This window comes from Lactuca serriola, chromosome 3 (genome assembly GCF_051521515.1).
Source record: "Lactuca serriola cultivar US96UC23 chromosome 3, Lser_US96UC23_V15, whole genome shotgun sequence".
Lineage (NCBI taxonomy): Eukaryota > Viridiplantae > Streptophyta > Magnoliopsida > Asterales > Asteraceae > Lactuca > Lactuca serriola.
Window position 1 is genome coordinate 70,055,268 of NC_136410.1, and position 72,089 is coordinate 70,127,356.

The following is a 72,089-nucleotide window of genomic DNA, read 5'->3' on the forward strand; positions in this document are numbered from 1 at the left end:
CTCATGTTTAGGTTCAGATGATCCATTAAATACCTCATACTCTTGTTGTCCATGTAAATAGTACAACGAACGCCATAGAGGTGATGCCGCCAATCTTGAGGGAGAAAACCGCAGCCCCCAGCTCTAAATCATGTGTCGGATAATTTGCCTTGTGAGGCTTCAGCTTCCGCGAAGCGTAAGTGTTCACGTGACCCCGTTGCATCAACAGTGCACCCAAACTCGTGATCGAAGCATCACAATAGACCACAAAATCATCGACACCCTTCGGAAAGGTCAGAATTGGCGCCTCGCACAGCTGCTGTCTAAGAGTCTCTAAGGTTTCTTGCTTAGGCCCCCAGCGAAATGACACCGAATTCTTGGTCAGTCGGGTCAATGAAACAACAATCTTGGAGAAATCATGGATGAATCTACGATAATAACCCACCAAACCAAGAAAACTCCAAATCTTAGATGGAGACCTCGGAACCTCCCACTACATCACGGTCTTGACCTTGGCCAGATCGACCAGAATACCCTTCTGATTGACAAGCTGCCCCAACAACTGCACCTCACGGTTCATGAGATCCATGAACGCGGAAGGAGCATTGGTGAGCTCAAATGGCCATAGTGAGTCAGAAAGCTGTCTTCTGCACATCCTCATTCTTGACTCACATCTGATGATAACCCGATCGCAAATCAATCTTAGAGAACCAAGATGCACCCTGAAACTGGTTGAAAAGATCATCAATCCTCGAGAAGGGATAACGGTTCTTCATCGTTACCTTATTCAACTCTCGGTAGTCGATACACATCCAATGGGATCCGCCCTTCTTCTTCAAGAACAGAATCGGGGGCTCCCCAAGGACAACGGCTCGAACTGATAAATCCTTGTCTAATAGCTCCTACATCTCGGGAGGATCCAATCGATATAGTGCTTTGGATATCAGAGCCACACCCAGAATCAAATCAATCCTAAACTCCACCTGCCGCTTTTGAGGTGCCCTAGGCAGATCCTCCAGAAACATGTACGGATACTCCTACACAATCGGCACATCGCCCACGGTCGCCTTACCCAAAACCCGGGTATCCATGAGATAAGCGACAAAACCCAAAAAACCCTGATGAAGATAGCGTCTGGCTCTCGCTGCTGAACACATAATCGGCCCATATTGCGGTCTCTCACCCTGAATCACCAACTCTCCCCAACTTGGGGTCCGAACCCGCACTAATTGTTGCTCACAGTCGATCACCTCCCCATTCAGGATCAACCAATCCATGCCTACGATGACCTTGTTCTCACGTAGAGGAATGGGAACCAGATCAACCGGATACCCCTGACTGAACAACTAAAGGGTACAATCCTAATGAATCCTCACGACCCTGACTATCCTATCATCAGCAATCTCCACATCAAGAGGGTGATCCAGGTCCCTTGGAGCTCCAGAAATTCTCTTGCTAAGCGCAAGTGATAAAAAAGATCGGGTAGCCCTCGAATCAAATAATACCAAAGCAGAGATATCGTTCGCGAGCAACGATCCTAATAAAACACATAAACATAAGCAACAATTTAATATAGATAAAGAGATAAGGAGAAGATAGATACCCGTCACAACATCAGGAGCTGCACGCGCCTCCTCCGCCGTCAGCTGGTAAACCCTGCTCTTCATCTTTGGCGCATTTGTCGGGCCCTGAAGGCCATCAATAATCCTCAATGTTGCAGGAGCGGGTGCTGACACCGGTCCTCCCACAACCAAACTTGGAAAATGGGCCTTCTTGTGGTCCCTATGAATGCACTGAAAGCAAATCAGGTCAGATATCATTGTGATGGAGGTGGTAGTAGTACAATCTCTACTGATATGACCAGTCTGGCCATACTTGAAGCAACCAAACCCCACCCCTCTGCATGTCTCCTCGTGCATCTTACCATACTTGCCACAGCGGCTACGACCATGCTGGCCTCTCGGTCTAGAATCAGATACCTTGGGGCGCTTGCCCGAACCCTCAAAACTTGTAGCATAATTTGGCTTCCTCTTCCTCTCCATCTCTAAGTCAATCTCCCTCTCCCTATCCCTCGATGTCATGTCTTCCAGCGTCTTGCAACTAGATCGGCTAACAAACTGCCGGATATCACTCCTCAAAATCTCATGGTACTAGGCCTTATTCATCTCCTCGTCTGCCACACACAGCGGAACTAGATGTGCACTCTCCCTGAACATAGTGGTGATCTCAGTCACCGTCTCTGTAGTCTGACAGAGATCCTGGTACTCTCGCGCCAATTGTTGCACCTCAGTCACTAGTGCATACTCGGCTCGGAACATGGTCAAAAATCAATCCAAGTCATCGGATCAATAGCATCATCTCCTATAGGATGCCCTACCTCCTCCCACCAATCATGTGCACTGTCCTTCAGGAGGCAGGAAGCTAGTCTGACCTTGTCCCCCTCGAGACAATGGATAGTGCGGAAAGCGTTTGCAACATCAGCTAACCACCTGCTGCTCGTAATAGGGTCCCTAGCCCCATGATAGTTTGGTGCTCCACATGCCCGAAACTCCCTGAAGGTCAGAGAGTGCGTCCCGATCACCATAATCTCAGTGCGAAAGGCGCTCAATCTCTCATCAAGAATCTCTAGAATACCCTCCTTGACCGTGCTAAAGATTACGGGAGTCTGATCAAGGATACTACACGAAATCTCAAACGAGATGAACCCCCTCGTCTAATCATCAAGCTGTCCAACTCCAGAACCAGAACCTGAGCCTAAACCCTCCCAAACACCGGAACTGACCACTGGCCTGCCTCGTAATACCACCATACTGAAAATAGACCATAGAACTATCAGAATAAGCAATAATGCGCATATCGGGGAAATCATAGATACACAAGCTCCCTGGCTTCATTGCAGTCTTCCTTGAATCGAGTACGGATTTACAAGCCCATACTACCTTCCACATCTATCCGTACTTTCCTCAAGAAGTGCCTTAACTCAACCAAAGTGATCTATAACCAACAGATCCCTCACGGCTAAGGCTCCCAACACTAAATCTCATCCTAGGTTTTCCCTAGGCAAACTCCACACCACTATCTGCCATCAGTTGCAGAAGGAACTCCCGCTAACCTCCTCTAACTAGCTCACGAATACAATTACATATTACAAAAATTAGATAATTCTTTGAATGAGAGGTCTCTCACTACAACAGTTGGAATCAAACAAGAGTTGTGCAATAGAGTTAAGCCTAACCTTTTGAAATTATTTAGTTTCCATAATATGTAACTTTCACATATTCGCTCACTAACTAGCTAAAATTAGCAAGAACTTCTAAAAGCACAAAGCAAGCAACATACGAGCATCAAGTAATCGGAACGGAGCATAACCTAATCAGGTCATCCTATTACTGAATGATCAGCACTAGCATACAAATCTATAAGATCAACAAGCAGGCATAAAAAGTCAACTCCCTAGATTCTTAGCCCTAATCTAGCATGTGATTCACAAATTCACAATTCAAAACAAAACATAACAAGTATGGGTATTTTGGGATAACTTACTTAAGCTCGGCTGATTACATGCACCACACCCTTTTCTCTTTTAGTAATCGTTACAATATTATTGGTATAAATATCTATAAAGATAGATCAACGCGACTTTTAGGTTTATGTCAAAGTGCATACACTGACAAAATCTTGAAAAAAATCAAGATAGACAATTCTAAGAGAGGATTCTTTCCCATGCCACATGGAATTTATCGGCTAATTCACAATGTATTTTCATTTTACAGTCTATAAAGGTTACACTGTAAAAGACTTTTCGAAAGTCATATCTTCTTCATACGAGCTCCATTCTCAACGTTCTTTATATCGACAGATTCGTATTTACGAGGACATCAACTCTTCTTTACATTACTTTGGTTAAAAAGTAATCTATCATTGTTTCATATTTTATGACACACATGGATGTAATGAGTCGAACACGGAACTTCAAAAAATCATAACACCTACAAAATTTTATTATGCTAGTGTTCCATAAGACAGTTTTGGCAGTGGTCGTTATCTTACTCCAACAGATGACTAGACATACCTACCGGTTGTTTGATACATACATACCATTTTTGGCTATCTAGAAATAGGAAAAATACTAGCACAGTACTCTGGTACATAACATGTACCATCGATACGTAATAGTTTCATAGAACAGAGCTCTATTCTCTGTTACAATCTCACATACACCTGATTATAAAAACTACCTACTTATTCCACTTACTTTGAACTAAGTATCCTTGACAAGCCTTAGTTTATAACTAGACCAGATTACAATATATGTAATTCACATTCAATACACTCTTCATGTTCATGAATTACTAACACAATACAGGTTATAACTACTTACTTATTCAAAACTTACTTGGAACTAAACATCCTTTATATGTCTTAGTTTATAACTCAACAAGACTACAATCCCTCAAATCAACTTCCATTAAAATTTCCTTCTTATGGAATACTATCATAGATAATGATATTTGGCTCGCATATTATATGTTAAGTAATATTACCAAATATACATTTAACACATATTCTAGATAATAAGTATTTAATTCATATATAAACTTTCAATATATATTCAATCTTTTAAGTAATAGATACTTATATTAAAATCAAGTTCAATAAAGTGGCCATGCACTCACCTGATTGAGGTGGAAGATTTGTGGTTAGGTTAGCTCCTTGCGTAACACTTTTGCTTTTCCCTTTTGAACGAACTAAATATGAATATTACACAGTCATAGTATTCATTTACATTTAGGGTTTTAACATTTTGGAAACAAAGATTTGTAATCTAAATGATCTTTTGTATTGGGATTTTTTCACAAATATCAATAAATTAATTTTAAAGCATAAAGAAAATTTTTAATTAGTTCTAAAAATTTATAGGATGTCATATTGACATCCATGGTATTTTAATATAATGAAATAACTTATTTTATCTCAAATTATTTGAATTAATTGGGATTTTCCACAACAACAATAACTTAAAGTGTAAAGAAAAAGTTTTAATCGGTTTTGAATACATGGGGATGTCAGGCCCCAAGTATATTATACCTTTCAGAGTGGTCGTATGGGTGGACAAGGTTTCCTACTAATGGGATCTGCCTGAGGAGTTCAGTCAGATCCACAACAATTTTCATGTTTCTCAATTGAGGAAGTGCTTCTCCGATGAGTCTATAGTGGTTCCGTTGGATGACATTTAGGTGGATGAGCATCTGAGTTATGTTGAAAGGCCAGCCGTGATCTAGTATAGGAATATGAATGCCTTGCACAAAAAGGTGATTGGGTTAATGAAGGTGCAGTGGCAACACCAAAAGGATTATAAGTGGACTTGGGCACCTGATGAGGAGATATGTGAGCATTACCCAAGGTTATTTACAATAGCGGATTTCAAGGACAAAATATAATTCAAGTTGGGGAGAGTTATAGCACCTGATTTCCTGTATGTATTTATTTACTTAAGAGTTTAGCTTAATGAGAAGTTAAGATTTGGTGCTAGGGTGTGGCAAGTGCGACACGATCTTTAAAAATGCACAATACGCTCTCACTGATATGTCAAGCCCTACATTTTGGGATTTAGGCCCTATTTAAGGGAACTAATCCCTAGGATTTCACCATCCCAACTCTAGTGAACTTTCCTTGCAAACCCTAATCTCCCTATATGTCTCTCTCTCTTGTGTTTGTAAGCCTTTTGTGCACATTTGATGAAGCTTGAAGATGAACAAAGTCCTTAAGGTGCAAGAGAACTTGATTCCAAATTAAATCCAGTATTTCCATCTACACCTAAAGCCTTGGAAGGTATAAAGTTTTCAACTTTGTGGATTTAGTTCCTTAATCTTGATGTTATTTCCATTTTGGTTCCTTTGGATGGATGTTCTTGGAATTTGAGCAACTCTAGAACCTTAGAATGATATTTTGATGTTTCTCTAGACTATAGGTTATATACATGTGTTCTTGTATGTATCTTTTGTTGGGTCATATTTTTGTGGTTTATGTTGGGCTCATAATGTTTATTGTTCTTGGGCTTAGAATAGTATTATGTTAATGGGCTTTATATGTTTTTGGTTGTAAGGACCGAAATCACTTTGGTGATTTTGGTCATAATGGGTTTGGTATTTTGTGGTGTTGTACATGGTGTGTATATATATATATATATATATATATGTATATATATGTATGTATGTATTCAGTTGTATAGGAGTTAGTAGTTTTTCATTAGTTTTCACAGCTGATTTGAGTTTTGATGTACCTGGTGGTTTATTGATAATAGAAGTGTGAGCATTTGAAGCTATTTTGTGTTCTTGAATCAATGCTTATTTAACATTCCGCATTCTTTAAGCAATTAGGATTGATATTGCATAAGATTCACTGGTTTGGGACTTACAATTGTTAACAGATCAAGGAGGGTATCAATCGATTCAAGGACTTTGGGTTTAAAATCTTCTTGTTTTTGAAGTATTGATTTAACCGGAACCTTTGGTTAAATTGATAAATTTTTCTGTTCTTCATGAAACTACTCTTGGTGTTCTTCGTGTTCATCAGGAACTCTGGATATTTTCTTCTGATTTTTCAGGATTAGATTTGGACTATCATCATTTAAATCACGAGATTTACGGGATATCGATATATTCTTAAAATAACTAATCAAGGTGTTCGGTGGTTATCTGATCAAGTTTTGGAGTTTACGGTCGAAAAATTCTTGGAGTTTTCGGTCAACTCACCTGTTGACTTTCCTAGTTTACGGTCGACAAATTCTTGGAGTTTTCGGTCAACTCATCTGTTTACTTTCTTAGTTTACGGTCAACGAAATCTACTGTTTTTGGTCAACCTCATCTGTTGACTTTCTGAGTTTTCGTTGTGATATTCCTTGACGTTTTGGGCGCATTTAATTTTAATCAATTAAAATGGAACCTTAACACAATGCCTTACATCAAGAACCTGATTCAATTATGGGAACCACTACAAGAATTCCACGTCTATTATCAGCTGATGGGTTTCTAGAATGGAAGTACGGGATTGAAAAGTACATTAAGATGAAAGATTTTAAGATGTGGAGGAGTATTCTTAAAGGTCCGGTTAGAATTACCACAACACTGGAAAATGGCAACATAATTAATAAACGTGTGGAGAATTACACTAATGTGGACTTTGAGAAGGTTGAGGAACAAGAAAGGCGCTTGCAACTTTAACCATGGCATTGTCCCCTAACATCGCTTAAGGATTCAGGGAATATGATTCTACAAAAGCTCTTTAGGAAGCCTTGATAGAAGTTTATGAGGGAAACGATGATATGAAACAGAGCAGGCAAGATTTGTTCTGTCAAAGGTTCAATATGTTCAACCACGTCCTTGGGGAGACTCTTGAAGCCCAAATACAACGATTCATCACTCTCACTACTGAAATGAGTACTGTAGGAATCTCAGTATCCCGCTCTGAGATAAACAAGAAGCTGTTAAACTCTCTTCCCAAATCGTGGGACATGAATGTTTTTGTAATTAAGAAGACCAAGGATCTTCACAGTCTTTCTCTTGCTGAGACTATGGCTATCATCAAGGCCTGTGATTTGGATGATAAGCAACGTGAGATAAATCACGTGAATTGTTACTCCACAACAAACCTGGGAATCTCGTCAAACAATGCTTTTTCATCATTATCTATTCCACAAACTCATGCTATTCCTCGTCCTCCTTCTATGTGTTATCAACATCCAGCTTCCTCAAGCTCTTCAGGGTCAAACTCAAAAGCTCCTGCCACAATTTCAACTCCCAAGGAAGCTAAAGAAAACATTGTTGGATAAGGTGTCTAAGTCTGTAACTATAATTGGTATAACTTGACCCGACCCGGCATGGTCCATTTGGGTTACACTTCACCTAACAATTTGTATGGATATACTTTTGAGAATAAGATGTTTATGATCTATTAATATATTATAAGTTATAATATATTAATTATATTATTTTATTATTGTTGATCAAGAATTAATTTTGGATTTAATCTAATGATCAAAAGAGGCTAATTAAATATGGACTCTTACATATATATATATATATATATATATATATATATATATATATATATATATATATGGATTGGGCTAAGATTTATTTAGGATGGGCTAAGAGTATATGGGAGTCCATGGATAGTCCATGGAGCTTTTAACCCATGGATCCTAGGTAAATAAAGAGTCATGGGTATTAGGGTTTAACCCTAATCCTCCATAGTATATAAAGAGGTCCTTGGTTCTATAATTGGCACTAGTGTGTGTGAGAAACAAGGGTGGGCCGATTCTAGCAAGCATCATATTCTCTCAAGTATTTCCAAGTTGTTTTGGGTGATCTGTGACACCACTTGAGGCATCCACACTATTGGTGCTAGGCTCTAAAACTCCTACAATCAACCACAAAAGAAAGGTATGTTATTCTACTTAATGTTTTATACTACAAGTACCCCATAACATGCTAGTTAGGTTGTAAACCTTTGAAATCAAATTTGGATGTATTTTAGAGAAAACATAGATCCAAGGTTTCTAGGGTTGCATGTACACCTTGTCATTTATAATCTGCCCAACTTGTCAATATCCTTTATGTTTAAGTGGACCACAATATTGGTGATTGACTAGAGCTAAACAAGAAAGTGTGTGTTGATAAACGATATTGAATTGCTTGACAACTTTGATCCCAAAAGTTTCTGTTTTGTACATTTTGTATCTTATTTTTGTTTTTGTTAAATTTGTTCATATTTTTCCTTTATGCACAAATTTGGAGGGAGAACTAAAAAAATCATAAAATTTAAAAATCCAAAATATTTTATTATTGAGTGCATTTTTGTTTATTTAAGTCTATTTATTTTAATTTATTTTAATTCAAATTTTATTTTATTGTTTTGTCTATCTATGAAACGAATTATTTTTTAAAGAAGCCCATTGATTCTGGTGGCCCAAAAGGCCGAGAACCCAATCTCTTTGAATATAAAAGCTATTTTTTTCTTTTCCGCCTCATTTTTCATCTCACAGAAATCAGTTACACTCTCTCAAAACCCTATGGGTTTTTCTTACTGTTCATCGAGAACGATTTCTTTCATCTTCTATTCAAAAAGTCATCAAATCTCACTTGTTTTTTGAAATCTTCTCAAGGTATACATAGTACAAACATCGTGTTTCAATTTTATTGTGTTTTTAAAGTGATTGCAGGTGGGTAATGGCGTTTTTCCGGCGTATTAACGGTGGTTTCCAGTGTATTTGTCAAAGATGAATCATCAAATCTTTTCCAGGTTTTCGATTTGATTCAAATCCGATAGAAAACCATTTTGATTTGGCCGAAATCATTCCATCTGACCTAAAACAATATGCTTGACCGCAAACGTTTGGTCAAAAGTAATTTGACTGAAAACGATCTTGACCGAAAACACATAAACCTTGACTTTGATCGAAAACATAAATTTTGGACCGAAATCAATATTTTTGGACAAAATTTTTTATGAGAAAATAATTTTTAAACTTAACCTTTTATTATTCTCATTTGACTCGTTTGGTGCAGATAAATGGAAAATCAGTTAAAGTTCATTGACAATCACAATGTTGTTGGATATCTTATGGACCCTCCTGCTGCTCATCGAGAACTCAAATCCATGATTGTGGGCTTGAATAATTGCAGAATTTCTCACGCTTTGCGTTCTAATCCAGTCGTCTTCAAGTGCCTGATTGCTGATTTCTGGAAAAATGCCTCTATCAGTAACCACGGAGCAGATGGAGTTGGTGCTATTGAATCAGTGTTGAAGGGAACTAAAGTAGTTGTCTCTGAGTAAGTTATTCGAGAAACGCTTGAATTTGGTGATGCCCCTACATTTCCAATTGTGTACCCTGCTAGTCAAGTGAAGGATGTGCTTGAGAAAATGTGTTATAAAGGAACCTATCCTCCTACTGTTAAGAAGCAGTTGTCACCTTATTGGAGGTTCCTAGCGCATTACTTTGTGAGTTGCATTTCTGGAAGGAAGGGAGGATTTGATGAGATTACTCACAATGCGACCTCAGCCATTGTGGCTCTAACAGTGAACTGGGATTATAACTTTTCAAATTTTGTCTTTGAAGAAATGAAAAGAAACCTCCAAGGGAGGAAGAAAGATCAGTTCTTAATGTAACCCAGGTTCCTTCAAATGATCTTCAATGAAAAATATCCCCAAATTGAGAGGTCATCTGACACCTTGGATATGAAAGCCTTGGGTCCTAGCACCTTTGGGCTCATAAAGCATTTAAGAAAATCTGCAAAAGTTGTCTATCAAGGATTAAAGGAGCTGGTAAAATTTGGAAAATTTGCAGATACAGAAGGTGTTCAAACTTCAACTACTCAAACTGTTGTGGTGGCCGAAGAACACGCGGTGTCATCAAGACCAAATCTCAGTTCTTCATTTGAAGTTTCTGATGATGATGATGATGATGATGATGATGAAAGTGATAGTGATAACGATGGTATGGATTTTCGTATGTTTGTACCGACAAAGGAGCTAATCAATGAGGTTGTGATTTCTCCAGTTGAGACAGAAAAGGAAATCAACATTTTTAAGCAACAAAACAATCCTGTGCCCGAACAGATGGAAGCACTTGTTGAAAAATTACAGTCAACTGCAAGGAAGAGTCCCCAAGCAGTTTCTGTTACTTTTGAGTCTCCATCTGGGAGTGATAAAGACAATTCAAAAGGCTCATTGCTGCCACGAAAGCGAAAACGTAGAGATCTAAGGCCGGGAGTGCTTTCTACTGAACCAGTACAACAGTCTTCTCATATTGTTGAGCCCGCTTAAGTTACTCATGATGTTCAAAGTCCGTTTATTGAGCAGGCTCAAGTTATTCAAGTTGTTCAAAGCCTAATCATTAAACCAACCCCGGTCCAAGAAGATGTTCAAAGTCAAATGGCTAATGAGGAAACATTTGCTTCGGGAAGCTCTTCTGCCCCACCACCTCCAGAGTACGATGTTGCATCTGTCAAACTAGCCAAGTTACTTGCTTTTCAATATTCCTTTTCTCAATCCAAAGTAAAAGGAATATCTATTGGCTCCAGGCAAGGAGGTGATGAAGACTCCCATCAAACCATTTCTGAGCTCAAACAAGAGATTATGTTTTTGAAGCAGGAGTCCATTGAGAAGGGTTTACTAATTGGTAGTCTGGTTGTGAGAGTTTCTAACCTTGAACAGGAGAACTCTGTTAAAGATGCGAAGATTTCCGAACTTCAAGCAAATCTTGGTGGGATAACTGCTTTATTCTTTGACCTAAAACAACGCTTGCATCATAAGTTTGGTGATGATTTTCAACCTTTAAGCGCTAAAGGCAAAAAGATTTCTGCTTCTAGTTCTGATCCAGTCAATCCACCTTCTCAACATGCAAGTGAAAGAGTTGTAATACCTGCTCCGAATGCAAATCTTGACACATTTTTATCTTCTGGTCCTTCTTCTGCTCAAGAAAGAGGAGCGAAGCAAGCTCGAATTGAGAAGCTGAAAGGGAAGAGTTACTGATGAAGCATTCGAATCAGAATGTTCCAGGTGATCACCCTGAAATGCTTCTAAGGGAAACTGGGAGGAAATTTACTGACAAGTATGGTGATCACTCTGGCATTTTAATGTGGGGATATGATGCTGACAAGAAAATCTAGGTCGTGAAGCGAAAGAGCAGTCGAATTGAGTATTATGAGAAGCCAACTGACTTTATGTCCTGGACAAAAGTTGATCTTGATGAACTTATTCACGCTCCTTTCAACAATCCAACCAATGACTCAGTGGCCTGGGATTTTAAGAGGTTTCTTGAGGATCAAGCTAAAAATAATATTTAAAGGCATGAAGATTGCTTCATCATTCACGAAAAAGGCTAAGGATGTCATTGATCCTCACACTAATAAAACCATGGTGAATGTTATGTGGCCGCCCACAAAGCAAGCTAAAAGGATTCCGCTTCCCAGAAGTTTACCAGAAGGTACTTTGGACTCAATGCAATTATGGGTTTATGATAAGGTTACCGCGTCGGCGGTGATCAAGCAGAAAAAAGGCCAGTATCGCATTGTCGTTCCCAAAGATTTGTTGATGTTTGGAGAATGTGATATTCATACTTTGTCACATTTTCAACTTATTGTAGAAAATGAATTATTCGAAGTTGCTGGCAAAGCTTTCACTGGAATGGTTGCTACTATAATTGACAAGAAGTTGTGGGTTGGGGCATTCGATCAATTTGATGTTCATCTTGTAGACAAGTTGTAAAAGCAGCCAACAATAAACTAAGGGGGTGATTTTTGGGTCATATTTTTGTAGTTTATGTTGGGCTCATAATGTTTATTGTTCATGGGCTTAGCATAGTATTATGTTAATGGGCTTTATATGTTTTCGTTTGTAAGGAACGAAATCACTTTGGTGATTTCGGTCATGATGGATTTGGGCTTTTGTGGTGTTGTACATGGTGTGTGTGTGTGTGTGTGTGTGTATATATATATATATATATATATATATTCATCCGTATAGGAGTTAGTAGTTTTTCATTAGTTTTTACGGCTGCTTTGAGTTCTTATGTACTTGTTGGTTTATTGATAATAGAAGTGTGTGCATTTGAAACTATTTTGTGTTCTTGAATCATTGCTTATTTAACATTTCATATTCTTTAAGCAATTAGGATTGATATTGCATGAGATCCACTGATTTGGGACTTACACCTTTGTGATCCATGCACTAGTTTGGTCATTTTTGGAACTCTTTAGAAGTTAGGGTTAAAGATCTTACATGATAGACACATTAAAATTAATAAAGTTGGAAACTTTATTCATTTGGACACTAAGGAGGTTCAGATGTGAGAATTAGAGCTTCTAACTTTAAGGATTAAGTGCTTAATAGTAGGAGGTTGTTAAGCCATAGGAATGACATGCCTATTAAGTGTCGTGAAGCACTTATGACTATTTCATTACTATTTTTCTATGTAGTAAGATGCGGAGCGCCTAGTCTTAGTCATGTCGTACCTAGCATTGACTTTGAACAATTTGACTTTTGGTCAAACTTAAAATATTATCTAGTTGGTACGTGAAACCATTTCTTACGAGTGTGTACATGTAGCTAAGATTTCTTCAACTTTTGATTCAAGTGAGTTATCTCAATAAACTATGTGTTACAATATATGTCATTTATATGAAATGATGTAGTGATATTGTGGTATGTTGATTGTACGAGTAGGCTAACAGAGTCTATTGTATGTTGATTGTTTGATTATGTGATATGTTGATATGTATGTTTGAGGAGTTGACGATGGATAGACACTAGAGCCGAGATCCTAGAATACTCGTGTCAATGACTGGATATATACTATAGTCGTTAGTCATTGTTGATGACTAGACATGCATTAGAGATGTTAGTCTCCATTTGATTTGGTGGATCGACACTAGCGTCAAGAGTCTTTGTTTGTAAGTATTACATGTGTATTGCAGTATGTGGTATTTTGGGGAACTCTCTAAGCTTTGTACTTATAATTGTAGATTAAATATTTTTCAGGTAGTTCTTCTAATCGTGGAAAGGCTCCAACTTGACTCTATTATACGTGTGTCGTAGATTATTATGTTTTTTAAACTTCCGTTGATTATGTTGATTTTGATACACTATTTTCCATGACTTGGTTTTGATACATTTTGACACTATGGTTTGATGTTTGATCTTTTACGAAAATATTTTTGATGGTTTACTGTATTTTCAAAAGAAAATTTTTGGTTGAAATTTATGACGTTACAATTATCATGAAGTGGGAATTAGTGACGACTACAAAAGAAAAAGGCATTGAAGCAACATAAAAGGCAGGCATCCTAAAATGGCCGATGAACATAATCATACACATGGTTTTGATGATTTGATCGTACCAAATTCTTTATGCAACTCATTGTTTTTTGTGCATGAATCTAGTACCACGGTAAGGAATTATTGTTTGAACTTTTACCCATTTTTATACGGGTATTATAGTTATCTTTTGATATAAAAATAAACTAAATTCCCCATCGAAATCAAATCCATCTCTTTATTTGCACTTCATCAAATGACCAGAAACACATGATATAAATAGAACACTTGTAGCTTTAAGGTCAAGTGTGGTGAAAACATGATTGATTTTGTGAAAAGACTCGTATACATGTAAAGTCAAATCCTCTATCATATCTATGTAAAATATAAATATAACACTTGCAAAAAAATCAAATCACCCACCGCTCCGAACATTTACTTAATCAAGTCCCACTTTTTATCTGTATAAAATCAAAACCACCATCGAAATCAATTTTGTGAACAGAGATGGGTGTTCTTGATCGAAGAAGAAAATAATGGCTAAGAGGCGGTCTAATAGTTCGGGCATCACCTTAACTTTTACATAGATGTCAACGTTGTCTGGACAAAATGATGTTCATATTCAAATTTTTATCGGATGTGAAAGACAAATCTCATTTTTCGTTTGATGAAGGATAACATCGATGGTGCACAAAGGTAATTATGACGGTTCGGAGAGAAAATAACGAAAGGAATCTCGATACATACACGGGGGTGGTGATAACGTCCTTTACATTGACCATGAAAAGGATTGAGGTAATGTTAACACATGTGATTTCTTGGAGAAGAAGGTGTGGAGTGGGCCCATTCAAATAAGTACTATTAAAAAATTGAAATCGATAATAAAAATAACTAAAAAATAATAAAAAAGGGCATAAAAAAATTAAACTAAACCATATGGATGGTTAGAGTTAAAAAAGAATTTAAGGATAAAATGTGCAAGCTATCCCAAATTAAAAGGGCCATTCATGTAATTTACTGATTTTATGATTTATTCTAAAAAGGTATTTTTTTAAGCCTTTAAAAAAGTCTAAGAACTTTTTATGATAAACCTATAATTCTCGGTTTATCAAAATAAAGTTATTTTATATATATATATATATATATATATATAGAGAGAGAGAGAGAGAGAGAGAGAGTCAATATCAAATAAGAAGGAAATTTTTGGTAGGAAGGTAAGAAGTTTTTTTTCTACATATTTTTTTCGCGAACAAACAAAATGATTCATTAGATGATTCATTTGTAAGATGATTCACAAGAAAAAATTCTAAAAAAAAAACATCTCGATGATTCATTTATACAATGATTTTGTTGTTATTCACTAAAATTGTCACAAAAGTGAATTTTTTCTAAATTTATTTAAAAATGAATCATAAAGATGTTTTTTTGGGAATTTTTTCTTGTGAATCATCTTACAAATGAATCATCTAGTGATTCATTTCTTTTGTTCGTCAAAAAAATATGTAGAAAAAAAACTTCTTATCTTCCTACCAAAAAAATTTCTTACCGGATATATATATATATATATATATATATATATATATATATATATATATATATATAAAAGATTAGGTGAGAACTCATTTTAAAGTGAGGACTCGTAAGTGCTCTTTAAAAAATTGAAAAAAAAATACAAATCATAAAATCGCGCATAGATTGTCCGGGAGAAAAAAAAAATTGAATCATTAAAACTGAATCATGGATCATAATGATGCAAAATAAAAAATGAAAACTGAATCATTAATCAGTTTTAATGATGTAAAAAAAAATTCCAATTTTTTTTCCGAGACATAGATCTATGCTTAATTTTATGATTTGTATTTTTTTTAGATTTTTTCAATTTATTTAAAAAGTCTTCACGAGTTCTCACTTTATATATATATATATATATATATATATATATATATATATATATATATATATATATATATATATGATTTACTATTATATTTAAGTTGTATCAATATAAACCATCAAAGTGTGACAACTTTTTTATATCAACAAATTTGAGTTCTTATAACATGTTAAAAGTGTTAAGAGTAGAATACTTTGTCAATATTTTAGTGACTTTAGTGGGATGTTTAGTATCTAAAATTATCATTAAAACCATTAAATTTTTCCAAAATTTCATATTATGATAAGTTTCTTATAATAACACGTCAAAAAATAGTTGATATAATCTCTTTTCAAACTTGAATTGTTTTTATTGTTGAATCTAAAATACAATGGACCCTTATGCCAAGACATCGCTTATAAATTGTACAATTTTGAAGTCTTACAAAAAAATATCTTATGATTAGTACGTAAAAGAAAATAAAAATAAAAAAGATGATGGATATATTTGAAATGATTGATTAAATAAATAAAAAAACTGATTCCCATGTGGGTATCGTTGGTTAACGTCAGTGTTTTCTTGTAATCAGGATTGTGACTTGTGAACCACTTGATGTCTGCAACGTGTAATTTTAAATTAATTTTAATTTTGTTTTCCATTTAAGGGTAGGCCCATCACTAACTCTGTCCATTTTGGAAGCTTTCTGCTACTTGCCTTCTCCTCTCTCCATCACTTCTTTGATGCTTTTCAGATTTTGGTTCATTGTATTCATTTCTCTATCATATCTATCTTTTTCATCATTTTCATAAATCCCTTTTTTACTCAACAATAATAATAATAACATAACAACATCGTTAAATACCATGAAGATGATGTCAAACTCCTACTGCAAATCCAAATCATTACAACATTATTTATTGGTCCAGACTTGTCAATTACTGCTTCAAAAGAGGAGACTCCCTTACAACAATATATTTCAGTTCCTATTAAATATATTCTTTTCATCTTCACCTTTTGAAATTTTTTTTTTAAAAAAGTTGTTTACTACTTTAACAACCGATTAATACAAGAAAATCACTTGTTTAAATTTTGTATTCCTTCATTAGATCGATTATTCTATATGTTATAGTGTGTGTGTGTGTGTGTGTTTAAGGTACAAATTGAGTGAAACTGAACATGAAATGTGGAGCTAATTAACTATATATGTTATAGATTTGTATTTCTTTGTGGTGAGGTGGAATTTTGTACAAAATGTTATTGTTAAAATGTTAATGTTGTCATCCAAAATGGAAGCCTCCTATTGGTTTATAGGAATTGTTTGGAGATGGAAGCTTTAAAGTTGCTATAATCCCAGCAGCAAGAGCGCTTACAGAAGCAAGAACAAACGCCGGGACATTCCCTCCACCAAATAACGCGTCCCATGGGCCCGCACCAAGTGACACAATCATCTAAACATTATTATAAATACAAAATATATTTATTTATTATTATTATTTTTTGTTAAAATGTTTTCACATAAGTAATCCAAAATACCTGTGGTATTACAATTGCAAGATTCAAAACCCCAATCGCCAATCCTACAAACAAAACGAAACAAAAAAATTGAGTAATTAAAAATTTAAAATTTAAAATTAAAAATTAAAAATTAAAATTAAAAATTAAAAATTAAAATTAATTACCTTGGCCACCACCTGTATCAGCGGTTAGATCTGCGGTCATAGAGAAGGGAACACTGTAAGTTATCTGCAACAAACAGATACGGCGGTTAATTAGATCTGGTGATTCCATTCCTTTGTTGTGATTCCATTCCGATTACTTACAGCAAGAGGAAGGCCAAGAATGGCAAACACAACCAAAGAAGCATTTTTTATTGCTTCATTTCCTCCGATCCCTTGTGATTCCCCTAAAGAAATTAAAGTAATAATTGCAGTTCCCGCCATGCAAGCAAACACAGTAAAATTGCTTACTGCCCATAAATATTTCGAACCGATCCACAGACACATCGGCTCGATTAGAAACGAACTTATACCAAGAACCACCTGTCACAATATATTCCAGTATTTAAAAAAAAAAAAAAAAAAAAAAAAAAGTAATATTACTACATTATTATTGGTGTTTGATTTTGATTTTTGAGGTCTTACTGAGTTCAATAGCAAACCAAATGCACCTTCTCTTACACCTTCATCATAAGCTTTGATTTCAATAGCACTCCCCTTTGGGTCACCATGATACACCTCTCTACCCATCCAATCTGTATCAAAAAGAAAAAAAGGAAACCACGACAACTGCAAACATACACATAATCACATTAATAAATAAATATATAAATAAGTCTATTTTGTAATGATATAAGTATTTTTTTTTTTTTGTTTTTGAATTGAAAATTTAAACTTACCCAAGTAAGGGCCATTACGAGAAGGACAGAGTGCATTCCTAATGGTAAATGGCGTAAGCTGGTCAAAAGGTTGACCAGGACAGCTCCTGGACTGTCGCTAAAAGTCTCGACTTGATCTTTAGCTGCTGAGTCAGCGTTTCTGTCATTGGTGTCTAATTCGAAAACACTTTCGGGCATGTTTCCGACTTTGTGGTGGACTGCGTTTTTCCGGGGTTTTGATTCGGTGTGGTCAGGACTATGGTCGTGATGCGGTGGATCCTCGACAAGAGGGACAGCGTCTGATAATCTGAGATGCTGTTTTGGTGCTAATGGAACCTCTTTTGCAAAGTAGAGTGTCACCATTGTGCAAAACGTAAGAAAAATCTGTGTAAAAAAAAATCCATCAAAAAAAAGGTCTCATATAAAAAACATGTGTGGTGTTATTAAAACTCACTACTGCAACTAAAAAGGCTGCTTTTAGATTTCCACAAGCCTCACAACAAGCTCTGTTTGTCAAGAAAGGGAACCATCTGAAAATGGGAATTGTGTTATAAATCTTATAGTATTTAAAAATAAATGTTTAGTTTTATTGATTGAGGTTGATTGTAATTAAAATGTTTCATGGTTTTACCTATGCCAATTTCCACTAGCACCAGATGAAAACCCTAAAATGTTTCCAATTGCCATCCATGAGCAAAAAATAGCATTTGCTGAGTTTCTTTGATCAGGGCCTATTGGAAGGATTTTAAATATTAATATTTTTTTTATATTTTAAAAATCATGTTTTCTTAGTGTTTAACAGAGGGTATAGTAGTAAATACAACCTGCTAAATCAGCGAGAAGAGCTCGGGCAGGGCCCTAGAATTAGTAAGATAATTATTTGGATGTAAAATGTGATAGTTAAAAATGTGTTGATACACAAAAATAAATGAAAAAAAAAAAGAAAAAGAAAAACTTGCCTGAACTGTGTTGTTGGCAAGGTCCAACATCCAAAATCCTAAGATGAACACGAAAGCTGCTCTTGTACGAGTACCTTTGAATGTGCTGCAATATATAATATATATATATATATATATATATATATATATATATATATATATTAACTAGTTTATAAAATTATATTAATTTTATTTATTGTAACTATATTAAGGAGGATATAAAGAGGGGACCTGCAATGTTCTTTTGTATCTCCGAGGAAGTACCCGATGTCTGCAGAAAACCCGATAATTATGACCTAAAGTGCAAAGTCTAGTTTAGTGGAGATAAAAATATGGTTAATTAAGAAAGGTGGATATATAGATGGATGTTGTAATGTAATGCTCACAGCAAGTGATATCATGAGGGATCCGATTAAAATAAATGGTCGTCTTCTTCCATATTTTGAAGAGCATTTGTCACTCCAAATGCCAACACAAGGTTGAACCTGAAAGACAAATTATTTCAGGTTGGTTAATCACAAAATTAATATGACAACCAACCAGGATTTAATATGGGAGATTCCTTTTGGACCCTATTTATAGCTCAGGGTTATTGACAAGTTTATGAAAGAAACACACATTTGCATAAAATAAAGAGGCAACAACGGGCATTAAATATTTTGTAGAAGACCTTGACTTCAACCCGTGTGCTAGACTGCTAGGATTGTCTATTTTCACAAAGCCAATCTTGGAATGTCATTCGTACTTGTTGGGGAGAAATTCATCGCAAGAATGTAGCAACAAAGCATGAAGTTTTTGTTTTACTCTTATATTTCACTAGTTTTTATTTACAACATATAAATATTAAAACAGAGTAACCATAGTCTAATATTTGTTTTGTATTTTAATTATTAGTACAACAAAACTAGTGTATTCAAGCCTTCCTCCTTTGAGTGTTAAGATGCCACCAAATGTCTCGCATCGCCTACTGCATTGGTTCCAAAATCTCAGTCCTAACAAACCACTTAAAAGATCCTTGAATCTGAGACAATGTGGGAAACCACCCTTGATTTTATCAAACGTCTTCCCAGCTTTGACCTTGAGGACAAGGTCAATTTTGAAGAGGACCACAAGATTATGAGATCACATGAAGTTGTTATTGACATTCCTTTCAATTTAATTTCTTTTTATTTCATCCTACAACTTTAAATAATGTAAGAAGAAATCATGTTGGGATATGAAAAGTATTGCTTTGTTTTCTACACTCTCATCATCTTCTTCCTCCTCCTCAGGAGCTCAGCCTTGCTCAAAAGAGGCCTACCCCCTATAAGTCTTCCTGTCATGTCAATACCTCTCCAACTACTTTTGACAAGAATTGCCAACAACTATAGACTAGTAGTTGAAGGTACTAAATTTCCATTGATGTGAAATGTACAAAAAATTTATGATTAAGCAAGTAAAGTGGTGATTTCCTAAGGCAAAAAGTAGTGATACTAAAGCGAGTAAAGGAACCTTCTCAGAGCTCTATCCAAGGTTGTGTTATGATGTCGCAAGTATAGTGTAACTGAAATTTCATAAATAATGCATATTTCCTCATTTAGCCAAAAATCAATTTTAACTGTAAATTGTTCCAAAAGGTTCTCAAATAATTCACAGTGGACAGATTCCATTACCTCACTCCCTCTTTTCCTACTTTTTCCAGCACTTCTCACACGGGCACTCCATCTTATCTTTTGCAACTTCTTCTTGTAGGTTTATGTCCTTAAAAGAACTCAGATATAAGTTAATGTTACTATCTGTGAAAGAGCTATACCTAAGTTAAGTAATAGTTCATAGCCATGACGTGGAGAAAATGTAATAAGACAAAAAGAGTTGTGAACTAGCTAAATATACAGTATAACCAGCATAAACAAGAGTTGTCATTTGCATACCAACCATGTTAACAAAACAATCTTCATGTGTTATAAAGCAGTGGCATACTTCTGAAGTTAAAATGAAATTTAGATAAGTGAAAAGATGTTATTGTAACTTACCACAAGACCTGTAATAGGACCACAAAGCCAGATAAAGGAAGAGAATGCATGCCCTATTCCAAGTGTCTGTAACGAAAATAAAAGGAGGGGAATCAATAAGAAAGTAACAACAATAGAACAAGACATGCTAACATGAACATTGACAATTGACTATCTACATTTACATATTAGGCCTGGTCTTTTTAGCTTCAAACTGTAGGACTATTCCTATTAGAGTTATATCTAGTGATCAATTCCAGGCACAAAATATGATCAAGTATGAAGGCTTCCAACTACTCAAAGACTAAAGCACAAATCCATGAAGCAATTGTATCCAAAAGAAGTCAGAGTCATGATGGGTAGACAAGGAATAGGATTTACTGAATTCTAACATTCTCACCTGAAAACCAGGTACTTAAGTTCCTTCTGGCATCTACTTGCAACCATTTTTATCTTTATAAGTTAACATTGAATTCTAATATTTAAGTAAATACCAACATAACTCCCCAGAATGTATAATGAAGAGAAAAAAGGACTCAGCATTGTTGGTTTAAAGGGCTCCAAATCACCAAAACTACATTCACTCAAGCTACACTTGCTCAACGACATGACTACTTTGAGAAGACAGATAAATGCATCGACATACAACATACCAACACTCCCTGCGAGAAATATTCGAATTGCAAAAGTAAAAAAAGAAAAAACCTGAATGTAAGGCGTTAGAAGCGAGAGTTGCAGGGCCCATCCAAATTGAACACCGGCGGCAACAGTACAACTCAAAATCAACGTAATCAAGCTACAATTGTTGGTCGGTTGTCCTTGCGACGGAGAAGAAGAATTTGAGGCAATTCCATGGGGAAATACATTAGAAGTATCGGATTCCATGCGTCGATTAGCTTCCTCTTCGAATTTCATTATTTCAACCTCCGCGTCTGCATCATTCCTGAGGTTTTTGTAGGGCACACGGATCGACATTGAATCCATATTTTATTCAAATTCACATACATACATAACACATTGCGATGGATAATTGGATATAGACCTAATTCAATACGATTCCGTCGAGATGAACGAATTTCAGATCTGCGATTGTTGTAGAATTGCAACGGTCAGTAAGTCACGAACAATTGACGCAGCGTCAAAGTTGGCCGGGGGAAGGGGAGCTGATATTGTTATGGAACGGAGGAACATGAGACAGAGACGTGATGTTGGTAACACCGTTAATTTGTCTTCGTCAATAGGACTCGCGTTGACTTCCATTCCCCTACCCTTTAATATTCAATTTTTAAGTATTTTAATTTAAGATCTTATATTCAATTAAATTTATATATTATTATTTTTTGAAATAATAGTGAAATTATTAAATTGTGGACAATTTGAAGGTTAGGCTGTATTCCATTTGGTTAACAATATATGCGGGCGTTGTGTGTAGAAACGTAATCGAATATGAGGTCAAAATGTAAGGAGTTAATTGAATATGATATCAAAATATAAGAACTTTCTAAGAGATTTCTAAACGTGAAACCAGTTAATCTGAAAAATTGTCCATAACTGAATAATTTAACCGGTATTCCCGACTTAATAGAAAAAAGATAGGAGATTTCCCTTTAATTGAAAGACAAAATTTCATGATTGGTATGGAGGATTTTAAAATTTGGCATGTTAAGGATAATAATAATATTGAGAAGTGTTACAATGATAGTCTTTATGGTTTAGAAACCTCAAACGTTATAACTTTTAATTAGTTAATTTTTTTTTTAAATGACTAGTTTGTTCTTGGACCATATCTGAAATATACACAATACTACAAGGATCGTTGCAGAATCTTGTCTTATTTTAATTTTGTATTTTTTCAACTAATTTACATAAATATTGTTACCATATAAAAATTTAATATTATTTGATTTGGGTTTCATGAACCTAAATCAGATACGTCATCCGCACTTTGTTTAAACAGTATAAGATTAAATCGAAAAACAAACACCCAAAAGTATCTTCATTATTGAACACCATTGCTAGAGTCTAATTAAACATGAGTTAAGAAAACAATTTTAACTTTCAAAAGTTCAATCAAAAGTGATTGCCAAAATTACGGTTCCAAGCATCTTAAAATAATTATAAAAAAAAATGTATTAAAAATAAGTGTGATGGACAACATCTGCATCAAGACAATGTTTTAAGTGCCTTACATCACATGGCATTCTAAATGTCTTTTCTTAGTCTTCAACTCTACCTTTTAATCTGAGTACACATCAAAATAAGGTTAGACATGGAATTACTTAGTGAGTACATCGAAAGTTGACTTTTAGTTAGTGAGAAGGTGGCAACCTTTTAGTTGCTACTTGTGCGGTTTAAGAAAAAATTTGGACATCCAACAATGGTATTGTTTTATGTTAAGTGAGTTTATATTAGGTTTTTAGATATCAAAATCCACTATCCGAGCTTTAGGATATTTGGTTTTGAACACCCCTACTAATGAATACCGTAAAGATGGTCCCTAAAAATCAATTTTCATCATTTATAACTTTTCTCTTCTTATTGTTTGGGACGAGCAATGTTTAAAGTTTAAGGATGTATTTAGTGCTCGCTTTTTGATTACTAAATCATTTAAAACATCATTTTTAACCCCGAATTTTAGTTTTGAATGCTTTTAAGCATAAAATGGATCAGGTGAGTTGAATTGCATGCAAAAAATGGAGTATTTGAGGTATATCCGAATAATTGATTAGCAAGTTGTGGAAGGGCAAAGAGTTAGATGTTGAAGATACCGAGTCGAGGCAAACTACGATTAGCTAAAAAGACAGCCACTATCGAGTTTTTTGAGTAAGAGTTGCATGATCAGTGTTTTTACTTGAGCAAATCAAACATCTTATTGGGCACATTAGAAGAATCTCCTAATCTAATAAAACAGTACTAACTAGCCACGTGGCAGTGTCTCAGCTTCCCCCCCCCCCCCCCCCATCGAATTTTCCCGCTCATAACGTTAAGTTAATTTCCACATTTGCCCTTGAACGAAATTATTTGCTGTCCCTATTATTCTGCTCTTCCTCAGTCCTTAATTTCAGGATTTCGAATTTCAAATCTTCATATTATAATAAACCTGCATTAAAAATCACATAAAATCAGGAAGAAATTTTCAACTATATTTGGTATCTATATAATTCTATACAAACTTAGCCCTTAAAACATTAAAGACAATGTAACATCTTACCTTATATTTTGTAAACAACATAATCCTTTCAGTTTTTGAATTATATATTCACCGATTGTATCTCAGAATTTCTGCTTCGTAAAGAACATCTCACTTCTGCTTCGTATTCTTTCTGTTTCGATTGTATCTCAGAATTTCTGCTTCATGAAAGTTCAACCCATAAGGTTAGTCTTTACTCTTTATTCTATCGTTCATATTTCTACATTTATTTGCTTCTCCTTCATGTCTTCATGGTTTGTGTTTATATCGAACCTTCATTCTTATAAAATCTAATAGTTTATAACAATTCTCACAGTTATCAAACTGAATGTTGTTTCTACTACAAATGATTAATGCAAAAGTATTTTATTATTTCTTCCATTTAAGTCCCAAATGTAATTAATCGAAAAGCTCATTGTTTATGAGAAATATTACCTCATTCATTCCACCAGATTCTGTCCCAATGTGTCTTTCACACTCACAAGTAAGTTGAGCAACTTCCTTCTGTTGAAAAACTGTTTAACACTGTTTTTTCAGAGTTTTTTTACTATTACTTTCAGAATTATGCTTTATAAATCCCTTTAATAGTTGTTATGTTAATGATATGTTTGCAGGAGATGTCTCTAGGTAAGAAATTGTACCTAAAGAACATTGAGCAACTTGAAGACGATACCCATATCAAAGTCCGAATACTAAAAATATGGAACTTCATAAGAAATAATGTTGTTCTTTCAATGGAGATGATTGTCATTGATGAAGAGGTTCTTTGCCTAATTTTTTAAAAATATATTATTCAACTAATAGAATCTTTTTAATGCCTAAACTAATCACCTTTTTTTTAAAGGGTACCAAATACCAATCCCATGTATTTATTAAAATTTATAAATTTTAAATACAATGACAATGTTAATAAAATAAATATACTATTATTATATCTTTATCTTTCTTTCATAATAACTATAGTATCTTATTTTATTATGTAATTAAAATTATAACTCTATTTAAATTAATCAACTGTGGGTCTTAAACCTAGTAGGTTTAACTAAAAACGAGAACTCGTATTGTAGTGACTATCAAAAGCAGATTATGAGGTTTAACTAAAAACGAGATTGCAGCTAAACAAAGATGTGGGCTTGGGCTTGAGAGTCTAGATAGATCAAATGGGCAAAGCCCAATATCCTTACAAAGCTATACTCAATATCCAGAAGAGTGATGTTGAATTCTGATTATTTTCAAAATCCATAATTCATCATCTCTTGGCTCTTGTCATCAACACAGCCCTACATCACGCATCATCATCTGCTCCATGACAATTGCCAGCGCCATTATGCCATCATCTTCTCCACGCCACCATTGGCCAACACCCGCCATCATCTTCATCTCCACCGCCTAACCACCACCTGCGATAACATCCACCACCACAGCCGAACACAGGCGCCACCATCATCTTCACAGAAGCAGCAAAAGAGTTAGAGTGGGTGCTGAGTACGTTTCCTGGATTACATGCAAACAAAAGGTATATCAGGGGAGGGACGATTAGTGATCTGACTTCTTTTGTGGGCAGCTTGCACCATCCAAAGAGACAGGAGAGTTTTCTTTTCCAACTTCGATTTTTTTTTAATGCTTTTCAATTTGACAATTTGTGATGCTATTTGATTTTATTCTAGCTTTATTGAGTAACTATATGAATTTCACGTGCAATTGAAATTATGGTTTAAAATATTGACAACTTATAATATAAAAACGAATTTCACCTGTTGTGCAATTAAAATTATGCGTAAAAATAGTGACAACCATAATATAAAAGATAACTAAATTATTGTAATAAACTATAAAATAACATATAGCTTTTATAATAATATAAGATTTTGATATAAAACATTATCGTTAAATCATACTATAAAAAGACGTTTATTAGAATGTTGTAGGTTAAACAATAATATTAAATTAATAAAATGTGAATTCTTTCTATGAAGAAAAATATGTTTCTTTTGAAATTGAACTCAGATTTTTAAATACATCAATTTATCATACCCCATGATTATTATAATCTCAAATAAAACATGTAATTAATTAGAGGTGTCCATAAGTTGCTAATGAAATTTAAACACTATTTTTATATTAACTTTCATTATTTGACGTGTGTAGAAGCCTTTATATGCTTTTTACAAGGGAACTGATTTTTCAACTGAAGCTTTTTATTAATCCACTGATAAATTAATTTATGGACAATTATACCCTTAGACCTATTTTAGTTTTAGTTTACTGAGGAGAGAAAAATTCAACTGTTTAATGCTACGTGACTCGTCGATTACATCAATTTGTATTCTAAATCTCACGAAAAAATTAGCCCCTTCTCCTTATTCTTCCTAATCATTCAGAACTACTCCATAAAATCACTAAAATATCCATTAATCACTAGGATCTCAGACTGCTTTTAACTTTGTCTCTTCGACTGCTTTTAACTTTGTCCATCATTATAAATCTTTGAAGTCCTTCAACAACGATTATTCACTTCAAAACCATGCTCAGATGCTCAAGTTCATACCGCTATTTCTTTTTATTTTGGAATTACAAACACTATTCTGCATACCCAACGCCATTGAATTTCTCAAAGACATCTCGCTTGTGAACTTCCATCTTATCTGGTGCGTCCCCAAATCAAACCCTAGACATGATTACGAGCATCTTTCACGTCTTCTCACGAGATTATAGTTGAAGGCAACAGTCATAACCATGTTTTTGTTTGAAAGAAGTGTTCATGTGCTAATTCGCCGATTCATAACGACTTGACGAATACTTTGAGAGAAAGTGAGAGAAACTTGCAGATCTGTTTCTCTTATGGAAGTTTGGCCTATCAGACGAATTTCTCTTAGCCGATGTGTGTGGTTTCGTTGCAGTTGTTTTGTGGATGTTCCAATGAACTATGGAATTACATGATGAGTTATGTGATGAAGGAAGGAGATAACATCGAATTGTTAGTTAGCAGGGTTGGTGTTATATGGATAGCATCGAGATCATTAATGTGATTGATAATCCCGATAAAATCACCATTGCCTTTATGGTTCTCAACCCTAAAAGAAAGCAAGAAAACGCAAGTCACGCAATGGCTGAAGAATAGGATGGTATGCGCTTTTTTTTGGGATAAAAAGAGAGAACGTATGGTTTGGATGTTTCTCTCTTCAATATCGTAAACCAAAAATAAAATGAGTTCAAGGGTATAATTGTCCATGAATTATACTCTCAGTGGATGGATAGAAATATGTCGTGGAAAAATCAGCTCCCTTTTTACAAATAACAAATCGATCAAAATTTTGTCTATTTATTTATTTTACTAATAAAAATCCAAGTCTTAGTGCTAATATTGTTGGATTAGGTGTCTAAGCCCATAATTATTTTGATATGTACTTGACCCGATTGTAAGCATGGTCCTTTTGGGTTGCCTTCACTATAGCAACTGATAGGATGGACTAAGGAGAAAGAGGATTAATTATAATTTATTAATATATTATATGATTAATATATTAAAAGAGAAATCATATTATTTAATTAATAATTAGTCAAGAATTAATAAGAATTAATTTTGTAGCTAAAAGAGATTAATTAAATAAAGGGGACTGATATTGTAATTATAAGATAGTTGCATAAATGGGCTAATGGACTCCATAGAAGTTGGAGTGGACGAAATCTATGGGGAAACCCATTAGAATTCGTCCAAGGCTTCTTCAGAGGGAGTCCATGGGCTGCTTAAGGCCTATGCAGTCAGATTAGGGTTTCCTGGTTGAAAACCCTAATAGCCTACCTATATAAGGAACCCATAAGGCCCCAAAAACGTGGTGAAGTAATCCCTAAGGGTTCTAGGATGTTTTTCGTACCTCCTCCCTCTCTCTCCTTGCTCATCTTGTTGCTCATGGTGTTTGTGAATCCATTAGAGGTGCAACATTTGAGGCACTAAGCTTTCAAATGTCAAGATCAAGAGGAATTGAGATTGTTATTGCTACATAACAATCAAGGTAAGATCTAAACCCTAATTCATATGTTAATTCGTTTATTGTATGCTAGATCTAGGGTTTATGAGCTTTGGATGATTATTGCATGTTCATTAGACAAACTAGATCCAAAGCTTTAGGGTTTGCATGTACACTATATGATTGATGTAGTATTCAAAACCCATAAGTGGTATCAGAGCCTAGGTTGTTTGTATAATTTATTTTATGCTAATCTGAATTGTTCAAAGTTGAAAATTTTTCGTTTTTGCTTTCTGCCTGTTCACCACGAGGTGGTGTCGGGTCAGATGGCAGATTTTTCGGATTTTTGGCCTTAATTAGGTTAGGATAATTACCATAAGTTGTTTTAATTGATTAAATCGTTTTTTAATATGGTAATGAATATCCTCATCTAATTGAAGGATAATTGTCAAATTTTAAGATAATTACAAGATTATATGATATATTAGTTATTTGTAAAATTTGATTTGTTTTATCTTGCCAAATTAAATTGAATTGTGTCAAATTTAGATAATCACTAATTATTTGATTAATTGAATTATTTGTAATTTGATCTAGGAAGTTTTGAAAAGATTCAAAACTTGCTCTCAAGTTCTGGAATTTAAAATTTTTATTAAAAGTTTAATTTTGAAATATTTAAATTCTAATCCCTAAAGTTTAGAAAAAGTTTCAAAATTTGTCCTCAAGTTTTGGAATTTAACATTTAATTAAAAGGTATTAATTTTGAAAATAATAAATTCTAAACCCTAGTATTTTGAAAAAGTTCAAATTACACCCTTATGGTTTTATTAAATTAATTAAATGTATAATTAAAAGAGAGTTAATAAATCCATAATGATATGGTTTGTATTTAATTAAATTAAAAGTATAATTTTCTTAAATTAGACCACATAATATTTTAAAAGTGTAAAATACACCCTTATACTATATAAAATTAAAACTCTAATATATTATATATGTATAAGTAAAGAGTCAGTCTTACCGTTAGTAGGCCACATTCACGAAGCTGGTCTCTAAGGGGTGTTTAAGGAAATTGTATATAAAATGGCGATTGAATGGGTATCCATTCTTACCCACCGCACTCTTGACTAGTGGAGCGTCGTTAGCCGAACGGGTAGGATAGGACACAACCTTCCATTATAAGTATAATGAAGTACGAAGTAACTAAACACTTTTATAAATTCCCAAATCTTAGTTAGTTTAGGAAAAATGTGGAGTTGGTGCTATTCCATGAAATTACACTTTCTACCCTTGCTAAGACGTTAGTGGAGCATGTGTGGTTAGCCGGCACACTAAATGGGCTCTAAGCAAAAGTGGCAAAGGGTGATTCGATGTTTATCATAGATCGATGGAGCGTGTGTGGTTAACCAGCACGTCGATTAGGTGACTATAACATTAGGGGCACCATGTATATTTGCATGGTTATCCACAACTTGTTTGTGATCCTCGGCATCCCAGTCACAAACGAAAGGCACACTCGAGATTTAAACATGCTATTGAAAAGTTCAATGAACCTCAAAAGATCTAGGAGTTTCAATTCATTTAAAACTTAATTTTCAATTTTCGTTTTTCATGGTGGTAATTGGTAAATCGTCATTTACCTACCTTCAAATGTTCTGCAATTTGGATTACGACATTCCTCTTCTATATTGTAGGATATTGTGTTGGATCCTAGCCTTGATATTTCATTTAGGTGTTATATCAAGGATTCCAATCAAATCACTTGAATTTCTCCCGTTTTGTAGATGTCAAAGTCTAACAACTATGGTCTTCCTGAATCCGTTGGAAAAAGATTTTCATATGAAGATGATGTTCCACAATTGGATTGTGGAAATGGAAATCATGCTTCACTTCCTCCACCTCCTCCAATAATTCTCCCTGACCCACATGTTCGAAGACTTGAAATGTTCAAGGTCACTCAAGCCCTATTGGCGAAAAGACACGAAGATGGAAGTCGGTATGCGCTCATGTCTTGGATATGAAGTTGCATATTGATAGACTGGGAATGTTGGGCGTCCTTGTCTCAAGGAAGTTGGTTGTTGACTTGGCTCTTCAGTCACTTCCCGAATCATATAGTGAGTTCATTAGAGAGTACTATATGATGGACCACGACATAACCCTCATTAATTTGACTTATTTTCTTATTGCTACTGAATCAGCGATGATTTGGCGCACTGGTCAAGAAAATTTGTCTGGTAAATCAATGTCCTATCCTTCTATGGAAAATGGCAACATTAGAAGTCCAAAAAAGTTTTCACTATGCAAGAGAAAAGCTAAGTCTGAGATAGTCTCATGTACCATTCCAGAAGAATCCATATGTTTCTACTGCCAAAAGAGGGGGGCATTGGTTACGAAGCTGTCCTGACCACCTGAGAGAACTAAGAAATGGGAGAGTGAAGATGTATTACTTCGCTTCAGGTAAAATCCACTATCTAACTCTATTAAGTTCCTATTTGGAGATTTTTAATACATGATGTGATAAGATTGGATTTTGATGTGTTGTAGGATCGAAGAAAATAGAGGAAGCTTAAAGGAAGAAGTGAGCTGAGTCTGATCGCGAAGAAATGAATTTCGATCGCATGATTCGATGATCGAATTTTTGGAGCTGCTACTTTTAGAGTTATGATAGATTGTTTATGAATATGAAATAACATAGTTTTCATTTGAATTTGCATTGTAAGGACAAGTTTTTCCGCACCTTTTATAAATAAAATAAATTTTGGTTTTTATCTTATTTATAATTCCTTGCAATGGCATGTATGAAAATTGATGTTTATGTATTTCTATTTTTATCAATATTGAAATGGATGTGATTCTTAGTTATGTTATTTGTGGTAATGTCGAGAATTTACCAAATAAGGAAAGATTCTTGTCGCCTGAGTTTCAATTGGACAGAAACTTGGAATCATACTTGTATTGTATGATGAATGAGAACCTTCATATTTGGAAAAGTAAGACTTATTCTTTGACAAAGAGTCAAGTGAAGGACTAAGAGAACTGCTACACAATGTTGTGTACTGGTCAAGTCCACCACAAATAACAATAAGATTATTCGTCATGATTTACCAAAAGTCTAGTAAATGTGGTTATGCTTACAAGATTAAGTATGATTTTGAATCATTGAAAAGTTTCAGTGAATGGCAGAACGAATAAGAAGAATCAATAAGGTAGAAAGATAAAAGTGTCTCTAATCTAAAAAGATGGGAGAGTACATTTGTATCATGTTTTATGCTTGTCTCATTGATTGTGAAACCATATCACAATTGATCCTCTAAGTAAATCTTACTGCACTAGTATGGCTAAGAAGAGGAATCGGAAGTTGTTGAAATGGTTAAATCAATAGGTGAATCATACTTCGTTCCAATATCAAGTCTTAGAGTCATACTCCAAGATTGTGACTTGAGTGACACATCTTAAGAAGTTTTGACACACTCATCAAATGTGGAGTAGAAAAATATTTTTCTTACTCTTGCACATTTGAAATTGGTAAGTTGTGATGTCTTGGATAAGACAAAGACCAATTAACACCAATTGTGTGTAGTGGTTTGTCTTGATAAGAATCCGCACTAACTCTTGAATATTTGTTTGTCAAGAAATGTTTCTTAACATGAGAATCTTATATGTCAAGAGGTCAGTGGGAGTCTAAATGGTCTTGAAAAAGGTTCAAGAACTAATCAAGAGTAAACCTAATGGACACTAGCGTACGACTTGAGGTTGTAACCTATTGTGTTGACAGAAAAAATTTATTTCTATGCCATTCCAGTAAAGTTATGCATATAAGTTCTACAAGTTCTCAATTGACTACATAAGGGCAAACACCTTGTTCAATGAAAGTACATTGACTAGTATAGGTGAGCTGCTAAATAACTTGGAAGCAATGGTGGGACCCTTGATGGAAAGAAATTAAGAATGAACAAGTTCTGTCCATAAGAGTCTGGATTTATCACAAACATTATCTTACGAATATGGTTATGACAAAATTCACATGGATAGGAACAAATACACCATAAAATCTAAGTGTCATACGGTTTCTCTCCTTCATGAAAATGATTGTGAGGAAATGCTTTCACTAGGAGAGATTTTAAGGAGATAGCGATTGTGTAAATTACATTCTCAAATTTGATTACGATTACGACATCCCTCTTCATAGTTCAAACTGTGAGACTTGACAATTAGTTTAAACATTTAACACTTATTGCTATAAGTGCTGAAATTGTTTAGACACATATATGAGCTATCTAAGGAAAGGTGTATGAGTTTGAGAAGCTTAGATAAAGGCTTATCAAAGCATATCGAATTAGAAATATGAACTTTGGAAGTCAATAAATATTGATTTCTAGAAGTCCAACTATTTTCTGAATACGTGTCAATGCTAGGGGAGCATAAATGTTATGCTGGTATGGATATAATTATCATGTTAGTGGGAGCATGATTATTATTTTACGTGTTGCAAGTTAGCAACATTAATTATAGAAAAACAAAAGTTTCACGTTGCAAGTTGCAGGGGTTGAAAAGTTGTTTTGCTATAATTAAGGGAGGGAATATTATACTTCGTTTCGAAATCTAAAAGCTTGGATCGAGAAATTTTAATCAAATTTAGTCAAAGGACATATATGGATGTTATGATGAAAATATTCAACTTAAAAGGATTCTATATATGGCAATATTATAGCATGGAACTCATAAAGTATCACGTTTTTCATTGTGAATCGTGTCCCATACGCTTCGGGTATAGGATCGATAGCATATGCTGTAGTATTCGACCGTTCTAAAATTTTCCAAATACCTAGGGCATTAAGAGGGAAAAGGGACTAGAACCGGATTTGACTGAAATAATTAAACAATTATCAAGTACAATATAAGGTTCGCAAAGGATTGGTCACTTGTGGGCAGTTGGAAATATAGTAACGAATGAACCATAATGACATTATTATGATTAGGTATGATTCTATTACTAATGAGTTGTCGTATGGAAAATATGGAAATGTTTCCATATTGGGAGTTGGATATCGAGAATCTATGCAGGAAGGATGTTCAAAGGGATGTACTTTGAATGTGAGACTTCATATCTATGGAATTGACTTGTAGCAATCTCCAATAAAGCACTTTGTAATATCATTGGCAAAGTCTTGGTGGCTTTGGTGCTGTGACATTACGAAAGGATCGTTGCATAAAATGTTAGAATCTAAACATATTCTAATAGTGACAAGAATTTTGTGTTCTTACACTAATGGTAAGGCTTAGGGATTGTGAAATGAGCATCATTGGAAATGTTTTCAATTGATCTATTTCACCATGTATGGACCATAGGTAAACAGAGTGTGCATGTTTGGTGCATGGGACAGTTGTTGTTATAATTCGAGTAATAAGTTGATTATCCGAAACATTATACAATGAATAATGTGTAATCAATATGGTGACTAAATAAAAAGGAGTTTTATTTATACTCAAAAGTTTGGGGCCATATTGGATTCGATTATTGTTGTGTTTCACTTTGCATGTTTTGACTTCCTGAATAATAAGATTATTCGAACGTTCCATGGTCGCTCATACTTTGGGAGTAGGTATGAAAGAAGATTGTCATGAATTGATTTGTAGATTGTCTAAAGTGTATTAGACATAACAAAGGTTTGTTGTAACATTCATGAGTGCTTATGAATATGATTTGAACATTGGATTAAACCCACACTCACTTGGATCGCTTCATGGATTTTATCACAAGTGATTTGTGAGACGATAATATCTTATATTCTTGAAACTAAGAAGTGTGAGATGTATTCTGCAAGTCGGTTGCACATGATAATATGTAAACACACCAGTAACTTGGTGTTATAAAACATATTGGTGTGTGTGATTTGATGAGTAGGTACAAGCGAGCATTGAGTCAAAGTTTATCCATTCCTTTTACTTAAAGTGGGATAAAAGGAACATATGTGGGCCCCTCGATGATTTAGTGATGACACCCTAAGTGCTTGGCCAAGTCGAGACTAAGTTGATGTGTTCAATTGTAGTTTGCTGACAGTCATTATAAATCAGAAACCAGGAAACAACACATAGACTGAGAGAATGATTATAATCTATGTCTCATGTCTATACGATATCTAGAATGGAGGAATATATGATCCCTTATCTAAAGGATACGTTTCTGATATGATCAGAGTTCGACGTCGGCTTTTGAAAGCTATGATTGCTGATCAGGTTCCGAAGTCATACGCAATATAGTTATCAGTCTTATCCAAGTGGGAGACTGTTGGATTAGGTATCTAAGCCCATAACTATTTTGGTATATACTTGACCCGATTGTAAGCATGGTCCTATTGGGTTGCCTTCACCATAGAAATTGATAGGATGAACTAAGGAGAAAGAGGATTAATTATGATTGATGAGTTAATAATAAACTCGATGATCGATTAGATCTTCGTAACAGGTAAGTGATGAACGTAAAAACAGTAAACAAAACACAAATATGAATCAAAATGTGTCGAATGATTAGATTACTCGATCCTCAGCAGAGCCCGACTAAGAACTTCCACTGTAGAGGATTCTAGGGTTACAAAATAAGAACAATGATATTGCTGAACAATACTTTTCTAATCGATACTAATCATCATTTGTTCTAGGATGCATGCAAGCATCTATTTATATTAAACCCTACAAAACTCACGGACGGACAGGCCCATACCGGAGATATATAATGGACTAGCTAACGAGCCCAATAGACGCAACACAAAAGACGACCCAACAATCTCTCCCTTTGCGTCAATTTGGAGCGAGACTACTTTTTCTTCTTGCTTGGGCAGCAGCGGGAACCTTCTTTGTTGTATCAAACAGACATGAGATCAGTGCAAGGATAGTCTGTCTGAACCGAATGTACCATTGAATCATATCATCAAAGTACTTTATATCATCCGCTGTGTTCTGCTTGCATCGATGGATGATCCCTAAAACGTATTCCAAACAGGCAGTGGTGTAGAGATGTTTGTCTGCCAAGGCGGAAAGACATTTTTGTCCTTCGTTCCTGGTAAACATGACGGAGTTTCTCTTTGGGTCAATCTTCCCCATCTGCATCATGTTGAGATCACTGGCAGAGCCAACAGGAGATATGGTAGGTTTCTTCTTGAACACGCTCGCTATCTCCTGATCCATCAGAGCAACTTCCATGATATAGCATACAAGCATCCTCTTAAAGTGGTCGATGATCGGACCATATTCTGCTTCGTTTGTAAGAAGGATGTTGTGCAAGATAATCCAGTCATGGGGATTAAGGTTGGGAAGATCTGCAAGTGAGATGGCATGTTCGGTCTTGGCAGATCCCCGTAGTACCTTGAACCGAACATTGGTGAAGTTGCCTTCCCTGTACGGCTTTAGGACCCGAACATTGACGATTTTCTGAGTGCTCCAAGTTTGGTATTGGGGTTGAGCTGCAATCAGATAAAATTCGACTCAGTCCCGATCAACCTTTGGATGAGGATGAGGGAACTCAGCAATGTTGGAAAAGGCATGAAAAATAAACGCCTTTCGGGTCAGTGGCATGTCGAACTGAGAGTCGACGGTGTTAGAACGATCTAAAGAGATCACAGGTTCTAGCCACAAGATATTTGGTGTTTCAATGGCTTCTTTAATCAGCCTCTCAAGAGTCCAAAGAGGAAAAAGAGTTTTCCTGCTCTCAAGAAGGTCGTGGGCTTCTTTCTGTTTCCTTTCGGCTTCTTCAGCCTCTTTAGCCACACGAGCACTGATATCAACCTCTTTATCTCGACCTTGTCACTTCAGAAGGTCGGCAATTGTCTCCTTATCATCTTCATCGCTCTCCTCAGCAATCTTTTTGCCCTTGTCTTTTACACCGGAACCGGAGGCTTGGCCTACTGGAGGAGGTTCGATTGTGTGTGTTGTTGTTGAAGTAGGAGGCGGTTGAGACATGTTCTCTTTTTCTCCCCCTTGTTTCGGAATGGACACGAAATCAAGGAGCCATTCAATTTTGCTGAGTAGAGAGAGGGCGGGAGCAAGCTTCTCTGCAAGGTCACGCCTCACAGAATAATTGAGGATTGGGTCATGTGCTTCAAGGATGTTTGAGATAGTTGAGTGGACATCCGAAACACATGACTTAACCACCTCTCTTTCAGATCGAAGAGACTGAATCTCCTGTTGAGAGTTGGAGAGTTGAATGCTCTTGACCTTCAGAGCGGTAGTCTTCCTTGCGAGAGCATCCATTAGAGAGTTCTCGGCAGCTAAGTCTTCTTGAAGCTTGGAGAGACGCTCCTTAATGGTTGTTCTAAAAGTTGAGTTGTCATCAGAAATTGTTTGACGAAGTGAAGCGAACGACTTCAGCTCAGATGCGACTGATGTAGCCAGCTGGTTGATGATGGGTTCCAGCGTAGTCTTGGTGGCTTCAGCACTTTCCTGTATAGATTTCAACAAGGAAGAAGCATCAGTAAATAGTTTATCGACTTTTTTGGTCGCTGCTTGACAAGCTTTGGTTGAGGTGTCAATGGCTGCAGTGGTGGAATCAAGGGAAACTTGATGAGCTTTGGAAAAAGCGTCAACAATTTTCTGAATGGCAGCTTCAGATATGGAGGATTGAGATGTAGAAGATGAGGCAATGAGCGAATCAATTTTATCATGGAGCTCCTTGAGATGCCTTTTTGTGACTGGAGCATCGTCATCATCGTCACTCTGAACTTGAAACGGACTGTAATAGACCGAATCAAAGGTCATGTCCTCCCCGCCAAGGAATGGTTCTTCACCCTCTGATGTATGAGCAGGAGAAGATGGTGGTTGTGAAGCTGGAGGCTCGGTAGTATTAGTAGGTTCGGATTGGGTGGTGTGTTCGGTTGTTGGTGTGGGTTCGGGTGCGGAGGTGGATTTGGGTGCGTCAGTATGAACCCCCGTATCAGATACGTTGGTTCTTACTTCTGCAGTGGTGGTGGTGGTTGCTTCGGTAATGATTGGAGGTGGTACTGGGATGGAAGTGGATGGTATTTCGGTGGTGGAAGTTATGTGGGGAATAGAAATAGGAATTATAACAGGTGGAGAGGAGATAGGAGAAGTAGAGAAGTGAACTTCAAGGGTTGGAGATCGTGGTGGAGTGTTACCACGAGGAGAGCCTTCAGAAGCAGAACTCTCTTCCTCAGATTCGATTGAGGATGAAGCGATAATCAGTTTACGCCTCGGTTGAGTTTTTCTCCTCTTCTGCGGTGGGGATTGAACAACCTTAGTGGTTTTTCTTTTCTTGGGAGATGGGCCTTTGACTCCCTTTGTAACCTGTTTTTCTTTCCCCTTGTCAGCTTTCTTTCCTCTTGTGACAGACTTGTCAGCATCGTGGATTGACTTGAGCATCTCTTGAGTGAGCTCTCTCGGACCAGAGCGTTTGAACTCCTTGTACGTTCTAATAATCCGACTGTCAGCAGAAACATCACCATACATTGTTTCCGGGATTGAACCGTTGAATGAAAATTTTGAAGCATCCGAAACAATGATCTTCGTGGTATGGAAAGTACCAATCGAAGACATTGGAGCACCAGCAACAATGGGGATGTGGTACTTGTACATCACCCATTTAGTGACAAGTGTCCAGAACCGGGCATATGAAATCTCCGAATGTCGAGAAGTGGAAGAAAGACTCTGAATGAGTTGTTGCCAGAGGACCGACCCGTAGTCCATGTTGATTCCATTGTAGACCCCATACATAATCGAGAGAAAAAGACGACTTGACCCGTCTGATCCAGCACTTCTTTCAGACAGCCCCTTGAAAAGCACGGTAAACATTCCATTCCACTGAGGGGGCAGGCATGATTTCTTGAATTTCGTGACTGTGGTGAGCACCTCAGTGTACCCCATGTTGTAGAACATGTTGAAAAGATGTCCCATCAGAATGGTTTCAGGGTTAACCCTCGACGAATCAGGTTCAAACCCTAACAGCGTACAAAACCTCTGCTTGGAAATCGACGCCTTGTGCTCGAAGACATCGAAGAAAATCCTGTCGACGACCTTGTCATAGTGAGCTGTGGCAAAAATTTGAGACAAAAACTCCATGGGAACTGCTTCAGCTCTGGTAAGAGCAGGAGTGATTGGCAAGTATTTCAGGCATTCGATAATAGGGAACATGAAAGCGTCATATGTGTGAGGAGTAAGATCGATGATCAAACTCTGCTGGGGGCGAATAGGCAAGATGTGAGAAGTTGCATGAACTGATGAAGAATCCGCCATTGCTGTGATGAAGATGGGAGAGATGATGAACCGCATAGGTTGCATGATTTTCTTGCTCTCTGGAAATATAGGTGCAGTAAAGAGGTAAACGGTGGTTTACATTGCCTTTTATACTGTGGGTAAAGGAGAGAGAAGAATCTTTCCTAAATCTTCGATTGAAAAACGAAGAGTTTTTCGGAGGCGATTGACGCGTGACGGTTGGTGTTGCCGATGATCACGCATGAGAGAGAGTGTCAGTCCCTAATTACACGCCTTCCCATCAGGCGCCATTTGGAGATGAAACGGTTCCAAATCGCACGCTTGGCCTTCTGGCGCCATTTGAAATCAAATCGATTGAACTCCCGCCTGACTCAGCATTTTGTCATCTTATCTCTTTAGAGTTTAACGACATCTTTAAAATAAAATCTCCCAAGTGGATCAATATTAACCACAACCTTTTATAACAACCAATCCAATTAAAATGCCTTGAAATTAATGAAACCAGAATTTTGGAAAATCAAAAAGATTTTCGTGCTGAGTGTGTAAAAGAAAAAGAAATAAAGCAACACTTTTTGAGGGATTATGTGATGTCAATAAAGACACGAAACAATGGATCCCGGGCACGAATCTCTTCCTTCAAAGTCAAGAGAGACCTTAAAGTGTTTGTGTGGTTTCCCGTTGAATAATGATCAGACACTTATTAAGAAGTGTTGAAAGGCTTCTTTTAATTAGGCTTATGAGGGTGGCTTTCGCTTCGATTCAGAATTCCTAATCTTGATATAAGACAGAAATCGAACGAAGTACTTGTGTGACCGGTGTAGTCTGTTGAACAAGTAGGTTGGAGATAATTTAAGTGGTAAGGAAATATGGAAAATCTCAAGAAAAATTAAAACTGGATTCCAGGGAAGAAATGTTATTGGTTTTAACAATTTCATAGGAATCACTCAAAAGGTAATTAGAGATTCCATAGAGGTAAGTCCGCCAATTCATTAGTGAAAACTAGAGTAAATTGATTGTTCACCGTCAATGCATATTGGGTATTGAATTTTGGGTTTCACTTAGCACGTAGTGACACGAAGCTAAGATCATAAACGCAGAAATTGTGTAACCATAAACCTCAGTGGTAATTTCTGAGAGTCTCAAGGGTTACGTTGGTGAAGCGAATAAGATGGAGAAATGTAATGTAGATGGTGTAAAGAAACCAAAGTACCTCTGCTGTGATTCAGAATTCAGAATTCCTAATCTTGATATAAGACAGAAATCGAACGAAGTACTTGTGTGACCGGTGTAGTCTGTTGAACAAGTAGGTTGGAGATAATTTAAGTGGTAAGGAAATATGGAAAATCTCAAGAAAAATTAAAACTAGATTCCAAGGGAAGAAATGTTATTGGTTTTAACAATTTCATAGGAATCACTCAAAAGGTAATTAGAGATTCCATAGAGGTAAGTCCGCCAATTCATTAGTGAAAACTAGAATAAATTGATTGTTCACCGTCAATGCATATTGGGTATTGAATTTTGGGTTTCACTTAGCACGTAGTGACACGAAGCTAAGATCATAAACGCAGAAATTGTGTAACCATAAACCTCAGTGGTAATTTCTGAGAGTCTCAAGGGTTACGTTGGTGAAGCGAATAAGATGGAGAAATGTAATGTAGATGGTGTAAAGAAACCAAAGTACCTCTGCTATGATTCAGAATTCAGAATTCCTAATCTTGATATAAGACAGAAATCGAACGAAGTACTTGTGTGACCGGTGTAGTCTGTTGAACAAGTAGGTTGGAGATAATTTAAGTGGTAAGGAAATATGGAAAATCTCAAGAAAAATTAAAACTGGATTCCAAGGGAAGAAATGTTATTGGTTTTAACAATTTCATAGGAATCACTCAAAAGGTAATTAGAGATTCCATAGAGGTAAGTCCGCCAATTCATTAGTGAAAACTAGAGTAAATTGATTGTTCACCGTCAATGCATATTGGGTATTGAATTTTGGGTTTCACTTAGCACGTAGTGACACGAAGCTAAGATCATAAACGCAGAAATTGTGTAACCATAAACCTCAGTGGTAATTTCTGAGAGTCTCAAGGGTTACGTTGGTGAAGCGAATAAGATGGAGAAATGTAATGTAGATGGTGTAAAGAAACCAAAGTACCTCTGCTGTGAAGATAAGGACCAAGCAGAAAACTCTTATCTCATGTGAGAAGAGAGTTAGGTAGCTCATGATTAGAATAAATATGAGAGCCTAATTGGGAAGACAAGGTTTGTTTGTACCAAGTCAGTAAGGCTATTATTCAGAATCAGGTGAGGCTTTGGACACATACAGTAGCATGCTTCTAGGGACACTTGCTAGTGAAATGATTTACCCACAAGAGACATACAAAAATAAGATGCAAAACAAAATAAATAAAAATATTTTTGGAGTTTTTGATTTAAAGAAAAAGAAAAAATAAAAGAATATTTTTGGAATTTTTGATACAAATAAATAAGACATAAAAAAAATGAATAATAAAAAAAATGTTGGAACCGAACCCGAGCGTTCGGTCTATTTCGGTTGAGAAAAATTTTGGAACCAAACCCGAACGTTCGGTCTATTTCGGTTGCCAAAAAAAATAAGTTTGAAAAAGAAAAGAACTTTGACAATAAGATAAATGAATTTGGAAAAATAATACAAAAGATTTACAACCATGGAAACTATCTTTGAGTGATAAGCGAAGATCAGATGATACAACCGAACCCGAGCGTTCGGTTCATTTCGGTACACCAAAACAAGACCCGAACCTGAGCGTTCGGTTCATTTCGGCATACATGAGACCCGAACCCGAATGTTCGGTCTATTTCGCTTCTTACTTTTAACCTTGAGAGGTAATTTTTGGTACTGACTCCGATTCCATCATTCCTAGCCCTTGTAGAATTTTGTTGAATGAAGCTTCAGGAAGAGCTTTGGTGAAGATGTCAGCCAGTTGATCAGTGGTTCGAACAAAATGAATTTCGATGTTCCCATCTTCCACATGATCCTTAATGAAGTGATACCTCAGTGCTATGTGCTTAGTCTTGGAGTGTTGCACTGGGTTATGACAGATCCTAATTGCACTCTCGGAGTCGCAATATAGTGGGATCTTTTTCATATTGAGTCCATAGTCCTGGAGTTGGCTTTGGATCCAAATCACTTGAGATGTATAGGAGGCAGCTGCGATGTATTCTGCTTCAGCTGTAGACAGAGATACACAAGTCTGTTTCTTTGATTGCCAGCTAACCAACTTCCCATCAAGAAATTGGCAGCCTCCAGTGGTGCTTTTCCTGTCTAGTCCACAACCTCCAAGGTCTGCATCTGAGTAGGCTTAAACGAAGAAACCTGAGTTTGATGGATACCATAAGCCGAGAGAGGTAGTTCGTTTTAGATACCGGAGTATGTTCTTCACTGCAAGCATATGAGGTTCACGAGGATTCGCCTGAAATCGAGCACAGTAACAAACAAAAAACATTATATCAGGCCTGCTAGCAGTAAGGTACATCAAATAACCAATCATCTGGCGATATAGCGTAATATCAACTGCCGGCTTATCCAAGGATGGAGTGAGCTTGGTGCCGAACGTCATTGGAACTTTAACCTTTGAATCACCCATCATGCTGAATTTAGCAAGGAGAGTCTTGGTATAGGCTTCCTAGTTAATAAAGATGCCTTCGGGTCCCTGTCTAATATTTAAACCAAGGAAAAAGTTAATTGGACCCATTGAGCTCATTTCAAATTTAGTCTCCATCAGCTTTTTGAATTCAGCTGTTAAGCTAGGATTCGTTGAGCCAAAGATGATATCATCGATATAGATTTGAACAATCATAAGGTGGTTACCTTCCCTCTTATGAAAGAAGGTTGGGTCAACCGAACCTTGTTTGAATTTGGACATCTTTAAAAACTTGGTTAGCGTTTCATACCAGGCCCTAGGTGCTTGTTTCAGCCCATAACTGCTTTGTCCAGAATATAGCAGTGATTGGGGTACTTTGCATTGACGAATCCCGGAGGTTGCTCCACGTACACCTTTTCTTCAAGTTCTCCATTCAGAAATGCACACTTTACGTCCATTTGGTAGACCTCAAAGGTCTTATGTGCAGCATAGGTAAGAAATATTCGAACAGATTCCAGCCTAGCTACAGGAGCAAAAGTTTCTTCATAATCGATTCCTTCCTCCTGGCAATATCCTTTCACCATTAGACGAGCTTTGTTTCTTATCACATTTCCTTCCTTGTCCATTTTATTTCTGAAGACCCATTTGAGACCAACAACCGAGGCATCATTAGGAGTTGGAATGAGGCGCCAAACCTTATTTCTCTCGAACTCATTAAGTTCGTCTTGCATAGCTTGAACCCAATCAGAGTGATCAAGAGCAGTGTTTACTGTCTTTGGTTCAACTTTTGACACGAAAGAGTTAAACATGTAGAACTCTACTTTTGAGAATAGAGATGTTTGTTTTGCCTTCAGCTGAGATCGGGTCAGGACCTTTTCAGAGACATTACCCATTACCTGTGAAACAGGATGATCTTTGGTCCATTTGACAAGAGGAGGGTAATTTGAATCATAGGATGGATCCAATTCAGCATTCACCATTTCTTCTAATTCAGATTGACTATCATCGTCGTAAAACATATCGGCATTCTCCCCCTCGACTGATGAGCTTTCAGGTGTATCTTGACTTTCCAGAGCTACAGGACTTTCGGGTGGTGTTGAGCTTTCGGGTGCTACAGTACCTTCGGGTGCAGCAGAGCTTTCGGGTGTAGCTGGAGAAGAGTTCTCCCCCTCAACTTGTGAGCTCGGTTGTTTTAAAGAAGATGGATCCTCCCCCTCAACTGAAGCATCGTGCTGAGGAGGTTCATTTGGAACAGATTCTCCTTCACCCATTTGTTTGGCGGCATCTTCGACGAGTTGCTTCAGATGGTCTACTTTGTTGTCTGCAGCATTGGCTTCCTAGAGAGAAGCCTTCTCCGGTTCATCGAATAACTCTACAAACTGCTCAAACAAATTTGTAATCGAGGTTGTGACTTGGCCTGTTTGAGAGAAAATTTCTCCAACTGTTTCTTCAGTGGCCTTCAGCTTTTTGACATAGCTGTCATCAAAAGTCACATAATACGTTTCTTCAATCTTCCTCGAACGTTTGTTTAAAACCCGGTATGCTTTTGAAGTGAAAGAGTATCCCAGAAAAATCCCTTCATCGGCTTTAACATCAAACTTGTTACGATGTTTTTTAGAGTTGAAGATGAAGCTTCTTGAGCCGAATACATGGAAGAATTTAACGTTTGGCTTCCTATTGTTGATGATCTCATAAAGAGTGAGAGTGAAACGCTTATTGAGATAGGACCTGTTCTGTGTAAAACATGCTGCAGCAATAGCATCAGCCCAAAAATATAAAGGTAGAGAAGCGAAACTTAACATGGTTCGGGCTGCCTCACACAAAGATCGGTTTCGTCTTTCGACAATCCCGTTTTGTTGAGGGGTATAGGGGGTTGAGAAGTTGTTACTGGTTCCTTTCTCTGCCAAAAAGTCGTCAAATTCTTTATTCTTGAACTCCAGCCCGTTGTCGCTTCGGATGTTGCGAACGACTTTCCTCAGTTGCACTTCAACTTGCTTAATAAACATCTTCAGCTTGACAGTTGCCTCAGATTTGTGCTTCAGAAAGAACACCCATGTAAAACGTGAAAAGTCATCAACAATAACAAGAATAAACTTGCTACCGCCAATGCTTTCGATAGATGATGGACCACACAAGTCAATGTGAATTAACTCAAGTGGTTCAACAACTTTAGTGTTTATAATGGATGGGTGACTTTGACGACTCTGCTTCCCCATTTCACACGCAGCACACAAATGTTCTCGTTCGAACTTGAGCAATGGAAGACCCCGAACATGACCTCTGGTGACAAATTTGTTGATATCCTTGAAGTTGAGATAGGAGAGCCTTCGGTGCCACAGCCAGCTTTCATCAGAATGTGCTTTAAATAACAGACAGATAACTGGATTTCCTTTGATAGGTTTGAGATTGAGAGGAAACATTTCGCCTTTGCGCTCTGATTTGAGAATCACTCTTTTTGTTTTCTTCTCTATTATTTCCGAACCCTCATCGCCAAATGAAACTTTAAGACCGGTACCTCCAACAAGATGAGATACACTGATGAGGTTGTGCTGTAGCCCTTCAACATATGCAACCTTTCTAATCGTGAAGTCTCCATTTGTTATCATCCCATAACCTTTTATCGTGCCAAATGAGTTGTTCCCGAACTTGACATTCCCGCCGTTTGAGAGGGATCGAAATTCCCTCAACTCTTCCTTCCTTCCTGTCATGTGACGTGAGCAGCCACTGTCAATATACCATTCTTCGTCGAACTGCTCGTCACTGATAACCTGCAAAAATCAAGCAGATTTAGGAACCCAAAGTTTCTTGGGTCCACGTGAGCCTTTCACAGGAACAAGAATAGTAAGAGAGATGTCAACAAGATATGTTCTTTTTATTAAAGTTGTTTCATCTTTCTTCTTAATGGTGAAAACTTTAATTTTGTTAGGATTTGTTACAGTCGGTTTGGATTCAGGTTCAGGCGTTTGGGCCTTGGAATGCTTTTGATCATTCTTGATTGAGGAAACCTTCGATTTTCCTTTCAAATCTGTTGAAGATTTTGGATTTTGAGTTTGAACATAATTGGATTTAGAATGGGATTGAGAAAAATTGGAACGAGAGAATCTGGATTGAGAAGTTTTCTTGATTTGAGGTTCTAAGTGACCCTTTTGTTTTTGGTCATTTGTGGGACTGAACCTTGAACTTTGGTTGCTTTTGCTCTCGGAACCGAACCTATGCTTTCGGTAGCTGGTGTCCTCTGAACCGAACCTTTCCCTTCGGTTGTTATTCCTTTTAGAACCGAACCTGTCCTTTCGGTTGTTATTACTTTCTTGCGACCTGACAACACTTTTCTCTAACTTTGAATGTTTTTCATGATAAGAGAAATGGGCGTTTTGAGATCGCCAAAACTGTTTTCGCTCTGAGAGATTCTTTTTGTATCTCAGATTCCTTTGCTGCTTTTGATCCTTCACTTGCTTCGGCTGTCGGTGGATGTTGGCTTTTTGCTTTTGCTTCCTGTCAGCCGGTTCACTTTTAACAGATGATGTTTCGCTTGTCGAAGGGACTTCTTCTACAAGAACTTCTTTTGTGCCACTAGTGCTTGGCACATCGAAGTTTTCAGGCTTGTTTAGTGGCTCTGGCACATATCTGCCTTTGGTTTTCTAGGATGTCCGTTCTGACAGACCAACGGTTTCGTCAGCATTATCTATAGGAGCAGACCAGAAAAACTCATCACAGACATCTGCATTATCTTCGTTTACTATGGCGGTGAGTTCGGCTGTCTGATGTTCGGTTACTCCTGTGACCTTATATACCTGATTTGGAGTTGTTCTTACCTTTTGGTACACAACAGATTTTTCTTCAAGAATCGGGGACTTATTTTGAGACAAACGAGCAAACTCCACAGAATTTTCAGAAATAAGATTTTTGTGGTTTTCGGGTTCGCTCTTGACAAACTCAGAACAGTCGAATTCATCCTCTACAGAAAATACGCTCATATCATCATCCTCATTAAGCTCAGACGCGTTTTCAACATCAATTTTATTTTCTGAGCTCAAGTTGGCATTCAATGAGTCAAATTTTTGTATGGTTTCGGTCCTAAGTTTCAGTTTACCGTTTTCATCCAAAAGATTTTTCAGCATGTCCTTATGGTCTTTGGACTTTATAAAAGATTCGATTTTGTCCAGTCCATATATATAAGTCGGATTCACATCATCAGACGAAACTACACTTTCGCAATTATATGCTTCAGCATCGATTTCATCCTCCTTAAACTCAAGGAAGGGCAAAATCATGCGATGAATTTTCTGCCCTATTTCACAGTTCAAATGAAGTTGAGTGATGTTAGCATAAAGACGCTTAGCAATTAAACAAAAAACATTTCTCGGTTTCAAAAGTTTCAAATTGTCTCTTTGTAAGTAAATGTATTCGTCCTTAGATTTAATCAGCTCTGACTCCTTCAGCTCTATCCACATCCTCCGTTCCTCACTCTTGGATGACACCCTGCTTATTTGGTCAGTTATGTTAGAATTGGTGACCCGTGTTTGAGTTAAACTGCTATCTAGATTTGAGATTTTTGAATTTAAGTTTTTTAATTCTTTTTCATATGAATTTTGTGGGACTTTGAATGAAACAAAAACGGATTGTACCCTCTTGATCAACTCATCAAGCTCATTGATCTGTACGCTGAGAGGTTTTGCTGTGAAGTATAAGTCCTCTCGCTCCTTAGTGTCCTCATTCCCACCGTCTGTATTGTATCCCCTCATTTGAGATACATCTGTCACCATCAAACACTTCCCACTGCTTTCATCACCTCTTGCAACATACGCTTTTCCATGAGATGGCTTCCTGACTTCATCATCCTCCGAATCGGTTAACCAGACCTACACGCCACCGAACTCATCATCCGCTGCCGAACCCTGCACAATCAAAGCATTCATCGAAGGGTTAGCAGCAACTTTCTTTCTCTTGATCTCTTCCAGCTTTTTCATCAACACAACCTCTTCATCATTTTCCTCATCCTTCTCTGCCATTTTCTTTAGGACACAGTCTTTGGCATAGTGGTTCTTTCCTCCACAGTAGTAGCAGTTCACACCAGAATCACCTTCAACTTTCGCCTCTTTCTTTGGTTCTTCTGTCTTCGGATCCTCCCTAACTTTTTCAGAACTATAGCTTCCCTGCCAATTTCGGTTTTTGTTGGTAGGGAACCTTTTCTTAATGAACCTCTTTGGATTCGACACCATCATTGCATAATCTTCAGAAGTAAGATCATAGTCTTCTAGGTTGAGATCTTCATCTTCTACCACACTTTTGCTTTTGGATAGGAGGGCCAAGGACCCTAAACTTGAGACCACATTCTTCTCTTGCAGGACAATCTTTTCTTGGGATTTCAGAATTCCCACCAGCTTTGCTAAGGAATAAGACTTGAACTGCTCATGAGCTTTAACGGTGGACACAATACCTCTCCACTCGGATCTCAGGCCATTCAAAAAGGTAACTTTTTGTTCAATCAGCTTTCTTTCAATATCGTGTTTGATCATCTTGCTAAGAAGATGATTGAAGCGATCAAACATCTGAGTAACAGTTTCATCAGAATTCTTCTTAAATTCACCAAACTCAGACAAAAGTAAGGTCTGAATAGAATGCTCCAGATCTTCATCTGTGGAATATAGCTCTCGCAGCCTATCCCAGATTTCTTTAGCGGTGCTGCATGAACTCACCAACCTGAATGTATCTGATTGAAGAGCGAATCGAATCAGTCTCAATGCCTTAATGTTGCACTGAAACTTTTCCTTTTCTTCCTGAGCAACGTCCTTTACATCCTTTAACAGATCATTATACTCTTTCTGAGTTTTAATGATTTTTGATGTTCCTGAATGAGCAAATGGTCCAGAAACGATTGCTTCCCAAATAAGATATCCATTGTCTTCAGATCCGATGACATAATCTTCGAAATGATGCGCCCAAACTTCGTAATCCTGGGTGTAAAGAATAGGAATCTTCGTTGTTGATCCAATGATGTTGGAGATGTTGATGGGATTAGATTGTGACTCGTCCATGCTTGATCGTTTAACCTGTTTGAAAGATCAGACTTGTAATATGTAAAATTAGGGCAAAACAAATAAATGCTGAGTTACGTCAATTATGGAATGACGGCTCAATAAATATTAGTTAATGCGGAGTAACCCTAATCGCAAACTCTTTCACAGAAAAGATGTGTATGAATTACACAGCCTCCTGCTCCGATACCAATTGATGAGTTAATAATAAACTCGATGATCGATTAGATCTTCGTAACAGGTAAGTGATGAACGTAAAAACAGTAAACAAAACACAAATATGAATCAAAATGTGTCGAATGATTAGATTACTCGATCCTCAGCAGAGCTCGGCTGAGAACTTCCACTGTGGAGGATTCTAGGGTTACAAAATAAGAACGATGATATTGCTGAACAATACTTTTCTAATCGATACTAATCATCATTTGTTCTAGGATGCATGCAAGCATCTATTTATATTAAACCCTACAAAACTCACGGATGGACAGGCCCATATCGGAGATATATAATGGACTAGCTAACGAGCCCAATAGACGCAACACAAAATACGACCCAACAATGATTTATTAATATATTATACGATTAATATATTAAAAGAGAAATCACATTATTTAATTAATAATTAGTCAAGAATTAATAAGAATTAATTTTATAGCTAAAAGAGATTAATTAAATAAAGGGGACTGATATTGTAATTATAAGATAGTTGCATAAATGGGCTAATGGACTCCATAGAAGTTGGAGTAGACGAAATCTATGAGGAAACCCTTTAGAATTCGTCCAAGGCTTCTAAGGAGGGAGTCCATAGGCTGCTTAGGCCCTAAGCAGTCAGATTAGGGTTTCCTGGTTGAAAACCCTAATAGCCTACCTATATAAGGAACCCCTAAGGCCCCAAAAACGTGGTGAAGTAATCCCTAAGGGTTCTAGCACGTTTTTGGTTCCTCCTCCCTCTCTCCTTGGTCATCTTGTTGCTCATGGTGTTTGTGACTCCATTAAAGGTGCAACATTTGAGGCACAAAGCTTTCAAAGGTCAAGATCAAGAGGAATTGAGATTGTTATTGCTACATAATAATCAAGGTAAGATCTAAACCCTAATTCATATGTTAATTCATTTATTGTATGCTAGATCTAGGGTTTATAAGCTTTGGATGATTATTGCATGTTCATTAGACAAACTAGATCCAAAGCTTTAGGGTTTGCATGTACACCATAGGATTGATGTAGTGCTCAAAACCCATCAAATATATCATTTAAAAGATTTGTTTTTTGTATAAGGATAGGGAAATCCATCAGTTCTCATTTTTATTCCTATTATTTGATATTAGGTGTCCACCCACAAAAAGCGGCGGCGACAATTGTTACTGTTTCGTTAAATGGTTGTTTTGTTTAGAAAATGTTATTTGACGGTTTCAATTGTTATAAATTTTCTAAGTGATATGGTAGAAAAATTTCATGCCCAACCTTTGGGCAAACACCATGCCCATGTTAAAAAAGAAAAAAATTTAATTGATGTTTCCTTTGTTAAATATTTTTGTTGATTATTTTTTATCATAATTAGTTTTTTGTTCATAAAATGATGAGTAGTTTCTGTATAAAAAATTTGTACACTGAGTTATCAAGCATGTACCTCTTAAATTTCAAGAAAAATTAAATATACTTTATAATATTGTTAAGATATTAATTTTTCGATGAAGATCTCTAACCTTCATATAAAAAATAAGGTTTTGGAGCACAAAATTAATAATAAAGTTTCATCTCAATGTACATATAATAACATCTATATGCATTTGCATGAATTTTTTTTTTAATTTTTCTTAAGAACATGTTGAAAACACACAAATCAAACTTTCCCAATATCAACATTTCTTATACCATTTGAAGATTAAGAAACAAATGGTTTTCAAGATACTTACAACTCAAAACTCAATACAAAGAACCTAATCTACCCCGAGTATTATTCACTCAACCTAATCTAGTCAAGAATAGAAAACAACAATAAAGATTTATGTAAACAAATAATGTATACAAACCCTAATTTGAACAGATGAACACCGAGAGAGAAGATGAAGAACACTACAAGAGAAAACCCTAATCTTTTGATGTTAAAACGACTGAATGAATCCATTCTACACACTCTCTCTCTCTTTCTTTATACTTCAGAAATCGGATACAAATCTAACCCGAACAGAATCCAACCCAAGCTCACAACCCGCGTGTCTTTAACCCTGCAAATTACTTTCACAACCAAAAGAATGTATCTTGAATATAAAATACCCTTTATCAGTTTTATATTTCATTTTAAGCCAATAAATATGAGATTGCAAACTACATTTATTTTCAACATCCCCCCTCAATCGAAATATTTATTTTTCTTTAAAAACATCAATAAGACCCATTTTATTTGTTAAAAAATCATGTTGTTTTACATTTAAAGATTTAGTAAGAATATCAACATTCTGATCAGAAGAATCTATTTAACTAATTTTAGCACACCATTAGAATTTTTTTTTAACAAAATGCAGATCAATTTCAAAATGTTTCGTTCTTTCATGAAATACATGATTAAGAGCTAACTTAATTGTTGAGTCATTATCACAAAAAACAGAAACTGGAATAAGACTTTTAACCTCTAGTTCAAACAAGATTTTCAAAATTCAAATTATTTCACAAGTAATAAAGCCAAGAGCTCTATACTCTGATTCAGTAGAAGATTTAGAAACAATAAACTGTTTCTTACTCTTCCAAGAAATTAAACAATTGTTAAAATAAACCATATAACCTGATACAAACTTCCTTGTAACTAAAACACTTGGCCCAGTCTGCATCTACAAACCCTTTCAATTCAAACACACTTGACTTAGTCAATGCAACTCATTTACCAAGACTACTTTTTAAATACCTTAACAATCTGAAAGCAACATTCTAAGTACCTGAACTGTATAAGAAATATTAGGCCTAGTAACTGTAAGAGAAATGAGCTTGCCAATAAGTTTTTGAATCTCTGTCTTATTGTTTAACAATTCATTTCATTATCAGTTTCACCTGAACTTATTATAAAATTTGTTTCCAATGGTGTATTTACAGGTTTACAACCAAGCATTCTATATTCATGTAACAACTCTAAACAATATTTTCTCTTATTTAAACATAAACCATTATCAAAACTTATCACCTCTTTTCCAAGAAAATATTTGAGGATTCCAAGATCCTTAATTAAAAATTAACTTTCCATAAAGTCTTTAAGCTTTTGAATTTCTGTTTCACTACTTCCAGTCAATATAATATCATCAACATATACTAATAACACAGTTGTTGAACCCTCAAATTTTCTAACAAACAAAGAGTAGTCACTTATACTTTGCTGAAAACCAAACATAAACAAGGATGCACAAAGTTTTTCATTCCATTTCCTAGGAGCTTGCTTTAAGCCATATAAAGACTTAGTAAGTTTGCAGACCCTAGAATCATTATCAGAATAATAACCAGGTAGAAGAGACATATAGGCATCTTCTGCAAGATCACCACAACGAAATGCATTATTTATATTAAGGTTGTAAAAATCGTTTGACGGTAGCTCGACGGTCGACTGGTGTTAAGGGATTAATCGGTCTTGATGGGGATTAATCGATGATTAATCGGGGACCATAAATTATTATAAAATATTAAAATTACTTAAATATTAATATATGTTAAGAAAAACAAGTACTTCAAAATTAGAAAATAAGAAAAGTTGTAATTTGGAAATTTGGAAATACGAAAAATGAACATTTTGGTATAATATTTGAAATTTTGAAAATTTGAAAATTTTGGAGTAAAAAAAGAAAGTTGGTTTTTTGAATTTTTTTAAAAAAATTTTAAAATTTTTTGACCTTATTTTTGACTTTTTTTTTTCAATTTTTTCAATTTTTTTGACTTTTTTTTTTTTTTTTTTTTTTTTTTTTTTTTTTTTTACTTTTTTCGACTTTTTTGACTTTTGTTGACCGATTAATCCCGTCAAACCCGATTAATCCTAAATTTCCAATTAATGCCCTAATCCTCGACAGTTGGAGAACGCCAAACGATTAATCTACGATTAATCGCCGATTAATCCCGATTTCTGCAACCATGATTTATATCTAGTGTGACATCCCCAAAATCTCGGCCAGAAAAGACCGATTTTCATTTATGCTTTTAAATATTTTCAGAGTAAATCCTTTTGATTTGAAAGAGTTGCGGAATTTGTTCCCAAAACAAAACATGATAAAATAATATTTATCAAAGCATTTCATCAAGAGATGCATTTCATTATATAATCAAAACTCGGGATGTCATGTTCCGATACAGACCATAAAGCATAAACAATAAACATTACAAGTCATTCAACAAATATATACATATACAGACTTGTAAACAAAACAACAAGATGATCCATCCATCTTACGCCCTTGTGCCACTTCCTGTAATACAAATAAAACTGAGTGGGTCAGGCTTGGGAGCCTGGTGAGCATATAGGGTTTTCAACCCACAATAAATAAGTTATATTTAATTTCACCAACCAATCACTATCCCGATTACCCATTCCCGTTATCCTCACTTTACGTCCCTAAAACAACAACTATCTCAAGGGACCTAATCTAGGATTTTCATCGGGACGGACATCACTACGAAGGGGTTTCCTCAACAATAGATATCCTAAAGGCAACCATGAGGGGGATAAAGTACACCGGTGAACACATCGTTCACAACACCTACAGGTTATGAACCTGCTAGCGTTCCACTGGACTGTCTAGAAAGAGTCCGTGGTCGTTATCCATACTCCGCTGAATAACTAGATCAACAACAACAACAACATCGAGGCCTCTCATCTGTTTATTACACACCAACTATCTACCCATGTTCTACCCAACATATTAGTAGATAAAAATATATATTTTCATACGTAGTTTAAAGAAAACCTGTATAGCATGCTTGAATCAACACATATATCACATAACAGACGAGGCACACACACACCTAACACATATCTCATAAAGAAATAAGCAGATCTATAAGATAGAAGAGAGTGAATACTCATTCACACATAACACAACCAAATATATACACATAGCACGTATTTTTATATAAAATACTTCGTATTATTGTATTAGAAGAAATAACTACACACTCACTTGATCAGAAGATGATCGGACAGCGCTACGTCTTATAGAAGTAGTATTCCACAGCAGATCTGGAAGATCTCCTCGAAAATCGAACTTCTCGCGGGCAGAGCTTCGACTCGGGAACCGCGCTTCTCGGGATCTTCGGGGTCTCGGGACTTGCCTCGGGGCTAGAGTATGATACCGGGGCTTCGGGGTAGCTTCGGCATGAAAAACGATGCAAAAGACTAGAGAGAAGAGAAGAAATTGAACAACAAAGAAGGCTGTCTTCGGATCCTTTATATAGAGGCTGGAAGCCTCAATTACGCGGGGCGTACGCCTGTACGCAGCGCGTACTGCTCCAATGTTCGTAAGCGCATGCGTCATCCGAAGCCACTTGCTGCGATGTCGACACCCTCGGAGTACGCGGGGCGTACTCTAGTACGTGGCGCGTACCTCGGATCAGATCAATGACTCGTTCGGATAATGCTTCCAAATTTTGAATTAAAAATAAATACAAAATGATTAATAAACTTCGGAAATTCATAACTTCTTCATAGGAACTCCGTTTTCGACGTTCTTTATATCCACGCGAAGGTGAGACTACGCTCTACGATTTTCGTTTAGACTCCGTCGGCTAATTTTGAATTTATTTTTATTAATTATTTTTAATAGGCCGCGACAGAAACTTTCGTTATAATTTCATAACTTCTTCGTTTGACGTCCGTTCTCGCCTAACTTTTTATCGCTTCGATACCAACAATGAGATCTTCGATTCTCATTTAGATTGCTTCGGCTAACAACCGCTCGATCTCAATTCGAGTATTTCAGGCTGTATACCGCTAAGCCGGATCTTCGATAAATCATAACTTCCTCATACGAAGTCAGATTTGGGCGTTCTATATATATTCGGAAACCTCGTTTCGACTACTACAACATTAACCAAAGATATTAAGTTTATTTCACACTTAAATTTTGACGCTTATTTTTATTCTTAATTAATCAGACCACATAATTAAGCAATTAAGCACAAAACACATAATACTCAAATAATACATTCTTATTATTTCAAAACGGGTTACAAAGATTAACCTAGACTATTATATTGCTAAATATGGCAAGCCCGGAAACACAGGCGTTACATCTAGCTGATATAAGGGCCAAGAATTTTGCACAGATAATGAAATAACAATGCGCACAGTGACAATTTTTGCAACGGGAGAAAAAGTTTCTTCAAAATCTATTCCCTCTCTTTGATCATATCCTTTAGCAACTAAACGTGCCTTATACCTCTCTACTTCTCCATTTGATTTATACTAATTTTTAACACCCATTTATATCCAGTTGGTTTTCTCTTTTTACGTAAATTCGTTATTTCCCAAGTATGATTACGATGAAGAGCTTCCATTTCTTCATTCATTGCCTTAACCCAGTTTGGATTAGACAAAGCTTCTTGGTAATCTTTGGGTTCACTAGTTTTATTGAGATTAAAAAAAACTTTTAGTTTCAGTATTAAGACAAGAATAGTAACAGATCTCTTAATACCATATTTGTATTTTCCTTCAACAACATAATCAACAAACTTAACTGGCATATGTGACTCACGTCTAGTTCTAGAAGTGCCCAAAGACTTCTCTATAGAAGGAGTTAAGACAGAATGAGTACTTTCCTGAGACACATTTGAGGAAGAAGGAACAAAAGTACCAGTAGGAGGCACATGTACCTCACCACTTCTGTTGATAGTCTCACTAAAACTGACATCATCCTGATTAATGGCTGCATCAGCACCATCTAATTGGGACTCTACTATCAACTCATCAAGATTAATGGTTGAGAGTTTCTCTCAAGGTGTCAAAATGATCATGGAGGCAAAAATGAAGGCTTAAGGTCCTTTAAATAGGACACAAACCCTGAAAATTAGGGTTTTCACACTCAGCTCCTACTCATCGAGTTGGGGTCCACCAAGTCGTCGAGTAGACTCTAAAAATCACGCGGCCAATTATCCCTCTAATCGGCGAGTTGGGGCCTCCAACTCATCGAGTTGCTCTACCAATATGAATGTAAATTAATTAAATTTTATACTTGGGAGTCGGGATGTTACAATTCTCCCCACTAGAATCAAACTTCGCTCTCGAATTCATCCTATGGAAACAACTCTGGGTACTACTCTCGCATCTTAGACTCTAGCTCGTATGTCCACTCGATCCCTTCTGGTGTTGCCACTGTACCTGAACCAAGGGCACCTCTTTATTCCTCAAGACCTTCACCTTCCTATCCAAGATCGCTATCGGCTTCTCAATGTAGTTCAGGCGATTGTCAATCTGAATGTCTTCTTAAGGGACCACCGTCGTCTCATCAGCTGCACACTTCCTCAACCGAGATACATGGAAGGTGTTATGAATCGGGCTCTACTTTGTAGGCAACTGTAACCGATAAGCTACCTTACCCACTTGCACGATCACTCTGAATGGACTAGTGTATCTAGCACCCACCTTGCTTCGCTTCTTGAATCGGATCGCCCCTTTCCATGGGGATACCTTCAGGAGGACAAAATCCCCGACCTAGAACTCCAACTCTGAACGTCGCCGATCTGCATAACTTTTCTGACAACTCTGGGCTGTTAGTAACCTCTGTCTGACCTGCTGGATCTACTCTGTCATCTTGAGCACTATCTCAGTGCTCCTCATCACTCTCTGCCCTACCTTTCCCCAACAGATGGGAGTCCAACACCTCCTCTCGTATAAAAGCTCAAAGGGAGGCATACCGATACTGGAGTGATGGTTTTTGTTGTATGAAAACTCAACCAAGGACAAGTAAGTGTCCCAACTTCCACCGAAGTCCATAACACATGAACGTAGCATGTCCTCGAGCGTCTGAATCGTCCGCTTGCTCTGTCCGTCCGTCTGTGGGTGATATGTGGTACTGAAATGCAATTGGGTACCCAACTCCTCATGAAATTTCTTCCAGAACCTGAAAGTAAAACACACATCTTGATCTGACACTCTTAATGTTGGCACCCCATGCCATGTCACCACCTCTCGAATGTAGATCTTGTCCAATCTCTGCGCAGAAGAGCTCTCACTGATAGCCAGAAAGTGAGCACTCTTCTTCAACCGATCTACAATTACCCATATCACATCAACACCCCGTGCGTTCCTCAGTAATTTGGTAATAAAATCCATGGAAATCTGTTCCCACTTCCACAGGGGAATATCTAGAGGCTGCAACGGGCCATGAGGACGCTGGTGCTCCGCCTTGACCTGACTACAGGTCAAGCATCTCTCGACTACCCATGCCACATCTCTCTTCATACAGGGCAACCAATAATCCCTTTTCAAGTCCAAATACATCTTGGTGGCCCCCGGATTTATCTAGAATCTCAACCTAGGGGCCTCCTCCATCAAAATACGTCGAGCTCCACCCGTATATGGCACCCATATCCGCCCACAGAAGGTCATAAGCCCCCGACTATCCGTCTCAAACTTAGAAATCTACCTAATCACCCGCTCTCTCTTATGGTTCTCTGGTCTCATGGCCACCAGCTGGGCCTCTCGGATGGTATCTAAGACTGGAGTCATCACCATCATCCTCATGCACACGTCTCGGATCAGAGCACTCACTTCTCTACGACTCAGGGCATTGGCTACCATATTAGCCTTGCCAGGGTGATACAAACTCTCACAGTCATAGTTTTTCACTACATCCAACCACCTCCTCTGTCTCATATACAGGTTGGGCTGATCCATAAGGTTCTTCAAACTGTTATGGTCTGTGTATATGGTACACCAGACACCATAAAGGTAGTGGCGCCAAATCTTGAGGGCGAACACCACTGCCCCCAACTCCAAATCGTGGGTGGGATACCTCGTATCATGAGGCTTCAATGGCCTCGATGAATATGTTATCACATGTCTCCTATGCATCAGCACAACACCCATCCCTGATATAGATGCATCACAGTAGACTATAAAGTCCTCCACTCCCTGAGGAAGGGTAAACACTGGAGCTTCGCACAATCTCTGGCAAAGAGTCTCGAATGAAGCCTGCTGCTCGGGCCCCCAAACAAAAGTAACACCCTTCCTAGTCAATCTGGTGAAAGGAATTGTAATATTGGAGAAATCTCTGATAAACCTCCGATAGTAGCCTGCCAGGCGCAGAAACTCCTGATCTCGGATGGGGATCTCGGCACCTCCCATCACATGATTGCCTCAATCTTGGCCGGGTCGACCAAAGTCCTATTTTGGTTAACGAGGTGTCCCAAGAATTGGATCGAGAATTTCAAACTATGGGCCTCCTCCATTAAGATACGTCGAGGTCCACCCATATATGGCACCAAAATATGCACATGGAAGGTCATAAGTCCCCGACTATCCGTCTCAAACTCAGAAATCTGTCCGATCACCCACTGTCTCTTACGGTTCTCTGGTCTCATGGCTACCATCTGAGCCTCTCAGATTGTATCTAAGACCGAAGTCATCACCGTCATCCGCATGCACATGTCTCGGATCGGAGCACTCACAGCACTCTGACTCAGGGCATCGACTACCACATTAGCCTTGCCAGGATGATACAAAATCTTGCAGTTGTAGTCCATCACTACATCCAAATACCTCCTCTGTCTCATATTCAGGTTGGGCTGATCCATAAGGTTCTTCAAACTCTTATGGTCTGTGTATCTGGTACACCGGAAACCATAAAGGTAGTGGCGCCAAATATTTAGGGCGAGCACCACCGCCCCCAACTCTAAATCGTGGGTGGGATTCCTCGTATCGTGAGGCTTCAACTGCCTTGATGAATATGTTATCACGTGCCCCCTCTCCAACAACAACGCACCCATCCCTGATATATATATGCATCACAGTAAACTAAAAAGTCCTCCACTCCCTCGGGAAGGGCTAACACTGGAGCCTAGCAAAATCTCTGGCGAAGAATATCAAATGTGGCCTACTGCTCGAGCCCCCAAGTAAAATTAACACCCTTCCTAGTCAATCTGGTAAGAGGAATGACAATCTTGGAGAAAACTCTGATAAATCTCTGGTAGTAGCCTGCCAGGCCAAGAAAACTCCTGATCTCAGACGAGGACCTCGGCACCTCCCATCGTATAACTGCCTCAATCTTGGTCGGGTCGACCAAAATCCCATTCTGGTTAACGAGGTGTCCTAAGAACTGGACCTCTCATAACCAAAAATCACACTTGGAGAATTTGTCATAAATCCTCGCCATCCTCAATACTGCGAGAATCTCCTGAAGATGCTCTTTGTGATGTTCTCTAGACCTCGAGTACACCAAAATGTCATCGATGAAGACAATCACCGACCTGTCCAACATGGGCCTATACACCCGGTTCATGAGGTCCATGAATGCTGTTGGTGCGTTGGTGAGCCAGAAAGGCATCACCACAAACTCACAGTTCCCGTAACGAGTCTTAAATGTCGCCTTTTGGATATGCTCCTCGCAAACTCTCATCTGATGATACCAAGATCTCAAATAAATATTAGAAAACCAAGATACCCCTACAACCGATTGAATAAATCATCGATCCTCGGTAATGGATAATGGTTGTTGACCGTATGCTTGTTCAACTATCGGTATTCGATGCTCATCCGATGTGAAACGTCCTTTTTCTTGACAAAAAGGATCGGCGCTCCCCACGACGAGCTACTCGGCTGAATAAAACCCTTCCCTAGCAGCTCCTAGAGCTGTGAGGATAACTCTTGTATCTCGGGCAGCGCAAGGTGATAAGGTGCCTTGGCAACAAGCGCCGCACCTAGAATCAAATCGATCCAGAACTACACCTTCCTCTCAGGAGGCACGATCGGTAATTCTTAGGGGAAAACATCTGGGAACTCACACACAATCGGAACGTCGGAGATAGAACTTGGCCTCTCAGTGGCAACTCTCGTATCCATCACATATGCTAAAAAACCCATGCATACCTACTGTAAACTTTGCCTCGCCCTGGCGGCAGAGTAGAAAGCTGATCCATATCTGGTCCCCTCGCCATACACATTAAGTACTTCCTTACTAGGGTCTCGACCGTCTAACATTCACAGTCAATCACAGCTCCAAACCAGCTCAACTAATCAATGCCCCCTATGACACATACATCACCCATCGTTATCGGCACTAGATCTATGGGGAACTCAACACTGAAAATCTCACTCATCTACGGAAAACATCAGTGGTAAAAACTGCATGCTCTTCGGCTATAGAAACCATCAGTGGTCGAATCAATGCATCGCATCTGACACTAATGTGATGATTAAAGGATAAAGACACGAAAGATCGACTCGCACCCGAGTTAAATAACACCAAAGCAGGCATAGAACTCACAAGAAAAGTACCTATATAAAGCACAATATAAGCATAAACAAATCTCAAAATAACATAAATAAAGAGGTACGTACTAGGAACAACATCAGGCACTGCACGAACCTCCTCCGCACTCAACTGAAATACTCTCCCACTAGCCCTCGGAGGCTTGGCCTTCCCCGACCGACCATTAGTAACAAGTAAAGCAACAGGAGCAGAACCCTGGGCTAATCCCTGAGTGAGTTGGCGACACTCGGCCTTCCGATGGCCCGTCTGATTGCAGTGAAATCAAACCAAAAATCCCTTGGGGCAGTCCCTCGCCATATGCCCCTCCTTTCCATATTTGTAGCAAATCCCCACTCGGCAAGACCCCTCATGACTTTTTCCACACTTGCCATAAGTGCGGCCATTCTGCCCTCCAGCTCTCGAATCAACGGGCTTAGCCCGCTTTGTTGCCGGCTGCGACTGCATTAGTCTCCTATCACTCCCCTGCTGCTCTCCCTCCTCCCTAGTTTGAATCTCCAACTTAATTTCTCTCCTCCTGGCATTGGTCTGCAACTCAGCCAATGTCCGATAAGACGAGTTTGCCACGAACTCTCGAATATCTCACCCCAAGATGCTAAAATACTGACTCACACGTGCCTGCTCAGTAGACACGTGTTAAGGGCAGAACAACACCATCTCATGAAACATCCTCGTAATCTCTGTCACTGATTCTGTCTTCTACTTGAGAGACAAAAACTCGTGTGCCAAACGTTCCCTCTCTACCTAGGGAACATACTTATCTCTAAACAACTTGGTGAACCTCTCCCAAGTCACTGCATCATGATCTGTAGGGGTAAAATCAGTCGTCACAAACTTCCACCAGTCCTTCACTCCTAGGCGAAGCTGGTTCAGCGCGAACCGAACTCTCAGATGCTTTGGACATGAACACGTATAGAAACACCCCTCAATGTTGGAGATCCATCTCATGGCAGCAATCGGGTCTTGCGTCCCATCAAAATCTAGTGGCTTCGTGTTGCTGAACTCACGGAACAACAACGAGTCACCTCCCTATGGCCTAGCAGCAACTATGGTCGTGGTGGCTGCAGCAGTAGGCTCCGTGACAACAACGTATCGCTCATCGAATGTCTCAATCAACGTGGTCTTAATAGACCCGAACATCTCTGGTATGGCCTCTCTAATGGCTGCGACCACCTCCTCATGAATGATCATGCGAATCTCCTCGTCACTAGTACCACTACTCCCGAAGTTGTTGCGGGTAATCACCATAGTGTCTGTAAAACGCAAACACAAAATCATTAGAGACTAGCTCAACACACACACACACTCGATTACCCACCCCTACATGCTCCTTAGTATCCTAAGATTCTTACTTGGGTCGCATATAGATCCGGTGCTTTTAGTTGTACGGGCCCAATACTACCTTCTACACCAAGCTATAGTCATCCCAAGTCCTCCTCCTAGGATCCTAATTCACAAGTACTCTATCCCTTACAGATATCAAACTACTCTCTCGGTAGATTCCTCAATGCTCATCTAGGTATCTCTCATATATTACTCAAAACTCTCTTTAAAAGATTCCTGCTATGTTTTTCCCTACTCAGTACACACAGAGCAAAATGGCAGATAAGATCAATCAATAGCATACCCTAGGATAAGGCATCATGAATCAGGCAACTCTAGCCATAATTTCTGAAATACCTAGCCTATCCTCTAGCATGCAACTCTAATATCTCACAAGTATCTCATAATATAAACAAATAATGGTATTTTGGGAAATCACCGTTCAGGCTTTGATTGATTCACTGCTCCGTCTCATTTTCTCTTTAAAACTCTTACTCGTTTTAGAAAAATCATTTATTTTTAAAAAAAATTCTCAAATTCTCAGTTTGAGTCCAGATATACCTGAGGGTACATCCGAATCCCTCAAACCAAGGCTTTGATACCAACTTGTAACACTCTAAATTTTTAAACAAAATTTTTCATTTTTTAAACCACATAAAACTCAATATCACATTTCTCAAAAACCACAAATGTATCAATTGTCAAAACTCAATTCAACAAAATGACTGATAATATCCCAGAATCCTTAAACATAATCTCGAACAGGTGTATACAATCAAGCCGATGCCTTCCCGCGATCCTAAGAAGTACCTGAAACACATATCACACAACACGGTAAGCATGAAGCTTAGTGAGTTCCCCAAAATACCACATACACAAATAATAAGCCTCTCATAGCAATAGCTCGGCATGGATCCCCCGGTTATGCGTCTCGGTGAGGACCCTACGGTCTCACGGCTCGGTATGGACCCTCCGGTAATGTCTCTCAGTGAAGACTCTCCAGTCTCACAACTCGGGTTGGACCCTCCAGTCCTATATCTCAGTAAAGACCCTTCGGTCTCACAACTCGAATGGACCCTCCGGTCTAAACTCAGTAAGGCACAGAATAATATAACATATATCTCAAAGACAAAATGTATAATATCACATAACTCAATATAAGCACATGGGACCCTCCGGTCGATAACTCAAATAAGACCCTCTGGTCACACAGTATTACCACTCAGGAAAGTATAGTGAGAACACTCACCTCGTAAGTAAGCAAGTCGATCTAGTACCCCACGAACAGTCTACGCTATATAATCATTTCTAATTAACACTTAATAATCAAAACTCTCAAAAGTTAGGCTAACCCCTTCCCTCAATCTCGGAAAGGGTGAAAGACTATTTTACCCCTCCATGATCTCCACAACTCATGTCTTGCCCAAACCCTAAAAGTCAATGGAAACCAACACTCGAGTCAACAGTCCATGTTGACCCAACTCGTCGAGTGCATCTATGCAACTCGTCGAGTTCCTACTGTTCTTAGAAAATCGGGAAAACTCCAACTTAACTCGTCGAGTTGTCTCATCAACTCGCCGAGTTGTAGCGCATCCAGACTATCGGGAAAAACCCTAACCTACTCGAGTTGGTTCATCCACTCGTCGAGTCCCTTAAGTCTATTTCTCATTCAGACGATTTTAAGCAGAACTAAAGCCCCATATTCTAGATCTAGCCTCCTAAGGTTGAAATACCACGTAAAGTTGCAAGCTTGACGTCCATTCATGGCACCTAGGGCTCAAAGTGCCAAAACAAAGCTCTATAAATTTTTTAACGCATAAAGTTAGCCAAAAGCTTGATAAAACTTGCATCTTTAGGCCTAAGGGACCTCATACTGCCCATATCTGAAGTTTCAACTTCATGGCATGCTCAAACAACTCAAAGGCTAAAAAAGGAAGATGGAAATGGCCACAAACTCCCTAAGAAGAGATCTAACCAAACAATGATCAAGGCGATAGCTTTTTACCTCCAGAAAGCAGCTAGCACTGAAAGAACACTGGATCTAGAGGCTTCTTCTCATTCCAATCCTTATGCTTTTCTATCTCCTTCCAAGAATGCACTAAATCACACACTTTTAGTCTCTCTCTCACACACACAAATGATACCAGCTCGTTTAGGGTTTCTCTCAAGGTGTCAAAATGATCAGGGAGGTGGAAATGAAGGTTTAAGGTCCTTTAAATAGGACACAAACCCTGAAAATTAGGGTTTTCACACTCAAATCCTACTCGTCGAGTTGGGTCCACCAACTCGTCGAGTAGACTCTAAAAATCACGTGGCCATTTATCCATCTACTCAGCGAGTTAGGGCCTCCAACTCGTCGAGTTGCTCTGACAACATGAATGTAAATTAATTAAATTTTATACCTGGGAGTTGGGATGTTACAGAATCAGTATGCTAAGCGTACAAAAGTGGTACGCTTGGCGTACGCACCCCAATTGGTTTTGGGCTTCGTATGCGCTTGTAAACTTTTTGGACCTTAATCAGTTTTTGGCCTAGTCATATTTTGGGTTAGTGGTCCGATTAATCTGTTTTAGGCCATGGTTGTTTTGGTTGGGCCTTATTGGGCCATGTGGTCGATTAATAGCTTTAGACATGGACTTTAAGCCCATTAGCAAAGGAATGACTCTTGGGCAATTATGAAAGGAATTGGGCTTAGGTAATTAGGTTCTTTAATTAGATTGTATCTAATCCTAATTTTGGGTTAATGGTATTACTTTTCAACACATGTGGGTTCAGACTATTACGTGAACAACTCTCGTGTTCAAAAAACTAAGGTGGGTCTCCTCACCATACCTATAGGTTGAAGGCACTAATGTCGGCCTATTATTTGCTATGTAGTATGATAGTTGATTATGTTGTATGCGGTATGCTAGTTGTATTTGTGATACTTGCATAAAAGACCTCAGGGGATTCCCGAGGCAATTGGATACAAGACCATGTGGGGGTTGCCATGACATTCTAGGCTAAGACCATGTCGGGGGGGGGGGGGGGGGGGTTCCCATGACATCGGGCTAAGACCATGTGGGGGCTCCCATGGAACCGGGAGTAAGACCCTAGAGGGTTTCCAGGGCATCCATATATGTTTGTATGCATGGCTTATGTATCTTATTTAGTTGATATGGTTTATGTGATTAGGTGGATTGTGTGGGGTATGTTATGGGGAACTTACTAAGCGTTAGTTATAGGTTGTTGGTTGTTTCAAGTACTTTGTGATCTAAGGGCAAGAGCTCGGCATGATGGCGTGACATGTACTCTCTGGCGTTTTGTTTGGGGACACTCTGATTTCATGAATAATTTATCTGATGTTATGTATTTTTGAAAAAAATTGTGATTGGAATTTTATAATTAAAGAGCACGATTTAGTACGTTTAATGAAAAAAATTATTTGAAAATTTGGGCTGTTACATAGTTCTTCTTTCAAAGTTTATGTGAGCAAATATTCACAATTTAAGTTTTACATGCTTTATTCAAAATTAAATAAAATGATATATGTGTATAGTGTTTCTTCAAATTTATATTTAAGAGGCAAACAAAGAATTTATAAAAAAAATCACAATTTAATACCAATCATTTCACATGTTAATACAGTCAGTTAACAACTTAATACAATAAATTCACAGATTAATAAACTCAACTTATAGTGTAAACAGAAAATTACAGCTTAATGCAGTCAATTCATTATTTAAAACACAAAAATAACAATTTAATATAAGAAATTCACAGCTTAATGCAGTCGATTCATAGTTTAAACCACAAAATAAACAAGTTAATACAGAAAATTCATTGTTAAATACAAAAAAAAGTATACATTCCAAAGCATATTATCAACTTAAAAATTTTAATACAATCACTTCACTGTTTAATACAGTTAATTTATAGTTAAATATATAAAACTCACAACTTAATATAGTCAATTTACAGTTTAAACAACAAATTCACAGGTTAATGCATTCAATTTACAGTTTTAAAAACAAATATCACAGCTAAATACAAAAATTTCATAGTTTAATACACAAAAAATATGCATTCACAACTTAATAAATTACCAAATTTCATTGAGATATGTCATCAAAAACCTTGTGTGTATTTTTTTTTTCATAATTTCCTTTTATAAACATCATCAATGTAAACACCAAACAAACACCAGATCTAACCTAAAAATGGACAAACACATCAAATCTGATGTCGATTTTGTGGTGTTTTGACCAAAGATAAGAGAGACAGAGATGAAAACAAGTTATAGATGAGAAGGAGGCGACACATAATAGATCTACTACAAATCCAGCAAGCATTTTGTCGGTGATGGAACATATCAGAGAAAAAAATTAGTTCAAGAGTTCTGGAACAAAACGAACTCAAGATTAGCACCAGTAGGTTGAGATGATGACTGCGATTTGTGATTTTTAATGCTCCGACAATGGCACTAACGGTGGGGGAACAGATCTGATGTAGATCCAACAATGGAATGATGAAATAGAAGGAAAAACCTTTGTATAATAACACCAAATTCTCATACCTACATCATATCTGAATATATCTAGTGTAAATGAAGATAAAGGTAGTCTACATTGCTTGTTTGAATAAAGAAGTAGATCTGGAGGTGGTGGGACATCTGGAGGCGACAAAGAGCTTCATACTCCGTCACATTTGTTATTCCGGTGAAGCAGATCGAAGAGTTTTTCTCGTGCTTCATCAAATCTGAAATGTTATCTGAAGAAGAAGCATATTCAGACTTCAAAATAGAGTGTAGTGTTTTCTAGGTCTTCCAGCAAAGTAAAGTGGTTGATGGAAGGCGATAGTCGGTATTGGTGAGATAGACGACGGTGGAGGAGGCAACGCTCGGTAGTGATGGGAAATCTAGTCAGGGGTTCTACATCTGAAGGAGAATGCACCAGATCTGAAGGTGAATGCTTCAGATCTGAAGGCGGCGGCTCCAGATCTAAAGATCATTATATTTCGACGATAGTAGTGGTGCCGCCAATGGTGGTGGTGGTCGGCAGCGGTAAGAGAGAGAGAGAGATAGAGAGAGATGACAAAGAGAGATGACATAAAAATTTTCTTGTGAGATAAGATTGATCAAATATGTCTGATGATTTAAGTTATAAGATAAAAAAAGTGGTTCTTATGGTTTTTAACTTTTTATGGTTTTCATTTAAACCTTTATATATATATATATATATATATATATATATATATATATATATATATATATATATATATATATATATGGAAAAGTGAATATACCCTTAAGGGTATATAAGCTTAGGTACCCAAACACACTATAATACGTCGTTTTGTTTGATATATTCATTATAGTGTTCTTAAACTTCAACCCTCAACTTGATTTACTTTCAAGATTTTCGAAATTTCACTATTATCTTTCTCTTACATCACATCTTTTTGCCGAACACCTACTAAGCTAGATATATTGTAGTTGAAAATGACAATTATGTAAGATGAAGATATATGTGTAATTTATAAAAATCATTGAAGTAAATTAAGTTAGAAGTTAAATTTTAAGAACATTGGGACAGTTAGAATGTATTGTATGATACAAAACAACATAGTATAGTGAGTTTGGGTACCTAAGCTTATATATCCTTAAGGGTATATTCACTTTTCCCATATATATATATATATATATATATATATATATATATATATATATATATATATATATATAGGGAAAAGTGAATATGTGGCAGTCATTTATATAATATTAGGTATATAACCATCAAAATTGACTTCATTTTTATTCAAAAACACGATTTTTTTCATTGTTAGCTTTTTCCTATTGCTTTTGAGCTCATATTATTTCTGATTCATAATTTATCTCCAACATCTATGTATTTCAAATGTGTTGTTTATATTAAACTTTTAGTAGGCTTCATAACTTTTTTTGACACCTACCATATACATACTTGCATGGTTCTTTTTGATGTGTTACGGAAAGAAGTTTATTGGGTTTTTAATGATTAATTTCAATCTTTCATTATAGTTTTCTATATTAAATTTGAATATTAAGATTTATAGGTAGTTGATAATGTATTTTTATATATGGTTTGTGTTGCAAAATTAAATATTTAAAAACTCCATAAAAATATGTACAAAGACTATCATCTAGTCTAATAGAGAATACAAGAAAGATGGTAGAGAGATTTGATCCCATTTTGTTAAAACGATGTAGTTTTTTATGGTTCTATATCTAATATTAAGTACATAACAGCCACATATTACCTAAGCTCATATATATATATATATATATATATATATATATATATATATATATATATATATTCCAAATGATAGAAGTTAGAAGTAGTAAATGTTGATTAAAGGAAATTATAGAAGTTACATGGTAGCTGTCCGAACATAAAGAAGTAATAGAAGGTTGTTACCAGATAGCCTCGAATTAATATAATGTGCGAAGAAAAGCATGCGTATTAATTGATAAAACTCCTTAACTTATACATGAGATTAAAAACTAATATTAAACCGGATATACTCAATATATAGTCACATAATTAAGCTCCTGATGATAGCGGCTTGAGCACTGTTGGTATCTGTTGATTCCAAAAGCTCTGATAATCTCTCACTCAAATCATCGACTTCTTTGTGCAATCTTCTAATGTAATTGCATGTCTCCTGGAGTACTTTTGAAGCTGAAACCTACAATCCAGAAGAAAAAAAAAAGAAACAATGTACCTTCTTATGTGGATAAACTCTGATAATACAATAACTAAATAGGGTTTAAGGAAAAAGAAATTTTTAGAACGAAGGTCCTTATATATATGTTTGAATGAGTTGAGAGAGAATCCATAGTATCTTTATAGACACACAAATAGACATATATATATGGTTGAATGAGTCCAATACAGTCACATGCACCCCAAGAGGGAAAGAAGGAGGAACCTCGCTACTTGAGTTAGGTGCATCACAAGACTTTAATGCAATAAGCGTATGTGTTTGTGTGTGAACCCTATTACACCTCTTATCTACCCAAAAGCAAAGGAAAACCACACAACCACCATGAAACAAGTGATCAATTTCAAAATAGTTTTCAAGAGGTGCTCCAACTTGCTACTTATAGTTATGAACCCCCCCCCAATAGAATACGCATTTGGCAATCGGTTTTTGTACTTTATGCTTGTGGGGGTTGTACTTTTGGTTGATGACACTTGGCATGGAGGTAATTATATGCAAAAGTCAAGATAAATAAACAAGAAACGTTAAGAAGTTACCTTGGAAGTAGTGGTGTGATTAACGTCAAGGGGAATAAGTCGTTGTAACTTTGAAATGAGATCGGCCATCTGGGCGTCATTGATTGACGAACTGCCTTGCTGGGAACGAGATCTTCTGCTAGACATTGCCGGAGAGGATGAACGAATTGAAAGTTAGAGGTGATTATAATTTTATGACAAGGTTTGCATGGCAGAAAAAGATGCGAACTTGGCTTCGCTTTTAAACAAACAAGGGGGGGGGGGGGGGGGGGGGGGGGGGGAGGGGTGACCTAGTAAGCTACAGAGAATACCAATTGCATAAAAGAATAAAAATACCAATCGCCTAAGGGTTTCAAATTGTTTTTTAGTTTATTTTATTTGAAGTAATTATAAGTTATTATTGTTTTTTTTTTTTTAAATAAAAACTAATTGGATAAATTTTATTTCTTACAACTTAATTTTGCAACTTTTATATAAAATTAACAGTCACGTAAAATATATGATTCATTTATTTGTATGATAACTACAAAAATATTGTATTTTATGTAGATAAATCAAATTTTTAAATAGAAGAATGACGTTCCTTAAAAAATAAAAATAAAAATAAAAAAAACTGTCTAATAAACATAGGGTAATGCAAAGGTAAGATGTAGGCACATGTATTGTTTCATATTTGAACTATGTCCTAAAATAAAAAAAAAATGGAAAAAAAAAACTGAAAAGTCAGTGAGCCTATCTCTAGATGATCTTGTTGCGTTAGTCCATAACAAAAATAAAATAAAATAAACAAGGTGAGTGATTATGAAATAAAACAGATACAAGTAACAAAATTCAAAGTAAAGAGAAGTAATTATAAAAATGTGAACAATGCAAATATATAAATAGTTAAATAATGGAAGTAGATACTATCAACAAAGTATCTAGAACAAATTGTAGCAAATACAGACCGAAAAAAAAAAAAAAAAAAAAAAGCTGCCAACACAAACAGCGAGAAGGGATAGAACTTATGTTATTCCACTCTCTTGATTTTAATCATCCATATTGTTAATTTATTACTTCTATACTACTTCACTAGCAAACCGAGAAAGTAAAAAAGAAAATAGCTGTATTAACCACAAAATTGGTAGTTTTCCAATATTTTGGTTTCATATATTTTGAACATATACATATACATATACATGTAGTTCGTTGGGATGGAAATGAGACAGTGATGCGGTCGGGTTGACAATTCCTATTATTTTCCTATATATTTGAGATTATGCCACTTGTTATATTTAATAAAATTAATTTTTTTTATTATCTTTGTAATCATCTAAATATAAAACGAGGATGAGTAAAAAGAAAAAAGTCAGAAAAATATTTATTTTTTCTTTCTGTTTTATAAATGATTCGATTTTTGTGTTACACTTTTTCCTTTTTTTTTTATTGTTTTCATTTTAAGAAAAAATCTTCGGTACAAGAAAATCTTCACTTTGTGAAGTGGTTTGCTTTTCGTTTATTTTCATGTACAAAACTACCTCGAAAGGTCCAGTTTGTTCCACAAAGAAATCAATCCACAAAGGTAAACCACCAAAAAATGAACCATTTTATTAACGTCGATGACTTTTTACCGTCTGTTATACTCATCGCATATTATATATATGGTGGGTGCCACATTAGCAGCACATTCTATTACCACTAATATGGAATACCTACTATTAGGGATGAGCATATAACCCGTTGGACCTGATCGGACCGGAAAAAAACCGGGACCGGACCCGGACTGGACCGGATATACTTATTAATGGGCCGGTTTTCGGGTTTTGTTTTTACCACTAATCGGGTTTCGGGTTTGGACCGGACCGTAATAGGGTGTATGGAAAAAATATTTACCATTTTAGTGTTCTTTCAAAACTATTTACTATTTTAGTGTTTTTCTCCTTTTTCTTTATTTTTTAGTTTCATTTTCAGTTTTTTTTTTAATTTAAATATCCTATTTTTCTTTTTTTTTCTTTTTATTCTAACTTTTTATTGTTTTTCTTATTTTTCTTTACTTTTTAGTTTCTTTTTAGTTTTTTTTAAAAATTTAAATATCTTATTTTTTTCTACTTTTATTCCACCTTTTTATTCTTTTATATATATATATATATATATATATATATATATATATATATATATATATATATATATATATATATATATATATATATAAATTACAACTTTCATTTTAGTTTTTTTATCCTTTTTTACTGTTTTTTAAATATATGTTTTTTTTATTTATTTTTTTCTGTTTTATTTAAATATCCGATTTTCTTATACAACCTTTTTACCATCAAATTTTAGCCTCAACATTAAAAAATCATCAAAAACCACCACTATAATCAAAATTTAAGATGCAAAAATTCCAACATTCACATACAATGTTTTTAAAGTGAAAAAAAAATCTCAACATTGTTTCTTACAAAAAAAAACACCACAAAAAAACTCCAACATTGTTTATTACAAAAAGAAAAACATCACAATTAGCTTCATCTTGAACCCATAAAAATCTATTAAGTGGATGACTCTCCAACCATTCTCGAGCACGTGGATTTAACCGGGACATAATCGAAAACAATGTCCGTCTATGCCAAGGTAATTTAAAAAAAAAAATATTTTTATGGTATTTGTTATAGTTATTCTCTTGTTATTATTATTTTTTTTTACAGATAATGATTTTTCACCGGTTCAAGATGAAGCTAATTGTGATGTTTTTTTGTAATAAACAATGTTGGAGTTTTTTTTTGTGGTGTTTTTTTTGTAAGAAACAATGTTGAGATTTTTTTTTTCACTTTAAAAACATTGTATGTGAATGTTGAAATTTTTGCACCTTAAAATTTGATTATAGTAATGGTTTTTGATGATTTTTTAATGTTGAGGCTAAAATTTGATGGTAAAAAGGTTGTATAAGAAAATCGGATATTTAAATAAAACAGAAAAAAAAAATAAAAAAAACATATATTTAAAAAACAGTAAAAAAAGGATAAAAAAAAACTAAAATAAAAGTTGTCATATATATATATATATATATATATATATATATATATATATATATATATATATATATATAAAACAATAAAAAGGTTGAATAAAAAAGAAAAAAAAAGATATTTAAATTAAAAAAAAACTGAAAAGAAACTAAAAAGTAAAGAAAAATGAGAAAACAATAAAAGGGTGGAATAAAAAAGAAAAAAAAAAGATATTTAAATTAAAAAAAAAATCTGAAAAGGAAACTAAAAAGTAAAGAAAAAGGAGAAAAACACTAAAATGATAAATAGTTTTGAAATAACACTAAAACGGTAAATATTTTTTCCATCCACCATATTATGGTCAAAAACTCCTAACACGGAATACCTACCACTAACACACCACTCCACCTCATTTTTTTTTAAATTTAATTCAAAAAGTATATTAAAACACAATAACACATATTTTTTTTAATTAAATTTAATTCAAAAACACAATAAAACATATTTTTTTAAACTAGTTTTTTATTCAATGAAACAAGATTACATTAATTTAAAACAAACAACATAAAATAAAATAAAAAACCATAAAAAAAACCTTAAAAATGCAACCACAAACAACTTAAACTACTTTTTAAACCTTATTTTTAATCACTAAATTTTGGGCACTTTTAATTTTCGCCAAACTTTGACGTGTTTAAACTGTGTATGTTTCGTGTCTTCATATTGGTTAATGGCCACAGCAAACGGGTCGTCTTCGTATACGTTGTTTATAACAAAGTTATAAATACCATTGAATTCAAAGCATTTAACTCTCATATCGTGATACTTCAAGCATATTTCATCAAGACTACGTCTTTGGTAACCCATTAAATTGTGAAAAACATTTCTAACTTTTATCCAAAAATTAGGAGGCGTTACTGGGTCTTCTAAAGCCGCTACCCATGCTCGTGCTAAGTTCTCTTCTTCATTTTCTGACCAATTCATCCTTTTAGGAGCCATTGGTTTTGGAAGAATGTAAAATAAGTATAAGAGTTTGTGAGAAAAGAAAGAAGAAATTGTGTGA

The 72,089-nt window shown here is 36.4% G+C and overlaps 2 protein-coding genes and 1 long non-coding RNA gene across 5 annotated transcripts; all 3 read right to left on the reverse strand.

Moving 5' to 3' along the window:
- Positions 1-16,573: 16,573 nt before the first annotated feature.
- Positions 16,574-22,209, reverse strand: LOC145092570 (sucrose transport protein SUC3-like). 3 transcript variants are annotated; one of them, XM_079030518.1, is made up of 15 exons: positions 22,016-22,209; positions 21,679-21,916; positions 20,995-21,060; positions 19,369-19,467; positions 19,214-19,278; positions 19,004-19,088; positions 18,869-18,902; positions 18,676-18,775; positions 18,499-18,574; positions 18,066-18,428; positions 17,812-17,955; positions 17,491-17,709; positions 17,350-17,413; positions 17,204-17,247; positions 16,574-17,118 (listed from the first exon to the last, which is right to left on the reverse strand). In XM_079030518.1, exons 2-15 carry the CDS (start codon positions 21,886-21,888, stop codon positions 16,948-16,950), a joined length of 1,740 nt encoding a protein of 579 aa, XP_078886644.1. In that variant the 5' UTR covers positions 21,889-21,916; positions 22,016-22,209; the 3' UTR covers positions 16,574-16,947. The 3 variants fall into 3 exon arrangements, with proteins under 3 accessions (XP_078886644.1, XP_078886643.1, XP_078886645.1); XM_079030517.1 differs by having other exon boundaries at positions 21,679-22,209; XM_079030519.1 differs by lacking the exons at positions 20,995-21,060; positions 21,679-21,916; positions 22,016-22,209 and adding an exon at positions 20,635-20,714 and having other exon boundaries at positions 16,577-17,118.
- Positions 22,210-23,933: 1,724 nt separating this feature from the next.
- Positions 23,934-24,997, reverse strand: LOC145094502 (uncharacterized). Its single transcript, XR_013703386.1, has 3 exons — positions 24,599-24,997; positions 24,185-24,321; positions 23,934-24,073 (listed from the first exon to the last, which is right to left on the reverse strand). It is a non-coding gene; the product is annotated as an uncharacterized LOC145094502 (long non-coding RNA).
- Positions 24,998-67,127: 42,130 nt separating this feature from the next.
- Positions 67,128-68,266, reverse strand: LOC145092571 (transcription factor PRE6-like). Its single transcript, XM_079030521.1, has 2 exons — positions 68,061-68,266; positions 67,128-67,488 (listed from the first exon to the last, which is right to left on the reverse strand). Exons 1-2 carry the CDS (start codon positions 68,184-68,186, stop codon positions 67,336-67,338), a joined length of 279 nt encoding a protein of 92 aa, XP_078886647.1. The 5' UTR covers positions 68,187-68,266; the 3' UTR covers positions 67,128-67,335.
- Positions 68,267-72,089: the final 3,823 nt, after the last annotated feature.

Bases quoted from the DNA above. Each gene is read 5' to 3' on its own strand.
- LOC145092570 (XM_079030517.1), bottom strand. From the start codon at position 21,957: ATGGATTCAATGTCGATCCGTGTGCCCTACAAAAACCTCAGGAATGAT. The intron at 17,414-17,490 runs GTAAGTAATCGG...TGTTTGTTGCAG, and splicing joins TTCTTGGCCTTCCTCTTGCT to ATAACTTACAGTGTTCCCTT. The intron at 17,248-17,349 runs GTAATTAATTTT...TTTTGTTTGTAG, and splicing joins TGATACAGGTGGTGGCCAAG to GATTGGCGATTGGGGTTTTG.
- LOC145092571 (XM_079030521.1), bottom strand. From the start codon at position 68,186: ATGTCTAGCAGAAGATCTCGTTCCCAGCAAGGCAGTTCGTCAATCAAT. The intron at 67,489-68,060 runs GTAACTTCTTAA...TCTGGATTGTAG, and splicing joins ATCACACCACTACTTCCAAG to GTTTCAGCTTCAAAAGTACT.